This window comes from Prosopis cineraria, unplaced genomic scaffold (assembly GCF_029017545.1).
Source record: "Prosopis cineraria cultivar Desert tree isolate PC_DT_omini unplaced genomic scaffold, ASM2901754v1 PC5, whole genome shotgun sequence".
NCBI lineage: Eukaryota > Viridiplantae > Streptophyta > Magnoliopsida > Fabales > Fabaceae > Prosopis > Prosopis cineraria.
Window position 1 is genome coordinate 28,162,001 of NW_026555336.1, and position 72,089 is coordinate 28,234,089.

General features: G+C 30.3%; 6 protein-coding genes and 2 long non-coding RNA genes across 16 annotated transcripts in view; 4 read left to right on the top strand and 4 right to left on the bottom strand.

The window, feature by feature from the left end:
- Positions 1-4,366: 4,366 nt before the first annotated feature.
- On the top strand, positions 4,367-7,534 carry LOC129310808 (loganic acid O-methyltransferase-like). Its single transcript, XM_054952721.1, has 5 exons — positions 4,367-4,447; positions 4,845-5,504; positions 5,747-6,076; positions 6,236-6,353; positions 7,419-7,534. The coding sequence occupies exons 1-5, from the start codon at positions 4,367-4,369 to the stop codon at positions 7,532-7,534; spliced, it is 1,305 nt and encodes a 434-aa protein (XP_054808696.1).
- Positions 7,535-9,287: 1,753 nt separating this feature from the next.
- On the bottom strand, positions 9,288-12,636 carry LOC129310628 (F-box protein At5g39250-like). Of its 2 annotated transcripts, none has more exons than XM_054952528.1 (3): positions 12,481-12,636; positions 12,036-12,189; positions 9,288-10,535 (listed from the first exon to the last, which is right to left on the bottom strand). In XM_054952528.1, exon 3 carries the CDS (start codon positions 10,523-10,525, stop codon positions 9,770-9,772), a length of 756 nt encoding a protein of 251 aa, XP_054808503.1. In that variant the 5' UTR covers positions 10,526-10,535; positions 12,036-12,189; positions 12,481-12,636; the 3' UTR covers positions 9,288-9,769. The 2 variants fall into 2 exon arrangements, with proteins under 2 accessions (XP_054808503.1, XP_054808502.1); XM_054952527.1 differs by having other exon boundaries at positions 12,356-12,498.
- A 93-nt stretch (positions 12,637-12,729) lies between these two features.
- On the top strand, positions 12,730-16,532 carry LOC129310627 (transcription termination factor MTEF18, mitochondrial). Of its 3 annotated transcripts, none has more exons than XM_054952526.1 (3): positions 12,730-14,680; positions 15,067-15,159; positions 16,510-16,532. In XM_054952526.1, the coding sequence occupies exon 1, from the start codon at positions 12,916-12,918 to the stop codon at positions 14,560-14,562; it is 1,647 nt and encodes a 548-aa protein (XP_054808501.1). In that variant the 5' UTR covers positions 12,730-12,915; the 3' UTR covers positions 14,563-14,680; positions 15,067-15,159; positions 16,510-16,532. The 3 variants fall into 3 exon arrangements, with proteins under 3 accessions (XP_054808501.1, XP_054808499.1, XP_054808498.1); XM_054952524.1 differs by lacking the exon at positions 16,510-16,532 and adding an exon at positions 15,484-15,659; XM_054952523.1 differs by lacking the exon at positions 16,510-16,532 and having other exon boundaries at positions 15,067-15,378.
- Positions 16,533-16,722: 190 nt separating this feature from the next.
- Positions 16,723-20,614, bottom strand: LOC129310626 (ATP synthase subunit beta, mitochondrial-like). Its single transcript, XM_054952522.1, has 9 exons — positions 20,088-20,614; positions 19,229-19,304; positions 19,036-19,124; positions 18,764-18,881; positions 18,582-18,685; positions 18,326-18,484; positions 17,958-18,182; positions 17,559-17,870; positions 16,723-17,072 (listed from the first exon to the last, which is right to left on the bottom strand). The coding sequence occupies exons 1-9, from the start codon at positions 20,571-20,573 to the stop codon at positions 16,959-16,961; spliced, it is 1,683 nt and encodes a 560-aa protein (XP_054808497.1). The 5' UTR covers positions 20,574-20,614; the 3' UTR covers positions 16,723-16,958.
- A 6,318-nt stretch (positions 20,615-26,932) lies between these two features.
- LOC129310809 (sugar transport protein 14-like) lies at positions 26,933-28,790 on the bottom strand. The gene is made up of 4 exons (XM_054952722.1): positions 28,652-28,790; positions 28,236-28,558; positions 27,477-28,106; positions 26,933-27,373 (listed from the first exon to the last, which is right to left on the bottom strand). Exons 1-4 carry the CDS (start codon positions 28,788-28,790, stop codon positions 26,933-26,935), a joined length of 1,533 nt encoding a protein of 510 aa, XP_054808697.1.
- Positions 28,791-38,609: 9,819 nt separating this feature from the next.
- Positions 38,610-40,272, top strand: LOC129310714 (uncharacterized). The gene is made up of 3 exons (XR_008593173.1): positions 38,610-38,746; positions 39,410-39,475; positions 40,024-40,272. It is a non-coding gene; the product is annotated as an uncharacterized LOC129310714 (long non-coding RNA).
- Positions 40,273-49,172: 8,900 nt separating this feature from the next.
- LOC129310324 (uncharacterized) lies at positions 49,173-55,235 on the bottom strand. Of its 4 annotated transcripts, none has more exons than XR_008593090.1 (9): positions 55,161-55,235; positions 55,017-55,053; positions 54,772-54,937; positions 54,157-54,346; positions 53,243-53,310; positions 52,101-52,163; positions 51,023-51,159; positions 50,364-50,452; positions 49,173-49,437 (listed from the first exon to the last, which is right to left on the bottom strand). It is a non-coding gene; the product is annotated as an uncharacterized LOC129310324 (long non-coding RNA). The 4 variants fall into 4 exon arrangements; XR_008593091.1 differs by having other exon boundaries at positions 53,219-53,310; XR_008593088.1 differs by having other exon boundaries at positions 53,243-54,346.
- Positions 55,236-69,518: 14,283 nt separating this feature from the next.
- The window catches only part of LOC129310319 (protein DETOXIFICATION 12-like), a 15,273-nt gene continuing 12,702 nt past the window's right edge, over positions 69,519-72,089 (top strand). For all 3 annotated transcript variants that reach the window (XR_008593086.1, XM_054952140.1, XM_054952141.1), the window contains exon 1: positions 69,519-69,895. Coding sequence is in view for 2 of the 3 variants with exons in the window: in XM_054952140.1 (XP_054808115.1) it covers positions 69,602-69,895 (294 nt within the window). In the remaining variant the exon portion in view is untranslated. The remainder of the gene's footprint in view (positions 69,896-72,089) is intronic.

Here is a 72,089-nt window from a genome sequence, read left to right on the forward strand (position 1 = left end):
AATGCATCATAATATCAAAAAAATCGGAGGAAAGTACATTTCTAGTTGGCATAAAATGATATAACCTTCATTTTTCAATTCATCTAACTTATTAGGGTCAATGATTTTGCTGCAAATAGAATTGAAAAAACTACATAACCTTGTAATTGTATGTCTCACATCATCTTTTAATATGCCTCAAATAGCTATTGGTAATAGTTGTTGCATCAATATATGGTAATCATGAAACTTTAAGCTTATTAACTTCAAATCTTTTATCGACATAAGATTTTTCACAATAGAAGAATATTCTTATGGCACTTTAATACCATGTAAACACTCATAAAAGCTTGCTTTCTCTATTTTTGAAAGTGTGTAAGCCACAGGAGGTAGATAAGTCCTCTTTTCCTCTTCTCGTCTAGAAAATAATCATTCTCTTATTCCCATCTCGGCCAAGTCCAGTCCAGCATTTATCTCATTCTTAGTCTTTCCATTAATATGTAGGAGTGTGCCCACAAGACTATCATAAACATTTTCTCCACTTGCATCACGTTAATGCAATGCCTCACATCAAGACATTGCCAATATACAGATCAAAGAAGATAGACATTTTTTCTATAAGTTCTTCTCACTTGAAATCTTTCGATTCTTATCAAAGATTACATTAATCCTCTCCACCCCTTGATAAACTTGCTTTCCAGTTAATGCTTTTTGAGAAAATCATACTTTTGTGAGCCATCAAAAGCGCTTTTCAATCTGCAATAAGGGTAGTACTGATTAAGAAATCTCGTATGCCTAAAGTAGATTGTCTTCTTTTTGTTTCAAATGTTGAGAGCGTGTTCCTCCTTCACAAATAGGACATGCTTTATGCCCTTGACATTATACCTAGACAAGTTTTCATATATAGGAAAGTCATTTATTGTGCAAAAGATCATGGCACATAGTTTAAAGAATTGTTGCTGGTAAGCATCAAATACATCGACACCCTCCTCCCACATCATCTTCAAATCTTCAATCAAGGGTGTCAAGTAGACATCAATATCATTTCTGGATTGTTTTGGTCCAGATATCATCATGATCAACATAATGTATTTGCATTTCATATATAATCAACTCATATCGATCTATCCACATCTCACTATCAAATTGACTATACACCTATAAAATGTATATACTTTTTACACCCCCGATACAAAAGTTTCTCTACATCATTCTGCAAGCTCTCATATGCATGTACTTGCACAAAGCACTTCATTCCAAACATCCTCATCACTTACTTCTTGCTCTTGGGAAATAGAACTCAATCATTCAGTTTCACATTGCCATATTCATTTCTTATATCTCAAATGCATCCCATTACAAAACAAATGCTCTTTAATTTCATCAATACCCAGTCGACTCCCATTTAAACATTTTACACATGGACAAAAATACAATCCATTTTTACTAGGAGCATTCCTCTTAGCAAATTCAAGAAAATATTTCACCCCATTCTCATATTCTGTACTTGTTCTCCTATAATTCATCCAAATATGATCCATTGTCTAACTATCAAAATATAAATTTTGCAAAAATTAAAAAAAAATTGGTAAAATTTTTCCTTAAAATAAGACCTCCACAAATTTTAATAACAATTAAATTCAAATAATATAATTCTAAACAATTTCAAATCAAACTCCCAAACAATAGCAATTTTAAAAATATAATCCTAAGCATTTTCTAAACATATATATATATAACAATTTAAAAGAAAAAACACAAAAATTCAAAAATTTTGATTATATAAGAGCATATATATTTTATTATTGCAATTTTATTTGTTTATCAAATTATAAAGTTAGAAAAAAAATTGGCAGCATTTCCCATTAAAATATGACATTCTAAAATTTTAATAATCAAAGTTAACTTAAATCAATTCAAATCTCAAGCTATTTTTAAATTCTAATATAGATTCAGCAATATCAAATTTTCAACAGCAAAAAAAAATTATGAATTTCAGCAACAATATCAAATTTGAAATATCAACAATTATAATTATAAATTCATAAAATTTCAATATAATACAAATCTATCCATCTAAGATAAATATTTCAGAAATCAAAGGAAATAATTTGAAAAAAAAAAATGAAACTTACTTGGAATATCTCATGCCCGAAGAAGAAAATGAAATTCAAATCTTCAACAATGAAAAAGGAAGGCTGAAGAAGAAATCTGAAACTTCAAAGCAATAAAGGATCAAAAATTATTTAAATAGATAAGCATTTAACAACAATAAAAGAAGAAGGAAGAGCGAAGTTGGAGAAAAAGAGAGAAATCTCTAACTTGTAAAAATGAAGGAAGAAGAAGGAAGAAGAAAGAGGGAAAAGGGTACAATGGAGGGAAAAGGAAGACCCACATCAGCTGACAGACGGACCCATGTTGGTTGGATTCGGAGGGAAAAAGCATGACCTTTTAGTGCTGGACTGAAACACAAAACTAAAATGCGAAACAGAGAGGTTCTGTTGTGTTCTATGTCAAATATGCAAAACATAGCATTTAAATGCGAGAGAAACCACGTCAGTTTTATGGGAAACCGACATGGTTTATTCATGCTGGTTCTCTATGAAAGTGTGTTTTTTTAATTTTTTTTATTATTAAATTTTTTAACATCAGTCTTCATTAAAAAAACAACGTTAAAAGTCATTGTTTTTTATTTTTTTAATATTATTTAATGTTGGTTATTAGTGTAACAATTTTAAATGTGCTCCCTTTATTTATGAATACACCACCGCCTTTTTTTAACATCAGTTTTTGTAATAATTGATGTTAAAAGGCAACAATAATTACATTTTTTATAGTAGTGACATTAATTAATAGCTATATGCATATAAAAAAAATTGGTAAAAAAAAAGGAGAGATATGCATCTAAAAAGTTATATGGTAAAATGTCAAGTAATTAATAAATTAAAAAGAGAAAATAATATATAATATTTAGATTTGATATCCAAATCAGGATTTGATTGGTTCCATTAATGATGATTCTCTTTCTTTTGTGCATAAAAGGGCTAGAATAGAAATATGGAAGCATAAAGAAAAATTGAGAGGGAAGATTGAGAGAGAGAAGAAAGAAAGGTGAAGCAAGAGAAAAATAGAAACGTAGAAATCACAACATAATTCTATTTTTTCATTCTGTGTCATCATTTAATTTAAAGTCGGTTTTTTCATTTGGGTTGTCTAGTAAGAATGGGTAGTTTACTTCATATATGCACTCTCTGTTTTTCTTTTTATGTTCATAATTTGATGGATCCTTAAAGACAGTGGCGGAGTCAGGACCCTGAGTGAGGGGGTGCGGAGTAATTTAATAAAAAATTAATATTTTTTTAAAATAGTAATAATTATGCTAGTATTAAAATTATAATAATATAAATAAATTTATCATCATTTTTCATTTTAAAAATTATATTGAATTAGTGGATATGGCCTTTTATCATAAATATACTTTTCATATCTTATTTAAATCATTAAAATATTATATATCTAATAAGTTTTTAAACCTAAATATTTTTTATTTAGTTTAAAGGGGGCAAAATATTAAAATAGGAGTGCAAAGTTGTAAATTTTACATGCTACACTTATAATTTTTTTCAAAGTGAGGGGGTGCAAACCCCAAAGATGATTGTTTAATTCATGCCAATGAATATCTCTAACATAAATGGAGCCACATGTTCATTTAAGTATTGAGATATTTTCTTTTCCTTTTAATTTTTGCCCATATTAGTTTATATTCCAAAAGGTAAGCAAAGTGTTCATGGAATACATGCATCCATATTTACATACATACATATCAATTTTCAAATTAATGTTTGGTTTGTCAAGTTTTGATTTTTAATTAGATTATTATAATTGAATGTTTCCAAGTGCTTCTTCCTATTAAGCTGTATGTTTTGTATAATTATTATCTCTTTTGTTTTTAGATTCAGTATTTTTTGACCTGTATTTACTCTTTAGTTTACTTTAATTTGTCTCTTAATTTAACCCAAGTTGGAGTTTCTATCAATTTATAAAAAGACGAATTGAAGTGTTAGATGCTTCAAATGAGTTTTGTTACTAGAGTTAGGATCAATTCACATGATAAGCAGGGAAGTCAAGGGTGATATAGATAAATATTGGTAGTGATATTAGTTGACTATAGTCTAATTTAAATAAAATACGCACGATATATTGATTTCTACCGAAGAAAACAAATATAAAACTTTGACACATCCTTGTAATGAAACGTTAATGTCATACGAGGTGGGAGAAAGAAGAAAAAATAATTACTTCTCAAATGTTAATGTTTTCTATAAATTTCTTGCATAGCTTATTGATTAAATAACCAAATTAGAATGATGCAGATATAAAAAGAAAGATGGAGAATGAATCTTCTGAATCATTTGCAATGAAGGGAGGAGATGGTCCATCCAGTTATGCTCAAAACTCGACTTTTCAGGTTTTTGATCTTAATTAGTTTCATTGTATACATTATTATTCCAAATTATTGACCAACACTAAAAAAATGATTTATTACTTCTTATGTGCCTTTTTATAAGACTTTTTTTTCACAACTTTAAGAAGAATTAGAATATTAATATTTCCAAATATTCCCTTAATATTCATGCATGGATTTTAAACTATGTCTTATACATAATTAGGATTGGAGTGAGTATATTTTTATAAACCAAGTGAAAGTAAATGGTATCTTCACAAAGGATATTGAATTACTCTCATAAGTGTCTTATAAACTTGTATGGATGAAATACTTTTTAAAGTTTTTCTAATCAAATATTTAGAATTTGGTATGATTCTTATATGCTAATACTCACACATGTAACTAACCAATTGTGCAGAGACAGTTAATTGATGAAGGCAAAAGCCTCTTGCATAGTGCAGTAGCGGACAAGTTTGACTCGAAAGGCATTTGTGTTTCATCTGCAAATCCAATTTGCATAGCAGACTTAGGTTGCTCCATTGGGCCTAACACCTTCATTGCAGTACAAAACATTTTAGAAGCAATACAACTCCAGTACCAATCTCAAAATCAAACTACCCCAGAGTTTCTAGTTTTCTTCAATGACCAAGTGTCAAATGATTTCAATACCCTCTTTCAGAAACTTCCTCCCAATAAAAATTACTTTGCAGCTGGAGTTCCTGGCTCTTTCTACGGACGCTTATTTCCAAGGCAGAGCTTACATGTAGTTCATTCATCCTCAGCACTGCCTTGGCTATCTAAGTTGCCTAGAGAGCTTACAGACAAAAACTGTGGTGCTTTCAACAAGGGAAGAATTTACTATACTAATGCTCCAAGTGAAGTTCAAGAAGCTTATAAGAGTCAGTTTATGATGGATTTGGAGATATTTCTGCATGCTAGAGCACAAGAGCTTGTGGGCAATGGATTAATGGCAATTATGACTTATGCTGCTTATGATGTAATTGATTTTAGTACAGATTTGTATGCTGGGAAAAGCATTGAACTCTTGGGAAGCTGTCTACTGGACATGGCCAAATTGGTACATAATGGAATTTGAATTCTTTGATGTTATTAGCATCTAATTTGTTGATAGTGTGAGACTCATTTATTAAGTACTTTCTCCCTTCGTATGCACTTTTCCTGATATGCATTTCCATTTTCAAGGCATAATTATATTTCAAGCATAATATTAGATGATTGTCGTCTGCATTTATTATTATTGATTATTTAAGTCAACTTAAGCACTTAATAAAGTTTTGGTAATGGCTATTGTCATTGCAGGGACTAATAAGTGAAGAAAAAGTGGACACTTTCAATGTGCCCACATATTTCCCACGCTTGGAGGATCTGAAGAAAATACTTGAAAGTAATGAAGATTTCAGCCTCGAGAAAATGGTCACATTGGATCAGACATCCTTTGTTATACCAAATATAGAAGCGTTTGTTTCTACAGGAAGGGCTGTGTGGGAAGTTCTGATTGAGAAGCATTTTGGAGATGGAATTGTTGATGAGCTCTTTGATCGTTATGCAAAAAAAATTATGGAATTCCCAGAAATCATTGATTATCATAGGGTTAAACAACATCAAGTTTTTATTCTTCTTAAGCGAAAGGTGCTTGAATGAAAAGTTCGCAGATTTCAACTTCTATAAGAAAAAACATTGGCACAACTCTTTCTCTCAATGGGAACTGTAAGCCAATAAATTATGAGTCAAGTAGTGATGTTTATAGTATACTAAAGCTTTCCCTTATAAACCAATCTATTCTTTTAGATGGATCGAATTATTGTCTCTGGAAAGCATGCATGGGTTATCAAATTTCCTATTCGTGAAGGTTCTGAGACTGGGGAACTATTGACTGAGGAATTCAAAGCCATACCAATTTGGCCTTGTTTTTGTGTGTGAGATGAACTGTTGCTATTATAACTGCACATTTACTGGTTTGACTGACACGCTTTAGATTGTCTGTAGTTGGGAAAACTGATGGCTTTGGGTCAAAGTACGTGAACTAAACTGAAATGTATCCATCAATGAAGGGACTTTGAAATACTACACAATTTTGAGACTATCTTGCAGTCTCTTTTATTAACAGTTGTTTCAAACTTTCATAGAGTCAAGTTTGATGCCAAAAGTAAAACGATTTTGTGTTGAAAGTATGCTTATGTTTGCTTATTAGAATAAAATGAAATGGAATTAATTAAAAAAATTGAAACAAAAATAAACAAAATCACCCGTTCCCTATATTAAAAATGATAAAATTAATTAATATATATTACAGATGTAAAAATTATTACACCCTCTAAAAATTTTATAAATCATAATTTTTAATTTTATGAATTAAATTACCGTTCTATCTTATGAATGTACTCATTTATTCTTTTTTTATTATCTTATTTTTATTTTTATTTTTTCAATTCATTTATTATATTATATTAGGCAAATGTGACCTTATATTTTTTAGACTAGCAGGATTGTTATTTCAATTAGTTTCTTGCATTTTCCTCTATTATTTTATTTAACATTTTATTTTCTTCTTCATTGGCAAACTCCCATATTAAACCAAAAATTTTTTTACCTGAAAAATGGTAGGTTATTTGGTTACATGGCCCCTGAAACTCAGCAAGAACACTTTCTGTGTAGTTGTTATTTTTAGTTTTTTTTTTATGACTTTTACATGTATATTTCAAAGGATTCAAGTACTCCTCTGTCTTTGATAGTCCTTCTCTGTTGGATTGGGCTAGTGGTGGCGAGGTTCTTGCGTATTTGTCGTCTGACTCTATGTTAAGTGCAAGGCAGAGAGGGGGTGCCACAATCTCTTAAGTAACGCAGTTGAAGTCATTCACATGTGCTTCCCGAGAAAGCCCCTGTTCTTGAGCTCTTATACCAGAGCTCTCTGTTTATAGCCATCAAGTGAAGATTGGAGGAACTTGGGGTGAATAAACAATACAAAGTGAAGATGCTTTGGAAGTGGCATCTATGGAGGTTGGAGGGAATATGCTGGATGCTGTTGATGCTTCATGTGATTTGAAGCAGGATTGGAATGGTAAGGAAGTGGATTGTGATAATGGGTGATTAGGCCTCGTGCAGTTATTCCAAGGTGACTCAAGCCAACCATAGTGATTGGCCTGCAAAAATGGAGTTAATGGAGTTAAGAATGAATGAGGTAAGCACGACGGATTCTATCTATTACATGGAGTTAAAAAATGTATAACGGGTGCGATATATTATTTATAATTTATCTAATTAAAATATTTTAAATAATTTAAATAAAATATTATGCAATATTATTTTAATTAATTTTACTCTTATAACAGAATGTATATTTAATTTTTTACATTTTTTTATTTACTATTATTAACGTTAAAATTAATTTATATTTAATGCTATTTAAATATTATATTTTTATTAAACAAATTATAAATGATATGATATATTAGATGTATTTAACAATTTTTCATTACAAAATATGAATATTGAGGGGGCCTTTGAGGAGGAGGTGGAAGTTGGTAAGTTATTGTGGCCCTCGAGAAAATGTGGATGTTACTCTCAAATAGACAAAAGGCGACTATATTTATAAAAAAGTAAATAAATATGTTAATTTCTTAACCTACAAATTAATATATAATATTTTTAATGTTATGATTTTTGATATTTTTCTAATAGACTGTACAAAACCTCATAATTTTTACATATGACTAGAATATAATCTCTTTGTATGACTTTGCCGTGACTGTGTAATTAAAAAAAAATAGACAAAAGGTTGTAAGGACTACAATTTTTTATTTGGTGAACCTTTTTGCATCAAATCATTTTATTGGATACCTAATAGTTTTCAAAAAATAATTTATGGGGAGATATAACCTTTAACTCAACCTTTTTTTTTTTTTTTGGATAACGGACCTTGTATTCTAATTTTTCCTCAATTGTATTTCATCTTTTTATTAAAAAAGAAACATGAAAACACAAAAAGGTGTACCTTATCCTTCAATTTCTCCAACAAAATATCAACCATCAACATTATCATCACAAACAACCCATTAATGTCCAATTATTGAAAAAACTATTATTTTATAACAATATATGTAAGGGAAAAAAAAACTTTTAATACATACATTTTCTTTTAAATATCAAGTACTGAAACTTTAACTGAATACAACTTACAATTCAATTCTCATAATTAAAAAATTATAGGAAATAGGTATTCATCCACTCTATCATCATCACAAACTTTACATACATAAACAAATAATAAGTCATAACCTAATTATTGACAACACTATTATTTTATAACACTTATTCTTTTAAACTAGTATTTTAAATATGATTGGCATAAACTCCTTGCAAAAAAAGGATCCCATAGATTAGTTGTTACTCTCTCTGTTTCAATTCTTTAGCTGTTTAAAATTTTGCATATACATTATGAAATCATTAATTAATGTAAAATATTACCAGGCATGAACTAAAATATTCTCACAAATCACAATACAAAACTTCAGATAAAAAATGAGACATAATTGTGAGTAATGGAATAAACAAAGCATTGGAACTCAAACAGTAGTAGTTTTACAATAAAACCAAAAACCTAAATTAACAAAAAACTTAGAAGGATGGAGCATATATTTTGTTGGTACATTCTAACTTGGCTGACTTAGTGCATTAAGGTCGGAAAGTTAAAAAAAAAATAAAGAAAAGATTTTATATATTAATGATAGTGAACAAGTAAAAGCACATATTTTGCAAAAAAAAAAAAAGTATTCACACAATGCAATCCTACAAGATACGATATCAATTTATGTAAAACCTTTATGTTGATAGGAACATGAAGTTTCACATAAACATATTACCTTCAATTATTTTAATTTTTCTATCCATCATTGTACATAAAGTATGGGTACTTAAATGAAATAGGAAACCACATCGCAAAGGCTAGTTGTTGAAGTGAGAGAACCAACTCATTTAAATATTCAATTGAGCATCTTGTACCACTCAATGTGAGACTTGCTATCCCATGTAGCCAAGTCTCCATCAATTAGCCCTTATGAAAAGCTGCCATCTAGGTGGATAAATTTCATAACACTTAACTCGACCTCTTGCTAGTTAAAACTCTCCATGAACAACTCTCTCCAGAATTGCCCACAACCAAGCTATGATACCAATTGATGGATATTTGAGTGGGATGGAAAACCTTACCTCAAAAGCTAGCTGTTAAAATAAGAAAACAAACTCACTTAAATACCTCATTGAGCATCATATACTACTCAATGTGGAAATCGATATCCCATACAATATCAAGTCTTCACATACATTTTACTGCCAATCAAGCATGTCTAAGAGCAATAAGACTTCTTCCTTGGTGTTTGCCACATCGCAGAAGTCCATCTGAATTCCAAACACATCCATAGATCCTTCATTTCCATCTTCCATAAATAGAAGAGAGATCCATGCCCGGATGCCAGACAAAAAAGGGTACACAGGAGATATGTCAAGGTAGTCAAATGCCAAGGCCTTGTAAGACGACTGATCGATGTAATCAAACATAGATTTATTAATGATGCGAGCAACCTTATTTGAATCCTTCCGTCCAACCAATACAGAGACACTAACGGTTTCAGTCTGGCCGTAGGATATCGTAAACCTAGGTTCAACAGGCAATGTCATCTTGAATTCAGGGGCCTCCAAGTGATATTTAAGCGTTTCACAGACTCCAGAAGGAGGAACTTTAACTCCGTGCTGCAGCACAGAGCCAGGCACCATTTCTGAGAAAAGTAATCTATTTTCAGCCCAAATGTCAATGAAGAACTCCAAATCATCAAAGGAAATTCTTGGACGGAGAAGAGTTTTTTGACGCCGGCGTTTATAAAAGGATTGGTATAACTTGTAGTAGCTTACAGTTGGAGGATTAGGCCGCTTGCTGATTGAGGGCCATCTCTTGGCACAAAGACATTTCCAAAAGTAATCATCTCGGGCTAAGTCTCTCCACTGTTTACATACTATCATACAAGAAGCAAGATCAATGCCCTCCAGCAAAGGAAAAACAGCTTTCATAACTTCTTCAGAAACCATCTTCAGTTCCCTACAGTTTAGAACATAAGCGTTTCATAACAATACGTTGCATTAAGAATCTGAACATAAAGAGTTCATTGAAAATGTAACAAGTTATCAAAATGAGTGAAGGCATAAACGCTAAATTGATAGAGGTAGCTAACACACACAAACACAAATCATGCTTGATCTCAATATCAGCAGCATAATGTTATTCCATCTTACAATCAAGTTTACAAGATACGCATTTCCCAGCTACCTAAGACTAGTCAAGGTGAGATGGAGTAAGAGTAGAGATTTAGGCTGACACCCCTCTAATATGACCAAAAAAGCATGTATTTTCCACATAGAACTTCAACATCAAAGAAATTGCTTGATTCGGTTAGTTACAAATTTGAAGATGAAATTGAAAAGAAAAAAAAATAATAGAATAATTATGTCTATAAAAACACATACAAAGAAATAAGACCATAAAGCTTTCAAATTCCGTTGAATGTTCATCAGAGAAACCCATCAAGAAAGACCATAAATCAAGTAAAACGAACAATTACTCCCAGTGCATTTCATATCACTAGTTTAAGTTTTAAAATTGCTATCACTCTAATCTAGAAATACGAACAAAATCACAAATATATTCCCATCTGTCCTCTAGACAAGGGTTAGCACAGTTTCTTTCAGAAACTCAAAACAAATAGACAAATCTCACCAACAACAAAGAAATTGAGAACAGAGACACATTTTCCCACCAGTCATAATTCACGGGAATACAAAAAATCATTCCCTTCAGATCTTATGGGACGCCAGTAAGTACTCTGTTTATCACTTAATTACCATAAAATTTAGCAACATAACATCTTTCATTAGTCTACAAATATGTCCAACACATTGTTTCATCAATAGTTGACTAATACAATTTAGCAATAATTCATACAGTGGTTGTTAATTTTCGTTAGAGTCATCACCCACGCATCTAAAGTGTGGTAAAGGAAATCCAGATTTATTCAGTTCCCTTCCACCGTCTGGTATTTAGCTATAGAAACGGAAGTGCTTTGAAGAAGGCAGGTGGAGGCATGAATTGAAATATGACAATGTACTCCATAGTAACCACAGTAAAATGGTAGGCTGAATCTTAGTCCAGTAAAAAGCTATGAACCCAATCCGAACCATCAGAATAGCTTAGGTCATGATTCAAAAACGGGGAAATCTGCTCTATGCTAAGCGCAATATGGTTAATTGAATCTCATTCCTGTTCCTTACAATAATCTGTGAACCGAATTCCAACATTAACAATAGCACTGAGATCAAGCTCCCAAAAAGGAATTGCATGGATTCCATCCAGGTCCAGCAATAACAATAGCTGATGTGTGAACCTTTACAAAGGATTTCATTACTGAAGAACCAGTAAACAACAAAGGTTCAAAACACGAAAATTGATTTCACCCCAAACGGATAGAAGAACAATAATAATGAAGAATAGGAATCAACGAGACCAGAAGGGGGGGATCTAAAAATAGGGAGTGACATCCCTTACCAGCCTCAATCAGAAGAAGGGAAGAGCAGAATCAAAGCGACAAGAGCAGTATTCAAATCAGCGGCGCAGGCGCGGCGATCAGCGGAGCAACCAGAAACGGAATTGTTCACGCGCGTGATGGCATGGAGATCGGAACCCGAGCACAGCAATAAAGCTGAGAAGAAAGGAAGGAACTGATTAAGCAAAGCAACGAGGCAGAGAATACTAAGGAGAAAAAGGAAGTCACAACTCATAACACAATCCTTGATTCAAAACATATCATCCATAGTCGAAGAACATGCCCAATTACACCATTCGATTTTCACATTGGTTTGACAAACCTGAACAATTTCCTTTCTTCTTCCTCCTTTTTTTTTTTTTTTTTGGTTAGTTATACTCTTCTTCAAGAAAAGAATCATCAAACAATCTGAGAAATGGCGAAATTAGAAGACAAAAGGTAACATACTCAAGGCTTTCTCCGGCGTCCGAGGCTTTCTCCGGCACGGACGCAAATGCTGAAATAATGCGGCTTCATAGAATGGACGTCTGAGATTGATCATAATGGACGGCCACGATTTGTTACTGATCTAAATAGACAGCATTGGGGTTCACAGGATTGACGGCCACGATTTCTTGTGAAGGCAATTGGGATTCTTGACGTGGCACAACATTGAATGTAAGATCATGCCAACGGGTGAAATTCACAGCAGCACGTTTTATTCCACTGCAGACAATTCGTTTCCGAGAAACAGGAATGTTATGCGTTTAGAGCTGCAAAGCCATGGATCAGTCGCTTCATCGGAGACGATTTTTGACCGTCTGTGTTCTTCGAAGAGGAGAAAAACCGGATTCTTTTTACAACCATGTAGGAATTTGAGACTCGGAATCCACTTTTGCGATCATGTTCTCAAATTTGTTTTCCGTATTCGTTGTTCGTCATCTATCTACCAGTGCGAAGCTTCCGAACATTCCAAGCTCTAGGTACAAGAACTTGGCTATCCGGGAAGCCCAGAAGGCTCTCACTGAATACCTCCATGGTACAAGCTGCTTGCCTTATACTTATGCTGAGCATATTAGCAAAAGCTCTCCTCTTTCGCTCGCCAGTCTAATAACAAAGGTAGATTTTTCAGCTGTCACTTTCTCTAAAAAATTCAAGAAATTTCTTAGGTACCACCCCATCAACGAGTTTGAATTTTTCTTTGAAAGCATTGGCATAGACTATAATGACGTTTCTGGGTTGTTGCGTTCGAACAAGTTTTTCTTTTCCGAAGATCGGACTCTTCTCGATGCCGCTGGTGCGCTTTCGGAATTTGGGTTTCCGTGGAATGATTTGGGTAAGTTGTATGTGGAGAGTAGTTCCATATTTAGGAGTAATGCGGGAGAGCTCAAGTCTAAGCTATTGGAGTTCAAGAAATATGGTTTTTGTAACGTTCATGTAGTTGGTATATGTCTAGCTTTTCCTTACGTTTTGTGCGGGGAATGTGAAGTAGGTTCTGAAAGTGAAGCATTGTTAAATTTTTTGAAGTCGGTATTTTTGGATTTTGAGCTGGCAACATCTGTTGAGGAAAATGTGAATTCCTGGTACGAGGTATGTAGGAAAATTCGGGTATTTTATGATTTATGTGGTGATAAGAGAAGGCTACCGGAGCTTGTAGAGAGAAATAAAAACATCTTTCTTGAACATGGAGAAGAATTGATTCAAAAGGTTGAGTATTTTTGTAGATTTGGTGTAAACAAGGAAGAAGTAGCTGTGTTACTTCTTCAGGCCCCAGAATTGTTGAGTCTTAATTTACAGAAGCCTGTGATTAACATAACAAAGTTATTGGAATACATTGGCTTGGAGACTGAAAACCTGAAGGATGTCACTCAAAATTTTGATCATGTATTGGGGACCAACAAAATGGCTAATCTGCCTCTGGTAATGAGGGCTTTGGACTTACACCAGTGGTTCATTGATAAAATCAAGGATGGAAATCATCAGTTGCTAGTGAAATATATAGTAAGCTATCCTGATGAAGACCGAGCTGAAGAATACCGAAGTGGCTTGGAAATGATTAACGCTTCAAATACCCCAAATCATACCATGAAGAAACTAAATTTGCTTCATAGCTGGGGCTTCGGGGAAAATGCTTTAATCTTTGATCTCTTAGCACACTTGCATGGCACTAGTATTGAATTACAAGAAAGATTTGATTGCTTTCTGTGTTTAGGGATTGAACACTCCAAGCTTTGTAAGATGGTAAGAATGACCCCTAAGATTCTAAACCAAAATGCTCGATCTATAGAGCAGAAGGTAACTTTCCTCTGTCAAGGAATGGGATACTCTTTAGAGTATCTACATAGATATCCAGGTTATTTGCTTTTTGGTTTGGAGAACCGCATTAAGCCTAGGTACAGATTTCATATGTGGCTTACAGAAAAAGGTTTATGTACCAAAGACTATTCCATTGCAAGCATAGTTGCAACTAGTGAAAAGGCTTTTCTAGCTCGTGTTTACAAAATGCACCCAGCTGCTCCAAAACATTGGTTTGAGCAATTCCGGTTATGAGATCCTTCTGAAAGGCATGGAGCCCCAAAAGTCAAGTCCAAACTTCAATCCTGAAGTTGATTCATTCAGTCCTTTTGCTGATATTTTTCTGCAGCTTCTGTTCTGCTTTTCCACTCTAGTATGTCCATCATCCCTCTTATATTTGATTCTTTATTTGATCTAGAGTCCTTTGTTGATTCCAAATTTAGTATTTTCTTCAGGATGTCATCATTCTTTGTGTTAAGCTTGTTTCATCGCTAGGCCGGACTTTCTAACCTGAAAATCTTTTCATTCTCTGCACATTGAAAATATTTCAAGTAATTTTCAATTAACTCTTCTGTAAGCTTTTATCTTTGTAGTACATTTTCATACGCTGATTTGAAAGTTACATTTATTTATGTCAGTGTGACACTGACAATTTGGTGGGAGCCTGGAGGTTGTGTTCTGATTTCTGAATACTGTTTTTTTATTCTGATTTCTGAAGAAGTTTTTTTGCCTGTGCGTTTTGTTGTTCTCATATTACAGCTTCATACATTTGATCAAGCAGTGATTCCTGCGAAGGTTATGAGGGCTGATTTTGGTAGATTACTGCCATAGGTTCTGCCTCTGGAGCACAAGGTAAGAAGAAGAGGCTAAATTTACACTCCAAAGATGCTCATTTGCATAATAAGTTTAAGAGGGAGTGGTGCGTTGCCGTTGTAGGCATTACATTATTTGTTGTGCTCCAGTGACATTAGTTTGCCATTTAATTAGCGTAGGATAATCAAGTGTAAGGATTTGAGCCATATAAGACTTTCTTGATAATGAAGTTTGAGTATGCACTTGTTTTAGTTTCAATGCTTCGAGCCTGGAGTGTTTTATGTAGTTTCCTGCAGTCAGCTTTTCCTTTTTCTTGGATTTTGTCAGTGTGTAAAAGGTAACACTTTACGTGCTGCCTTTCAGGGTAGAAGTATTTCATGAAGTGGAAATGGAAGATTGAAGAATAGTTTATCTTTACAATTATGGCTCTTTAACATTAAGATTCATCATTGTGTAGTTGGTTTTCTTCCCCAAGAACCTTTCTTATTGATCTCAAAACAGAAACGGCATGAAGTAGTTGGAAATTATTCTCAGCATGATATTGCTTGCATCTCGTTGAACATAGTAGCTTATAATATCTTTATCTTAAGTGCGGTTTTGAAAGATGTGTTGCAATCAGCTCTAAACAAGTGAACTTAACACGTCTGGTGATGGTACTCAGCAAAAGAGGACGCCATAAACATCACCAGCAAACACATCGCTTGGAGCCAAGGCCTTTGTAGATGAAGAGCAGCGATTTTGTTAAGAAAGTTGTTTGGTGAAAACACAAAAGTAGCAAGTAAAAGCAGCAAATAAGAGTTATGTGACGAGACCATTACTCTCTACCCAAAAAACTAGACTATTAGAGTGTGCAACGCATTCATTTTTACAATTAAAATCCTCTTCAAGTTTCTTCAATGTGGGATATAGCCACTCCCTTAAACAATTCATTATGTCCTCTTCGCAAGTGGCCCACTAAAAAAACCTATTGATTAGGTAAATTTAAATTTAGCTCTGATGTCATTGTTATAGAGTTGTTACTGTTTTCCCAAAAAGTTAGCCTACTTGGCACACCTCTCAATATAATCAAGAATCTCTTTGAATCTTTTCAATGTGAGACATAACATGTGACTCCTCCTATCCACCAATATCATTGCCAATTCTACGGTTAGCCACCATCACAGAAGCCCAAGTCACGTACACTTAATACTCACAAGGAATTGGAAATCTTTAAGGATGGTCAATTAAAAATGTGATTGCATTTCATAAATATGACGTTGAAATACCATTTATTTGTTATTCATTTGTCATTCGCATCTTTGTCTGGCAATTGAGGAAGCCTTTTACACGATAATTTCCGCAAATAGATTTGGGTGATCAATAATAGTTCTTCAATATCCTCTCACGCAGGATTTCAGTAGCAAATTGACACAACCAAAAGGCTCAAATATGATTGGAGGCTACAGAAACGCAACAGAGGAGGAGCTCAAGTTCGTTCAAGATTCAGATTATTGTTTTCATATTCGTGCATGGTTAGAGTAATATTTTGAGACTCAAGTTGGAGATCAAGTCAAGCATCGTATTCTTTTTCAATCTCAAGCAGGTCGAGTAGAAAAAATGATATGACAGCTCGAATTTTACCACCACTAGATAACATTGGGGAGAAAAGGACAGAGGCTCCGTTATATTTGCACTCTATGCAATCAATAACGCAACAAGATTCAAAAGGATGGGATGACTCGAGCAAATGACACTCACAAAAAAATTGAGATTCTGACATCTGGTATATCAAGAGTCATTGAATGATTATTAATTTACTCAATTATAGGAAGAATTAAGATAGAAGATGAATTGTGTGACTAAGAGGTCGATTCCTTAGCAATCTTGTCAGCCTTGGCAACGACCTCATCAATACCTCCAACCATATAAAATGATTGTTCTGGAAGGTCATCGTATTTGCCATCCAACACACCCTGTCATTTACAGCGCAAGAAAAGAATTATTACACGACAAATGTCATACTGGTAAGAAAGTAAAGGCCCATGCATACATCCAAAATAACAAGCTTGGTATATATACAAGTGCGATGATCCCAGAAGAAATCCTACTCAAGCCACAACCATAGAGGAAGACATGTCCAGAAGGCTAAAAAAGCATAAGCAGCAGATGATTAATCAGCTTACTATTTTTAACATAAAAATCAAGTCTTTTATTGTTCAATTTGAAAATTCAGTTACCGTAAGCATAATTTGAGTCACAACCCAATTCTTTTGGGCCACAAGCTGAAAGAAAATGCAGATAAATAAGAGGTGCAAAAATATTTTACTGCAATTGCAAGTAGCAAATTTCCATGATATCATCATATAGCAGGTATACAAAATGTGAACAAGTATATCCAGGTAAAGACAGAACAAGATAAAAAATTAACACAATATGGAATAAACTGAGAAATGATGTACCTGGAAGCTGTTAATGCTCTCCTTCAAATCTACATATTTGCCCGGGGCACCAGTGAAGACTTCTGCAACGTGGAAAGGCTGGCTCAAAAACCTTTGAATTTTACGTGCCCGGGCAACAGTCAACTTATCATCTTCACTGAGCTCATCCATTCCCAAAATGGCAATGATATCTTGAAGATTCTTGTAGTTCTGAAGGACCTTTTGTACACCACGAGCAGTGTTATAGTGGTCCTCACCCAAAATAAGTGGGGAAAGCATACGAGATGTAGAATCTAGGGGGTCAACAGCAGGATAGATACCCAGCTCGGAGATCTGTTTGATATCAATGATGACAAGTGACTAGTCAAAAGTTGACCACATATACATCAAAGCAACAACCTCAGTAAAACAAAATTAAACCTGTCGTGACAACACAGTTGTGGCATCCAGGTGAGCAAAGGTGGTGGCAGGAGCTGGATCAGTCAAATCATCAGCAGGAACATATATAGCTTGGACAGAGGTAATTGAACCTTTCTTGGTTGTTGTAATACGTTCCTGAAGACCTCCAAGATCAGTAGCCAATGTTGGTTGGTAACCGACAGCAGATGGAATGCGACCAAGCAAAGCAGACACCTCTGAGTTGGCCTGCACAATGAATTACAATGTAGATTAAAGAATATAATCAGAAACTATGCATTGGATGGAAGAAATGCCAGCTAGATAATTTACATCATTGGATGGAAGAAATGCCAGCTAGATAATTTACTCGAATTCCAAATGAAACATACTTGAGTAAAACGGAAAATGTTGTCGATGAAAAGAAGCACATCTTGCCCTTCAGCATCACGGAAGTGTTCAGCCACTGTAAGCCCAGTAAGACCAACACGGGCACGAGCACCAGGAGGCTCATTCATTTGACCATACACAAGAGCACACTTGCTTTCACTCTGATAACATGAAGCAAGCATAGATGACAATAAGTATAATTGGAAGAATACTGAATATTGCAAATATTTTATTCTTATTTAAGTGCATTATGTACACCTGCTTCTCTCCAAGCTTAATGACACCACTCTCAATCATTTCTCTGTACAAATCATTACCCTCTCGGGTCCTTTCTCCAACACCAGCAAACACAGAGAAACCACCTAATCAAAGGATACAGCAAGAACTCAGTACTATGCAGAAAGGTCAAGAATTATGAATCAAACATCCTACAGATATACCATGAGCCTTTGCAACATTATTAATAAGTTCCATAATAAGGACCGTTTTTCCTACACCAGCACCACCAAACAACCCAATCTTTCCTCCCCTTTGGTAGGGAGCAAGTAGATCCACAACCTGCAAGTCAACCGTAGTAGGCCAATCAATACACAGTCATTATACCACATTAACAAACCACTGCCAATGGCACAAAAAAAATTTTGGTCACACAGAAAAAAAAAATGTGGGGAAAAAGAAAGAGGAAGAACCAAAAAAAAAAAAAAGGGGGTACCTTAATCCCAGTAACAAGAATCTGCTGCTCAGTTGCCTGTTCAACAAAGGCAGGAGCTTCTCGATGGATGGGCAAGTAGTGCTCAGTTTCTATACAATTGACACAAAATACAGTCAGTAAAAGCATCTTTATGAAGTGAAAGAACAACCTCCTACGTACTGATCAGCTATAAAGGGCAAGATTAGTTTCTTACTAAGTTCACCCTTCTCGTCAATAGCCTCCCCAATGACATTAATGATACGGCCAAGGGTTGCTCTACCAACAGGAACCTAAATGGGATGCACACAGCATATCAGAAAATTCAAAACAAGAGCTTTTGATCACCGAAACACGTAGGTGAAAAAATAGTGGACTAAGAACAGAATTGACCACCTGAAGACCTGAACAAACTTACCAGCAAAAAAGTACAAGCCAAAAAGAAGAATAATTAAAATTTGGTACAAAAGCATCATTTTAAATACGTGATTGGGAAAATTTATTATAACTAACACACAATGAAATGAACCATATTCACAAAGGAAAACTAGTTTCGAGGCATAAAAATTATCTCACAAATTAGTAATACATACACAATGCAACAGACCAATATTACTCATTTAACATTTTAGGTGCAGACATGATTAGAAGAGGAACCGTTGTACTTTTAAGCTTAAATAGAAAAAAAATCCTAACATACAAAGTGGTAAACTCGCTTCCGGATCACATTAAAATTTACAAATAACCAAAACAAATTTAAAAGGCATTGGAAATATCTTGAAAAGAGTCATTACACAGATCCGGCTGATGGGTCAAGAACCTACAGCTTTACCAGGCCAATGACTAAAAATCAAACTTTCAATCCACATAGTAACTAAACAAGTTACAATCTTCCAAAGCCGCGACTTCCAAAACCAAATCAAAGAAGAGCACTAGATTTAAATAAGTACGAAATACAATCAAGAAATTGAATGTAATTCAATGTTTCCAAAATAAGGCGGAATCAAACAATAATACTAGATAGAAAGGTAACTCAGAAAAAGCAATTCATAAATGGAATGCGAATCAAGGCTTACGGTGATAGGGGAGCCAGTGTTGAGCACTCGCTGTCCTCTAACAACCCCCTCAGTTCCATCCATAGCAATAGTTCTAACCATGTTCTCACCCAAGTGTTGCGCCACCTCCAGTACCAATCGGATCGAGTGATCCATAACCTCAAGTGCAGTCAAGATCGGTGGCAGACCCTCCTCGAATCTAACATCGACGACGGCACCAATGACCTGGCATACTTGCCCAATTGCACCTTTGCCGGTGAACTCGTCGATGATCTTCCCATCACCGCTACCAACAGCGTCCTTCTTCGCCGGAACCGGTGGCGAAGCAGCTGCCGCAGATGTGGCGTACTCAGCGAAGCGAGTGAATAGGTAGCCATATGGAGAAGGACGACGACCCCCAACGCCTGGGGAAGAAATCCTGGGCCTTGAGCTGGTAATGGATGACTTCAATGGAGATCGATGTAATGAGGATCGAAACAGAGACGATAAGATTCTGCGTGAAGCCATTTTCGCGGGGCTTTAGTCAAGTGACTGACAGAAACAGAATGAGAAAAAGGGCTAGGGTTTATGGAAGTCATTTTAAACATATTTTAAAGTATTTGTTTAAGATTTTAAAAATAATCAAAATAAAAAAATAAAATATGTGATTATTTGGAGAGGCTAATTTGAGGGATCGACTTCTCCCTATTTTTTCTCTACTCCATTTTTTCCCCCACTTTCTATTTTAATCATTGAATTCATTTTTAAATGCTTGAGATTTGATGTTTCATAATAGAAATAAGAAGTGGAGAAGAAATGAAGAGAGGAGGAAATAGAGATCATTTTATTAGAAGTTGATAATGAGAGATCATTTTCGATTCATATAGGTTAGGGGTTCAAACTCGTTGACTCAATTAGTGTCAATGAGAATTGTTTAAATTATGAATATTTGAGATTGTTGGTTGACATTAATTATTCAAGGGGAGTTTGATGATTTGTTGAAAAATGATAGAAGTTAATATACCTAACGGGTGAGTCTAAATGTGAGAAATAAGGAATTTGAGTACTTTAGAAATGAAAAATGAGAATTGAAAGTGTATATTTAACAATGTTAATGAGTTAGACTTGATTAATTATAGATTAATTGTTCAAGCACCATTTTAACTTGGAAAGCAAGCTTGAAAGCATATATTGAGAGGTAAATCTTTAACTTCTTAAAAGTTTGAGGTAATTAGATAACCCTATTCTAGGTAGATGTTGGTTAATTAAATTTAATGTGCAAAAATGTGTTTATTTGCATGTATAATTGAATTTGTAAATGTGGAAGTATGCTATGAACCATATATTAGTTTATTAATCTTGATCTTACATAAATGTGGACTTGAATTTGAAATGAATTTTCAAAATATGAAGGGTTAATAAGCAAATAAAATCTTGAACTCTTGCTTGAAAATTGTTTTGAACTCTTAAAATATGCAAAATAAACTCTAAACTTTTGAATTCATAGTAAAATAAATCTTGACCGCTAACTTTTTTAACACAATTACTGTTCACACGAATACTATAACAATTAGGGTTAAATTCATAAAAACAACCCTTAAGGATGGGTAAAACATGAGTCTTCCAAAAAAGAAAGTTAGTCCTATCCAACTTGACAAAAATATTTTGAGTGAGGATGGGTGACGATGGATTTTTAGTAAGAGAAATAGAGATAAATGAATTGATGGAATGTGGGATTGATGATGATTTGGAGAATTCTTCTGCTATGGCAGCATACCTTTTGCTCTGATACTAAGATGAGATTTACATAAAAATAAAAATTGTAACAGTGGCACACAAAACCTTAGGTATTGTATTCTATTTATAGAAACAATTACATAACCCCGATGGTGCCATGTATATACATACAGATAAAGAATAAATGAATGGTAAAGTAAGAAAGAATTTAGAAAAGTTAAATGGGCTTGTTTTGATTGGGCTTTCTTGTTTTGGGTTCTGATTTTACTTCAACAATTCTTGTAATAATTAGCTTGTTGCAATAGCCAGCAACTCTAAAGAGTGACAAATTTGAATGAGGAAGCAGGATGTTGAATTTAAGACATCTACTCATACAAGTTATGAACCTTTTATAGTCATGCATTTTGAAGTCTTTTTTTTAGTTATTTTCTTATGTCAAAACATGCATTCGGTATACAATAAGGAATATGGAAATTAGTTATGATATTGAGTTGGGATATGCCAAAAGTTTGGTTAATGTGAGTGAAGCACACCTCTTCCTTTGGTAACTACTCTAAGCTTAACTAGTCGATTCTTCTTCTTCCTCTTTATTCCTGAATAAAAAGACAAGCTCATAATTTAATAATTTGTATATATATAAACTTGCTAGGACAGTGTGAGGAAGGAAATGTGTATGTAAATTAATTACTGAATATTGCAGGAAGAGAGATGGTGGGGTATGAGTGCCCAAAGCCAATGATTGGAATCCGCAGATATGTGTTCATATTGTTCAAGCATAAAGGAGAGATGCAGCAGGAGGATCGAGATCAAGTGATCATTTAATAAACTATTTATGCGTGTAATTTGTAATTAAATTTTAGTGTATTATTTATCATTTATAATGTAAGCCGTTTTAACTTAGAATTTTATTCAAATGAAAATTTTAATCTTTAAAGGGTTAACATTGTGCAAACAATTATATAGGTTTTTTTTTTTTAAAAAAATACCCAATTACTGCGACTGTTCTGAGATTGAATTGTCACTGTAATTGTTACATTTTTGTGATAGCTCTGTCACCAACTGTCACGAAAATTCTATAATTATTATACTCATTTCTACTGCACTCTGTTTTATGCCACTAAAATAGTTTTTTAACTATCATGAAAATTGTTTTTTCAGGAAGAGTTTTTCCAAAAACGAAAGGAAACTTACATGCCATTTTATTTATTATTTTACTAGACTTTAACAGAAACTTAATAAATTTATAAGACAATAAATTTTTAATTCTTATAACCTAGCTTTATAGTTTCGAGTGAATTTATCTTTTTATAATATAAAAATGCGGCATTATGATTTTTTAACTCTTATAGCTTAGCACTAAATAATAAAAAAATTAAAGTATAAATATACCCTCGAAGTATCTATGCAATAACACCTCATATCCTTAAGGTTTTTTTGGCATAATGTCATCTTAATATTTTTTAATTTGGTACAATGTCACCCTGCCATTAAGGGTTCACTAGGTTGATAGTTAACTAATTAATAAATTTGACTGTTATCTGCTAGCTGGCTTGCCATGTTGTCGCCCACTAGGAGAATTCGTTTTATCAGTGCCACTTTTGTCTTCTTGTTTCCCTAGCTTCTTCATATCTTAAAAGAATTACAACTCTCATAATTGAAAATCTTTGTGTTAGATAAGGCTGGCGCCCAAGAGGGAAATAAATTAAGTATTCTTAAAATTTTCACAAAATATTTCCCCAACCCAAGATGATGATGAACTTAAAAACAATTAGATGTAGAAAGCTTGAATGAAATAAAGAGTTTAAGAGAAGAGAAAGCTTGGCACGAGAATTTACACTCATCTAGCCTAATCACATGATCTACTTTATAACATCCCAAAATTTAATATGAGGGTTAAATTGATTAGTTGAGAAGTTTAATTAGTCAATTGAGGTAATTAGAAGCTTATTAGGGTACTTGTATGGCTAATAGGTCCATTGGACTTTATATAAAGATTAGAAGGGGACCAAAAGAGTCATTGGGCCACTTTAAGCCCAAATTAATGGGTTTAAGTTAAGGTTTTCATATTGTGCCATGCACCATGGTGGACTTTAAAATCCAGAAGACTCAAATAACAACTAAAACAAAAGGAGAGTTGAGTAGGAAATGGAGAGAGGGAGAAGCATGGAGGTTCTAAATCATTGAATAAGCTTCCTCTTCTTTCTCCTTCCCTTTTATGTGTTTTTCTCTCAGTGTTTGGGCTTGGGGAGTTGTTGTTTTTATTTATGGATAATTTCTACCCATTCTAATAACTCTAATGGAGTCTAAGAGTGTTGTTCTATGCTTCAAGTCATTGGGTTTTGTTAACGGTCGTAGTTAAAGTTGCTAACAATGAGTTTAGAGTTGACCCTAATGCTAATTAATTAAGCTTAAGCTAATGATGTTAGCTAACATTATTTATTAAGCTAAATGAAAGTTAAATAAGTTGATGAAGGTGATTTTTGGAATTTATTTTGCTTAATCATGCTTAATGAAGAGTTTAAGGTCTTAACTATGATTAAGGCTAATTAATGACAATTAGCCATTAATAATATGTGTTAATCTTAATTTGTAGATTAATTGTTTTAGAGCGTATTGGGCTTATTTCCATTAATAATGTTTATGTCATGAGATTAAATATTGGTTATATATTCTTAATTTGATAACATGCGCCTAATTATGAGATAAATTAATCAAATTTATATTTATGACATGTTATTGAATAACTTGAGTATGTTTTATGATTATGGCTGGATGTGAATTCACCCTAATGACTAAGGGTGATATGGAAATTTTATCTGGTGTAACCTCCTAGAATAAGGATGGGTTGATCCACGCATGGGTTCATCCTAGAAAAAGTGTAGATCAAACAATTAAGCATACATGCATTTCAAATGTTTAACAATGATGATTTAAAACTTATGAGCTTAAGATATGATCTAATGAATATATTTTTATCATTCAAATTATGATTTAGCTCTCAATAGTTTTTATAATATATCCTAAGAGAAGAAATCAATAAATAATAGACCTACAAAGTCTAAGTTTTTTATTTTTTATGCTTTTAGAGGTTTTATCATTTAGTTAATATATATCATTAATTAGTACAAATAACAAACCTTTGTATTTTAATTTTGTAATTATTAAAATACACGGTTCAACACTTTGTACTTTGATTTGGACCAAAGAAATCACTTTGAAACTCACCCATAATTGAACCTTAAAATTCCCTTTGAAATTGAATCAGGGCTCTCTCAACATGAATTAGGGAGCAAACTATAGTAAGAGAACAACTCGGTCACAATACGAAATTCTCACAAGAAATTTAAAACTCCAAGCTTGGATACAAAAAAGATCAATAAAAAATTGACACCATTGGAAATCAAGAAGAAGGAGAAGAACAAAAGCATCACACATAGTAACAGACTAATATCAATCTTAAAGACAAATCAAAAAACCATAACCTCATATCTACAATACAATACGAACCATATGTCTCAAACTCAAGCCCTGTGCGAATATTGATTTACAAAACTAATTGACTGTACTAGAGAGGAGAACCTTCAACCCAAATCAATAAACATGAGGGTTCAATGAACCCCTATCTTGTATACTCGATAGAACTAGATCCTGTACACTCGATCGGACCTATCGTGCTCAAGTCAGGGGAGAATCTTCAACCAAGATTGACAAACATGAGGGATTGAGGAGAGAAGAGACACGGTGAATTTCAACCTAGATTTACAAACCTAGATCATGCTTTCCCTTCGCAAGTAGAAGTCAAGGCTTCCAATTCCATTCCCCTCCTGAACTCAAGGCTATGCTCAGGCTCTTCCATCGTGCAAGGATGTCAGCCAACTCAAGAGGTGTGAGATTTGGGTTTTGGTTAAACCCTTTTCTGAGTTTTGTAGAAAAATACTAAAGAAGAACGAGGGAGAGGAAGGAATGAAGAAGACGCACTACCAATGACAACATGAACCACCTCAACATCGGTGGAAGCAAGCTGGGTAGCGAGGAGAAGGGGGAAGGGACGAGGAAGAAGGGGGGGAGAAGATGTGGATCTGATTTTTTTTTTAATTTTAAAATCCTAAAATAAGCTAGGTGATTGCCAACAAAGCAATTAAGAGCCAAACTAATAGTCAATGTGGTCAAATCCTAACAAGAGGGCGACATTTATCAAATTAAAAAACATTGGAAGAAAAAAGTTACAGATATAATGTGTGCCTATATAAAAACTTTGAAGGTAAATTTATACCTTAACCCATCATAAAAATATAAAAAACTCACAATGTCAAATTAAAAATATATAAGAAACCCATGATAAATTGTTTATAATTAGTTAATTGTGTATTTTTTTAATAAATTTTATATTTATATCGAATTTTAAATATTGATATTGGCTAATCTAGTGATATAATTTCATTTTCGATACAGTGAAGTACTAACAGTTTTTTTTTTTTAAATAAAACCAATGATAACTTGATTGATGAGTTGGAAAGTTGTTTGTAGGGCCAAGAAGCTGTGGGCTCACATGTTTTAATGAAGGGAGAACCTTAAAACAGGTTAGCGATTTAAGCTCAGTATTCAAAAATTTAATGGGTCAATTAAAGTTTCTTCCACGATAATTGAATCTTAAAACCTGGCCCCTTTTCATCTGTATATGATCAAAACTTATAATGATAATAAAAAAGAAAGAAAAGAAAAGAAAGAGATGATAAATATAAACATGATATGGGATATCAATTTCATGAATTGCATTTTTTATAATAATAATTTTGAAGAATTCAGTTTGAGTATTTCTCATATGAGCAAAAAATATATATCAATCTCTGACTTATTGCAGCCATTTAAACAGATCCAAATTATGTGATGGTGCATCTAAAATCCACTTGAACGATTTAAGTGTTTTTCGAATTAGAAAGAATCTTGTGTGATTTTCAAGAGAAGTGCTATAACATATAATCCGACATAAGGGAATGAAAAAAACATAAATGTAAATAGACTCCCATTGTCTTTTTTATTTCTGATGGACATAGAAGTACACCTTTGTTACATTGGGCAGGCTGCCACGCATCCAGAATCAGATTACTATGTAGGATCGTATAGGAATTAGCCTTCATTGAAGATCAGCACTAAGCAGTATTATTGAAGGACTGGGATGGATCTTCTAAAGTAAATCTTCTCCAGAACCAGTGGTTTTGAAATAGCAAATAGATCTCCTCAATTGGAACTTTCATTGTTTCTGGCAAAAAGAATAATATGAACATGCTCATGATCACAATGAACCCACCGAACAACAAGAATATTCCATATCTGAGATGGCATAGTGACATCAGGAAGAACTGTGCCACTAGCGCTGTGAAGATCATATTCACACACACCACCACACTCTGTGCGGACGACCTTATCTCTAATGGGAAAAGCTCGCTCGGAACTAGCCAACCTAATGGACCCCACGATCTTCCATATGCCAACACAAACAAGAATATCACTATCACTAGAAATATACTTGTCCCTCTTGACAAGTCTTTCCCTTCACCAAACTCTAATGCCAAAACAACTGCTACTGCCACCTGCATATACACACACATGTTGTCAACTTAATTTATGACCAAACTTATGATAATTTTATCAAAACTAGGGTTATTTAATAGAATGGATGAGTTGTTAGACTACCAAGTAGATTAACATTTCAGCACCGGCTTCCAAGAACAATGCTCTTCTGCCAAACTTGTCGACGACAGCCATTGAGATGAGAGGAGCCATGACAAGGGCAACACTAGTAATAACAGAAGAATATAATGAAGCTCCATTCCCAAAGCCTAAACTCTGAAAGATGACAGGAGCATAGAAGAGGATTGAGTTATTCCCAGTCAGCTGCTGGAAAGCCGGGATAGCTAACCCCCCAATCACAAGCTGAGGTCTGTTCCTTCTGAGCAACAAGTTCTGGAATGGGTTCTTTATGGCCTGAGCTTCTCTGCTTGCCTCAATCATATCTTCGAATTCTGCATCTACGTTAGTGGTTCCTCTGATCTTCTCTAGTATGGTTCTTGCTTCTTCCATCCTGCCTTGTTCCACGAGGCTATTTGGTGTCTCTGGGCACAACATGCCTCCTATGAACATTAATGTTGCAGGAACTGTGGCTAAACCTAGAGATAATCTCCATCCCCATGGGTGTAGTTGCTCCGTGCCATAGTTCACCAAGGTTGCTACCAGAATTCCCAAACAAGTTGTTAACTGAAATAATTGATTCACTGCTCCTCGTACTTTAGCTGGAGACATTTCAGAAAGATACAATGGAACGGCCTGCTTATTTGTTTTTCAACATTCAAATAATTAGCTTTGACAAATATATATGATTAGTAGTCTATTATTGACACACACGTACTTGACATGCACCGCATGGCACAATTATTAGACAATGAATGAACATACTTGGTTGCCAAATCCGATGCCGACACCGAGGAGGATACGGCCAATGAGCAACATGGCGATGTTCATTGCAGCGGCATTGATTACAGCCCCGATGAAGAAGCTTATAGATCCGACGATGATGCTGGCTTTTCTACCTTTGTTCTTTGTCAGACTTGAAGCAAAAAATGTTGAAACCAAGGCCGCAAAGTACAGAGACGAAGTAAACAATGTCAATATCTGATCGTCATATTTACAATAATCTGTCTCACTAAGATGCGCATGCTTGTTTGCATAAACACGTGGGAAGAACTCTTTCAGAAAATCATCCATGGACGTCACGCCACCTTCACAAACATATAAATCATGATGAATTAACCGTATGCGTATCGCAACTGACTATATATATATATATATATATATTATGAGTAGGAACTCACCGGAAACACCAAGATCATAGCCGAAGAGAGAGCCACCCATGGCACCGACAATGCAAGAAAATATGAAAAAGCTAGTAATCTTGTACTCATAAAGATGAGCCCTTTTGCCTCCAGCATTGGTAAATCCTCCACCAGCCATTTTTAATCAATATTCTTTTCGTAATCTAAACGTCTGTGTATCACCCTATGGACGAACTACAATTAAATACTAATGTGTTTCTGATGAGATAGAATTTGAAAACAGAAAATGGTTAAGTGTGAGTCATTACAGTTTGTATAAAACTTTCATAAGCCTTATCTAAGCAAGGGAAATGAAGGGGGATAACAGAAAGGGAGATTTTAATGACTTGGATTTTTAAAAAATGGATAAGTGAGCTTATAAATTTTAATATAAAGAATATGCCATAAGATAATGAAGTAAAAAAAATAATTAGAAATTTTTAAGCTCGCTTCTCTATTTTTTTTTCAAAATCTAATTTACTAAAATTTCTCCTCTCTCCAGCCAAACATATCATAAGATTCAAGCATTATATATAATCTTTGTTATATATAACATTTTATACCTAATTTCTGGTGTAAACCTTTAATTATTTCCATATATAAATTTTATATTTGTTTTGTTTTCATAAAACTATAATTAACAGATAATAAAATATGAATATTAATTAGAATTTGGAATACGGGTCAACCCGAACTATATGGGTTGGCCCATATGAGTTAAGAAAATTATGTCTTGAGTTGGGTTGGGTTCAATCTATTTTTATATGAGTTAAAAAAATCTCAATCAAATTCAATCCTCATGTTGGCCCATATGAGTTGAGAAAATTATGTCTTGGGTTGAGTTGAGTTCAACCTATTTTTATATGATTGATGTGAGGACTTTGTAGGTGGACAATTTGAAAGTATTTTTGCATGCACTTTTTGAGTCTGGAGGCATGCCCTAGTAAGCCATCGAGATTTAACTCACTTAAACTTTCATTTATTAAAAAAATATCACATTAGAAAAAAATGACTTTTGGTGATTATTTTTAACGGCGACAAAAAAAAATATTGCCAAAGGTATACTTGTGGCAACGACAATTAGAAGTTGCTACTAAAAGTCACTACCAAAAGCATATTTGTAGCAGTGACTTTTAATTGTTATTGTTAATGGCTCCCTTTTAGCGGCGACATTAATTGTTGCCATTAAAAATAACTTTTAGGTACAACAAACTGTCACCGCCAAAAGCATTTTCACAAAAAATAATTAAAAAATTTAAAAATATATGTAATTACTTTTAGCGGCAACAAACTGTCACAACCAAAAATATTTTTATAAAAAATAATTTAGAAATTAAAAATAATTTTGTAATTACTTTTTTAGCCACAACTATTTTTATAAAAAATAATTACAAAATTAAAAATAATTTATGTAATTGCTTTTAACGGCGACAAAAATTATTTTGATAAAAAATAATTAAAAATTAAAAATAATTTACATAATTACTTTTTGAGTGGCGATAGATCATTGCCACCAAAAGTATTTTTATTAAAAAGTAATTAAAAAATTAAAAAAAAACATATGTAATTACTTTTAGCAGCAACAAACTGTCGCCGCCAAAAATATTTTCATAAAAAATAATGAAAAATAGAAAATAATTTACAATAAAAGTATTTTCATAAAAAATAATTTATGTAATTACTTTTGATGACTACAATTTATCACTGCTAAAAGTATTTCAAAAAAAATAATTAAAAAATTAAAAATTTTTAAAAATTAATTTACATAATTACTATTAACAGAAAAATTTGTTGTCACTAAATATATTTATATCTATAATGAGAAATAAATAACATTAGAATGTGAAAGTTATATATAAACATTAGAGTGTTAAAGTTGTATATAGATGTTGTAAAATGCAAAGAGCATTGTAGACTATCTACTTGACATATTACGCACTTGATGCTTGATTTGATATACACATGGTGTCTACTTCGTTTGCTAAGCTCTACTTTTCACTATCACAGAATTATTTAAATAAGATGCTCCATATTTGACAATTATTAAAATAAGTAACAAATAAAATAGGTGAAGAATACTTGATGATTTTTTGAATTATAGATGAAATTATGTATAAACTTATTAAAATTTATTTATTTTAAATTATAAAATTATTGAGAAGTATTCCCTATTATCTTTAAATTGACTCTGTTAAAGAGACTTTAGTGGAAGTCTAAATTAATTTAGATCAAGTCAAGGCAAGATTCATTCTATTTTGATTATGAAATATTCACTTAGATTTTTAATTTGGAGTTTTTTTTGTTTAACATCTATTTTTAGTTTGTCACATGTCCACCCATTTCCTATCTTAAAGATAATAAAGAATAATTTTTCAAAATGACTATTAACAAAATTTATATAATTAAAATAAATTTTTTATTAAAATATTTTTTAAGATAATTGAAAAATTTTAGATAAAATTTATTTTTAATAACAGAAAGGGAAGCATTTAACTTGGGAGAAGATAAAATTTTAATAATTTATTAATTAATTTTTGAAAAAAATATGGAAAGAAGTAAAAGATATTTAACATAAACTAATATAATACATACTTATAAATAAATTACATACTGAATTATTTTCATTTAAAAAGTAAAATAAAATTTAAAAATTGGTAAAAAAAATTATAAGAAAATTATTTAATATTTAAAAGTTATTTCATTTGAAGTTCATTTTCCTAACAAAAATAATATTTTATTAAAAAAATATAATATATATATATACACACACTCATAGAAATTATTTTAACATATTAATAAATGAAAATAAAATATAATATATATGTATATATTTTTAATAATATATTATTTGATATATGCATATGTAGTTAAATAATATATATTTAATTTCACATATAATAACTGCAGGCGTATTTTGACTCAATTGGCAAAAAAGGAGAATTTAAGGCTTGGGAGGTGGAGGTAAAGAGCTCAAATCTTAATTGACGACATGGCATGATGTGGCACATGATGTGGCATGAGGTGGTACATACATGATAGGTGATGTGGCATGAGGTGTTAATTGACGTGGCACAAGGAAGCATTGACGTGGCATAGGATGACTTTTTTTAAAAAAAATACTTTTTGCAATGACAAAAAGTCATTATTAAAGGTTTTTAGGGGTGACTTTTCATGCCAAACAGTCGCCACCAAAAGTCTAGTTGTTAATAGTTTTTAACGGTGAATAACTTTAGCGGCGTAAAAGATAGACTTTTATTGGTGAAAAACTTTTGGTGGTAACTATGTTTTTCACCACAAAAAACTATTAGCGACCATACTTTTGATAGCAATCCTTTAATGGTGAAAAGTCACCGCTAAAAACTTTTAGCAGCGACTTTTAAACTTTTGTTGCTGTTAAAAGTTATTTTTTTGTAGTGTCAATAGTAATGAATTATTATTTACTTTGACTTTTAACTTTTATGAAATTTTTAATGCCTATTTTGCACCTATCCTGCAATAAAATATTGCTCTTAAAAATAAATAAAGGATGCTTATTTTAAATCTATACACCCATCGTAATTAAATAAATGGGATTAAATTTTTATCTCATGTACCTCTTGTCTCATTTTGGCACTAGGAAGATACCATGAAATCCCAATAAAAGTAGATAAAATGTGGAAAGGATACTAGAATAACAACATTTTTTTAAATTACACAACATGTTAAGTTCAAAATTAAAACAATACAAATATATAAATATAATCATTGAGTTAAAACAACTATAATTTATAATAAAAGAACACAATTATAACTTAAAGCCAAGTATATAACAACTAGAAATAACCTCTAGGGTACAAAGTACAACAGCAGCAACAAATTATTGAGTTACAAAACTTAGACAAACTAGTTTGATGAAGCTGTTTGATGGAAGTTTGAAAAACATAATTATAGTAATTTTTCCCTTAAATCCACTTACAATTTGCTTAATAATGATCATTATTTTTCTCATCCTCTTTGAAATAAAAATTGAATATTGAATATTCCTTAGAGATGTAAATCTTTCTTTTGGCTAATGCTCCAAAATAAACTTGGGATGAATGAAGCTCGAAAAGGTAGAGGTTTAAGTGTTTCTCCCTCTTGCATATGGTGTAATCATGAAGTTGAAGATTTTCTCCATGTTCTTCAAGAAGCGTGAGGAAATAAAACACTACTAGAAAAATTGAATTTAGCGAGGGACTCTAAATGTCATTTTTTGTAGCTAAATTGTATTTTAGCTACAAATTTTATCCCTTGTTAAATTCATAGCTAAAAAAGGGCTCGCTAACTTTAGCGAAAAATTGTATTTTTCTCGCTAATTAGTGAGGGATTGAATCTCTCGCTAAAATTAGCTAGGGACTGAATCCCTCACTAAATATGTTTATATTTAAAAATAATTATGCCACATTATCCGCCATATGTGATGTCAACTTGTGACATGTTATCAACAACCTCATGCTTTATTAACTACCATGTCACCTACTATCTTGTGCCCTATCACTCACTACATGTGCGACAACTTATGACACATCATTGTCCACCTTGCGCCATGTCACTTACTCCTTACCATATCATATATTCATCATGTTTATGCCAAAGCCAAGGTTTGAACCATTGACCTCATACCTTTCAAGCTTTATGCTCTCCTTCTTTGCCAATTGAATTGAAAGGCACCTTTAAGCATTATATGATAAATTAAATATATATATATATATCTATATATTATTTAACTACATAAATATATCAAATAATATATTATAAAAATACACACATATACATATTAAATTTTATTTTTAATTATTAATATGTTAAAAATATTTATATTTTATTTAAATTATTCTTTATATTATATTTTTAATAAAATATTATTTTATTAATGAAAATCAACTTAAAATAAAGAAAATATTAAATAATTTTATTATAAATATTTTAGTTAATTTTTAAATTTAATTATTATTTTTAAATGAAAATAATTAAATGTATAATTAAAAGTCATTGTCAAAAGGTAATTTTTTTGTAGTAATTAGCTAGGGATAGAATCCTTTGCTAAATTATCTTATTTTAGAGAGGGATTGACAGTCCCTCGCTATTTTCCTCTCTAATTCTCTTATTTTAGAGAGGGATTGACAATCCCTCGCTAATTTTCTCGCTAATTTTAAGTCAAGCTACGAAATCAACATCCCTCGCTAATTTCCTCATTAACTTGGTATTTTAGAGAGGAATAGATGATCTCTCACTAAATTTCCTCGCTAATTTGCATTTTTCTAGTAGTGAAATTCTTATGGAGCTCAATCATCAAATCAAGTATTCTCCCAATTTTTTTCAATGATTGGTGCTACTTGAAGGCTTCTTCAACAATGGGGCAGGTGGATGGAAAATGAAAGGAATTATTTGTAGTTATTTGTTGGCTCCTATGGAAGAGAAGAAACGACAGAATTTTTGAACATATCAATACATGCACCTGCCAAATATTTTCTAGGGCCAAGGCTATTATTTATGGTTATAATGAGGCATGACTGAGTCTGATGCATCACATGAAGATTAAGAGTGTCATGAAGGATGTGGGAACTCCTTATTGCTAGAAGGTTGGGTGAGTGTTCATGTTGATGGTGCTTTTTCACATCTCAGTAATGATACGAGCTATTGGGGTATCATTAAGAACAATCATCAATCTCCCCAATAAGCTTTTATGCTTAAAATTCTTGAAGAAGATCCTCTTGAAGTTGAACTTTGGGTTTGCCTTTTTGGTCTACGAAGAGCTTAGGATGGTAGACATAAGAAGGTGAGTTTAAGGAGTGATTCACAAGATGCCTTGAATCTGATTAAGGATGGTAACAGTGACATTCATGCAAACTAGGATTTGATCGAAGAGGATTAGAATCTTCTTCATCGCGATTAGATTGTTGACCTAAACCACATAATGAAAATGTTGAAGCTGATTATCCTGCGAAACATGCTCTTGCAATGCCTTTGGATCTTCATTTTCTACCTTTGGAGGAATCATGTTATTTTTCTTTTTGTAACGTAGGTTAGTTGTTTTGTCACTTTCTTCTTTTATCCAAAAAAAAAGGCAAAATATAAAATTAAATCATTGATTCTTCTTCTTCAATTGAGATATTTGAAACTATTATATATTGATAAAAATAGGGTTAAATGAAAAAAATATTTCAAAATATTTTTACAAAAAGGCGCCTAATATCCTAAACTTTTTCTAAAAGCAATGTCATTCTAAACTTTTAGAAAGGTGCAGTGTTTTCTCACCATCAACTTAAACTATTATTAAATCTTTACTTTGACTAGAAAACTTTACATATGCCCTTCTCTCCCTCTTTTTGCACAATATATTCTTCCTATTCAACAATCATGGATTTACTCATTGTTGAGGGAGTGCAAATGCACCCTCTGACTTTAGAAAAATTATAAGTCGTGTATGTAAATTTTACAACTTTATATACTTACTTTTGAAATTTTACACTCTTTAAATTAAATAAAAAATATTTGATATCAAAAGCTTATTAAATATATAATATTTTAAGATATATATATATATATATATAAAAGATATGAAGAATATATTTTACATAAAAGATCATATCAACATGTTCAATGTAATTTTAAAAAATGATGATTAATATACTTATGTTATTAAAATTTTATTCCTAGTGTAATTGTATTATTTTAAAATAATTATTAATTTTTAAATTAAATTATATTGCACCCTTTGACTTTGGGTTCTACCTGTCATTGCTCTTCGATATTGAACTATGGTTAAATGCTAATGTAATTATAGAATTTGAAAATAGGAAAGGGTTAACTGTGAATCGTTACAAATTGTATGGAGCTTTCATAATCCTTATTTAAGACTCAGCGTTGTATAAAATTTTACACGCCTCTTTTTCTTCGGTTTTGTTTTTTTCCCTTACCAACAAGAAAATTGAAAGATGGGAATTTCATTAACCAGAGAAAGAAAAAAAAAAGTTCACAAAACATGAAACAAAAACAAAGTCATAAGCCTTGAGGCAGAGACCTTAAACAGAAAACAAGATTCCAAGAATCAAAGAAAATATTAGCATATTCCTTCTCTGTCCCTGAAACGAAAACAAAGTCATAAGCCCTGAGGCAGAGACCGAGATTAGCATCTTTGGAGCTTATAACGGAAAAAAGCTCCTTATTGTCCATTTCAATAACCAAGCCTCATGATCAAAGTCTTTTGCAATGAATATGGCCTTCCTTCCTACAAGCTAACGATTTTGCCAAGAAACTTGAGTCCACAGCGACTTGCTCTTTCCAACCTTTCAGATAATTGCATGCCTTCATGATCTCGACAAACAATTCCAATGCCTGCACGATTAGAAGTTGATATGAATGCTCTATCACATTTTATTTTAACAGCATTCCTTTCAGGTGGCTTCTAGTTAAGCTTATCATTAAATGTAAGTCACAACTCAACTTGATGCTTCCAATTTAGAACATGTTTGGTTTCTGTTTTCAATTTTTTTTTGTTTTTTTTAATTTAAAACATGTTTTGAGTATTTTGAATTTAATTATTTTTAAAACTATTCTCATTTTTTATTTTTAAATTAATAAATAAAAACATTTTAAAACTGTTTTTCATTTTATTTTTTTTATTTTTAAAATACACTACATTTGATTATTAAAAACTATAGCCACCATAACCAATTACTATTATAAACTACTGTCATTAACCATCAATGACCATCATTGTCAGCTAATTTTTAATTCTAAAACTATTTTTGAATTAACGCAATCAAATAGATTTTCTTTGTATTTTGTTTTGAAGAATAGTTTTAAAAACTATGCTATGCAAAACAATTTTAAAAAGAAAAAAAAAATAGGCCCTTAATTTCCATAACTCAATGGTTGCTGCATCAGTACAACAAATAACAGTGGTAGGATTAAGTTCAGTAGTTGAGATGATTGATGTATATCTAGTCTTTCAAATATATCAACATAGGCATGCTACAAAAGACAACCAAAATCATCTAATCAAAGGACTAGTTTGACCAAGAAATTGAAAACACCAACTATCAAGGGTGTGTTTTGATTTAAAAAATAATAATTCAAAACTGATGTTACAATTAATTGAGGTTTACAAACTATAGTTAAAATAAAAGTACGTGACGTTAACATAATTTTTATATAGATACCTTTTATTTAAAAGTGAGTTGGCAAACTGAAATTTATTTAGATAATCTAATTCAAAAGTTAATTTAAATGTATAATGACTAAAAAGAACATATATTTTATGATCTATGTCGTAACTAATTTGTTTTTAGAAAAAATATTAAACTTTAAATTATAATTTTTTAAAAAGGGTATGATTAAAAATTTTAAAATAAACTGATAAATTAATTAAATGAAAGAAGGAAAAAATAATATTGATCAACACATCAAGCATGTTAACTAGGAGTGGAGACAAGGGGAACTGATAGGGGCTATGGCCATCTAAATTTTTAATTTTTTTCTTAATAAAATATAAGAGTTATATATTTTTGACCCTTCAAGTTGACACATTATGTAAGCCTTAAGACACTAGATAGAAATCTTATTTCAATTTTATATGTAATCTTTTACATATATATTATGTATAGTTCAATTGTTTCAGTAGTTTGAAGATATAAGTATCATAAGATTTACTTTTTTTTCAATGTAATTGCTCTTAAAGTATTGATGCTGTTTGATTTTTCTTTTATTTTATATTCGATGAGAAAAATTATGAGAATCATTACCAACAAACATTGTCAAGCATTGTAACAAAAATTCTAAGACATATTGAATGCTATGTACTTGATATTTTTTATAAAATCACTTATCCAAAAGTTAAGAAATTATGGTTAAGATACATTCTTCGAGAAAAAAATTAATTTTTTTTCTAGTGACCGAGCTATTAAAATTTATTATATAAATGGTTTTAACCACGATATAATTAGATTTCATCGATATAAAAAATTTCTAACAATTAAATATTATTAATATGTTGATATATTTATTCACTACATTTATTAATTAAAAAATTAAATAATAAATTCAGTAAGCAAATAATAGAACTTCTTAAGTTGCATAAAATTTTAGATCTCAAGGATGCATTTAAATTATTCAATACTCATAGAGAAGATAAAATGTTTACCAATTTAATGATAGTTTATATTGAAAAGGAAATTGTTGAAAGTTTATTATAGACATGATAATTAATTATTCTTATATCATGAAAAATCAATGAGCAAGAAAAGTATATATTTACTTTTGTTATACATTTGTAAAATTGAATATAAATATATATGTTAAAATATTTATGTTGTATTAGTAATATATATAAATTTAACTTTTTTTTATTGTTATATATATATATATATATATTTTATCATCTTGTCTCCCCTAATAAAATTTTTTGATTTTGCCCATGATCTTTACCATGCCCATTGACCACTTAGCTATACACATGTTATAATAAAAATAGGGAAAATGACAATAAAAATTTTTTAAATTATATAAATGACAATTAGGTCTCTTAAAATATGTAACATCCTGATTTTTATATAATAAAGAAATTGTAAAATTTAGGTTTTGAGGAAAAAAATGATAATAATAGGAATTTATATTATTTGAGATTATTTAGAAATAATATTATGATTAGGTATTTAATTATGAATTTAAAAATTTAAATTTAAAACCACATAAGCAATATTTAGTTAAGATATAATACATAAATCATTTTTTTATGTGTGTGTTAAAAAAAAGAGAGAGAAGGTAGAAAGAACAAAAAAGGGGGGTGGAAGGTTGTTGTTTCTAAGTCCCACATTGGTTAGATGAGGGAAGAGAAGAAGTGCCTTCATGTATAAAAAGGAGGGGGTGTGTGCATTAGGAAGCATGAGAGGCTAAGATGCAATTTAGAGAAAATTGCAACTTATGGCCCAAAGGTTTGAATAATTAAATTCAGACCTATAGTTTTTTTTAATATAATTTTGGGATTCACAATCCCATTTTTATATGATTTTTCTCTCTTCCTCTCACGTTGCTCGGCGTTTTCTCGTAAGGGGGGATTATTTTCTTTTTCTTCAGGTATGTTCTAACTTTCCTGTTTAGATTAGCATTTAAAAATTTATTTAATTACAAAATTAATTTTATAGTTATTTTTTAAATAATATTAGCTTTCTAGTGATATGATTATTTTGTAGGATAGAGTAAATATTTTGATTAGAATTTTTCTATAGGATAGTTAATCTGATGATATGATGGATTAAAAATATAGATTAAAACTCTTAGGGATATAATAAATATTATAGAATATTTTCTTGAGGTTGAAACTCATGTTCAAGAATTTTTGAGTTAAAATCTAGATCTATATGGTTGAATTTATGTGCAATCTGAGATGTAGGGATAAACTTATGATTATTAAATATTTATTTAAGTATGAATAGGTATTTTTGAGGTTATAGAAAGGTGATTTGAGGCTTCAGGATAATTTTAAAATTTTTAATTTATTTTTGGACGAATTTTTAGAATATAGAAGGATGAAATTGTGATACTAGAAGTGATTTGAGGATAAAAAAATAGTTTATTAGGGTATGGGAATTTTAGAAAAGAATTTGGGAAGTTAAATGAGGCATAAATCTTAAATTAGTGTTAATATGGATTATAGATCTAAGACTTTCTAACTATTTAAATTAGAATTATTTATTTTAATATAAAATTAATATATAGTATTGTGAAATAATTATGTAGATTATATTGACAAAGATAGTGGTGAAAAAGGAGTTGTGAAGGGGAACTTGATATTCAAGACACAAGGTAACCATTATTAATGTGTTATGATGGGTGTGTTTGTGAATGGTTATGTGTTGTTTTGTTGTTTGAAAAAATTATGAATTATTGAAAATAAATACTGTATATACTTGTTTGAAATTATTGCCAAGTGGGTTAAAAATTTACTTTTGTTTATCATGATGAGATATTATTGTTCGGATATATTCCTGTTTGGATATTTGAATGATACATGACTTGTCAGGGTATTTAATGTATGGTGTTAATGGGAATTTCTGTTCGGTTAATTATTACCACGTGGTAAGCCCTCATTGGACCCAATGAGTGGCGTGTCGCTTGGTCCAACTCACCTTTGGCCGGGTGATTTGGCGTTCGAGCATGGCGAAAGGAGGATATAAGGTGCAGTCATGCAAATTAAATACTTGTTCGATTTGTTTGAAAATATTGTTCGGTTAAATGTTTTGTGTGCCCACTTAGCAATCGCATGATTAGTTACATCCGCATGCATCATTACATATTAATTTTTGGTTACTGGGACTTTTAAGTCTCATTCCTCGTGGTTAATATTTTTACAGGAGCGAGTCCGGCCAAGAAAGCACCAGAGGTGTAATTATGGTGCATGAAACACCATCTTTTACGTTGCCTCTTATTTTGGATTATACAATGTGTCTTGTGCCAACTTAGGACATATCTTCTTTGTGGAGCATGTAAACTCTAATCCTTTTTATTAAATGCATTTATATGTCCAAGAGGATTATGTCTGTCCCTTTTGATTTATGACCTGATTTGAATAACATGCTATGAGGATCATGTCTGTCCCTCATGGTTCTAATTGCTTTTTGAGATATTTTAAGACCTGTGGTATATTGTCTTGGATGTATCATGGTAGAAATTTTTCTACCATGATAATGATTTTAATAATTTATGAAAAATTGGTTTGTAAATTTGAGGGTGTTACAAAATATTATAATTCCATTGAAATTCCTAAGGATCTTTGTGTCAATAAATTTTAATTTAAAAAGATCTTTTTACCCTTATTAACAAGTTATAATTTCTTATTTAATTATTGTAATTTTTGAATAAAATTTATTATTTCATAAATAAAAGTTGTGAATAGAGCTTGCTATTTTAAAAATTTATTTTTAATAATTAAAATTACACTTGCAAGTTATGATTTTTTGTTTAACTTTTAAGATTTACAAAATAAAAGCTGTTATTCCTTAAATAAAAGTTGTGATTAGAGCTTGTTTTTCAATAAAAAAAATTACACTTGATAAGTTATAATTTTTTATTTAATTTTTGCAATTCATGAAGCAAAAATTGCTACTCCTTAAATAAAAATTATGATTGAGCTTTTTTTTTAATAAGGATAAAATAATATTTTTACTTTAAAATTTATTCACACATAAGTTTTTAGAGATTTCATTTAAATTATAATATTTTAAAGGATCAAATTATTATTTATAAAATTTAAAATAATTTTATTATTATTTTTTTATAAAAATATCTCTATTTGTGATCTTGATAAAGATTTCTATTTTTTTCTGTTTCTCATTCACTTTCCATTATTTCCCTTGAGCTTCCTGGGCTTGTGATGGGGTGAAGTTGGTGAATTGGATCTGATAAGGAGAGAGAATCTGACAAGCATTAATGCTCCGAGCTCTGAACTAAAATAGAGCATGTTTGCTAGCTTATTCTAAAAATAATTTTTTATTTTTTAAAATAAAAAAATAAAAAAATTTATTCGATAATATTTTTTTAAAAAAATAAAATATTATTTTAAAGAATAGAAAAATAAAAACAACTTTCAGATATTCTGAAATTATTATTCTGGATAATAAAAAATAAAAAATATTTATTTTTATTATTTTTTTATTTTCATAATATATTTTACAAAATATTAATTTTTATAATAATAAAATAAAAACAGTTTTAAATAGCTCAATAAACCCCTTTTAAATGGCTTCAACGACAATCCATGTTTCGGCCCAAAGCTTGTTTGATATATTTTTTTTCCACCCAAACAAAACATCAGATCTTGTAATAAGCTTTTTATTCTCAACTGAAGTTTCTGACCGTCAATTGGGAGAGTAAACCAAACATGCCTTAAATAACTGACATGTGAAAATTTTTCTGTCACTGTGAGTGAGCAACCAAACCAGATCCTTTTAGTCCAATCTCGTAAAAAGTAAATGCTCAATAGATTCAAGTTGATGTGTTGATCCAACATAGTGGGTTAAATATAGCATCCCAATTTTTATTGAACAAATTTAAGTTATACTAGAACATGATTTACTAAATAAATTGAGATTTAGAGTAACCAGGATATCGAGTCATATAGAATAGCGATTATAAAATAAAATATAAATTTAAGAAAAACTCAATCATGATAAATTGATTATAATCATATTCCTAAAGTTTCAAATTATTATTTCATAAAGAAGCACAAAATTAAATACAATAAATATTTATTAGCCTTGATTTTGTATTTCACGGTTAATGGAATTTATTATGTAATTATTTGAGTAAAAAGAATTGTACTCGAGGAGGGTTATATATGTTTTAGTAGGGATTAAATAAAAATATATAAATTATTTTCCTTTTAAAAGCTCTAATCAGGTAAATATAAAAGAAATTGTGTTGGAATATAATATACTAATAGAGTTTAACTTTAAAGATATAAAGAGAATTTTAGAAAATGGGATAATATATATGTATGTCAGTATGTATATATAATATATGTATCTAAAAATAAATTTTTAAAGATTGTTGGTTAAAAAAAAAAAGAAGATAAAACATTGATAGATTTTTTTAAAAAGGGGGGTGGATATTAGGCAAATGGGCCTTTGGCCCATTAACTAATTAAAGTATACACTCTTCTCCTTCTATTCCTCCCAAAACAGAACCCTTCACTGTTATTTTTCCTCTGAGCGCGCAACGCACAGTGGCAGTGCGGGAGGGAGAGACTTGATGGAGAGGGAGAGATTTCTAGAAGGAGGCTTTATAAATAGGATATTCTAAAAGTAATGTTAAGCATTCTGAGATACTAAGTATCCTAAAATTTTTTTAATTATTTTCTTCTATTTGTTTTCTAAATTTTTGACAGAAAAAAATTATAGTGTGATAGATTTCAAATTTTGGGATGTTTTTAGTAAATATTTAGTTCCTAATTGAGCTAATGATTTTGGAATAGGAATTTGTATGGTGTAGATTTTGCCCAATTAGTTGATTTGGTGGATTAAAGTTAAGTTTTTCATTAGAAATTTGTGATTTATAATTTTGGATAGTGATATATTTCGTATTTATATGGAGTAAATATTGTTGTTAATGTTGTTGGAAGTATAATAAATATTTTAGATTATTATTTTGTTGATGGTATTCATATTTGAGACTTATGGATTATACCCAAGGTTGATATGGTTAAGTTGTTGCTAAATTTGAAAGTGTAAGAGAATTTTGTGATGTTTAGATGTTTATTTGGGATTAAAAACATGTCATAAGGCTTGAGAATGAAGTTACTAGGCTTGAGACTAAATTTGTGATTTTTGGATAATTATGGTGTGAATTTATGGAATAGAGAAGAGGAAAATTATGGTGTTAGAAATGGTTTTGGATGATTAATTATGGCTTGTTAAGGTGTGATTATGATAGTAGGGGAGTTAGAACTTTGGTTAGTTATACTAACCTTAGATTAGTATAAATAATGAAATTCAAAAATGCAAGTTATATTCTCAAAGTCTATGGTTAGAGTTGTTTATTGACTTTAAAGCTTGAAACTGATAATATGTAGTATGAAAAATTATTGTAGATTGTGTTGATGAAGATTGTGGAAGAAGAAAAATTTTAAAGGGTAAATTATTGATAAAACCATGAGCTAACCATATTTTAATTTGTGATTAATATCATCTACTGTTATTCATGTGATTATTTGAAAAACATGTTGAGATGTTTGTTGAGAAATTATGTGGATATGTTTACTATGAAATTGTAGAATTGTAATTATGCAATTTGAAATGTACTTGCCAAGTAGGGTGCTATCTTGTAATGCTGTTGGAAATGAAAAAATTGTGGAGGCTGTGATTTTGTACATTTGTACATTGTTGATATTTAATTGCTTGACTTTGTTAGAGGCATTAGGAGATTTGTCATTGTTGTTGTATTGTATGCCACTTGTACGCCCTTATTAAAGGCCTAATATATTGTTTATAAGGCCTTGGGCTAGTCTACCTTTGGTTAGCATCGGGTGAAAGCTATGGCTCGAAGATAATGAAGAAAGATAAGGGTGGTTATTTGTCATGCAATATAATATCTCTTGTATATTTTTGAAATGTACTATTATTATTTGTTTTCTTCACTTAACAAGCTCACATATAGCTATATGTATATATTATCATGCATTAACATTGGTTATTGAAACTTTTTAGTCTCATCCCCCATAATTAACATTTTCAAGAGAAGGGATGAATGAGGCATGTGGAGAAGTCCTAAGACTCAATGGTGTGGAACCACTTCCTTTCTTTGAGTTTGGATTTATAATTTTTACTTATGCTTTGTTGTCAATGTTTAGGGCTTTTATTATTTACTGAACATAAGGACTCACGCTTGTGATCATGTTTCTACATGTTATATGTTTTAGGATGACTATAAACCTTGAATTATTGAGATATATTTTTGTACGCGTGGATGCATTGATAATATTTGATAGTATTGGATAGATTGAAATAGCATGATGGCTCGGTCATGTGTTTTGGCTTGTTTCGAATTGATCATTTGATTTATTTGTGAATTTTTTGCTTTGCTTTGCATTTGCAGAGATTATAAGGGTGAAAAAAAAATGATATTTTAGCCTAAGTGGCACATATGATGATAATTTTATTAAGATATTGTATTGTATAGACTAAAACCAAATGTTAGATGATATTGTATTAAGTTTCCTTCATATAAATTATATTGAATGGTTGTAATTCAATTATAGTTTATTTTGTATTTAAATAGCAGAAAAAATGGTTATATGTTATTTGGAATGTTTTTGAAATTGGTCAAAATTTTTTGAAATACATAACGGCTTTTAAATTCTTATTTTTTTTCTTTGTTATGGTTTTAACTTATGTGAGATTGTATAAGCCTTTCACACTTTTTTTTGTTTATAAATGTTTGGGATCTCATATTTTTGAAAATGATTGTTTAATAAGCTAGAACCCTTTCATCATGGTAGTTTTTTAAATAAAATAAATGAAAAAAATGGTTTCATTTTTTTCATTTATTTTACTATGGTAGTTATTTTTTAAAAAGGTAAATTATCTCTGTAAAATTATGTTTTACACTTTTCTACCATGATAGTACTTTCAAATTAAAGAATTGTTTTTAAAGAAAAAATTGGTTGACTTCTGTTTACCATGATAGACTCATATTTGCCATGGTTAAGCTAATTAATTAGGAAGAATTTTGGTGTTACATTAAGTGAACATTTTCTATTGTAAGAATTTTGATGGTGTAACATTAAGTGAGCATTTTCTATTGTAATAATTTTGATGGTGTAACATTAAGTGAGCATTTTCTATTGTAATAATTTTGATGGTGTAACATTAAGTGAGCATTTTCTATTGAAACGAGCATCCTTAGTTGCTATGGATCTATTTAAAGCCCTCCAATATGTTCAGCTTCCAAATTTCTTTCCAAAAGAAATAGGCAGAATTAGTAAAGAACTTGGACCATTTGTATCAAGGGCGGATTCTAGAATAATTCAATCGACAACCAATCTTAGAAGGAAATGTATGTACCATTCTTAGCACCAAACCATGCAATGGAGTTAGAGATATGATTAATAGGAATATGAATTTTTTCAATATTAGCAATAGACTCATTAGTACATAGCAGATTTAATAGTACACAAATCCCATTCCCCATCATTGATTAAATTAGCAATTAAAAGATCATTATTGGTAGTAGCATCACTAAGTTTATCGGCCATAAATTTGGGCATACCTAGAACCGAAGGACCCCTCCACATTTTAATGCTTGATCTATCACCAACTTTCCAACATGAGTCTTTCAAAAGAAAGTCATGATCCAATAAGATACTGCTCTAAGCCCAAGAAGCTTTAGAATCTTTATAGTGCGTTTGGGAGTTTAAGATTGAATGAAAAAAAAATGATCATTAATAGAATGGAACAGAATGGAGAAAAGCAAGGCGATATAAAACAAAATTTTTCATTGTTTGAAAGTTTTATGTTGGGAATGAAAGGTTTTACATGATCATTATTTGAGAGTTATCATAAAATGGACGGAACAGAATGGATTAAAACTTTTTCTTCCAATATTACCCATATGACTAAATTTAAAGAAAATAATAATGCCTATTAAATAATTATAATATTTTTTTTCTAACAAATAACAACAATAACAACAATAACAATTAACGATCAAACAATATACCTAAGAATTAAGAATAAAAATAAAAAGCAAGTAATAGAGCTATTCAAGTAAACATACTTGTTGTACAAGGAGGAGGGTCTCCCCCTTTCTCTTCTCTTCTTTTTTCTCCTTTTATCAATTCCCACCATTAATTTTATTTTATTAAATGAATTTATTTTAATTACAAATTTGATGAAGGGGGAGGATTGAGAAAAGGAGAGAAAAAAAAAGGAGAGGCCCTTGTCCTTGTTGCACAAGATGAAATCATAGTAGAGTTATAGTTTTGAAAAATGAGAGAGAGAGAGAGAGAAAGAGAGAGATGGTAGGAGCGAGGGAGATATGACAGGAGGTAAGATTGTGTACTGTGCTCGAAAGCCCATCAGCCAACTCTACCTAAAGCATTCTAGCACATTGGGCCAGGCATCAATATTAAAATGGAATTACATTTGACATTTGACACATTTAATAATCCAACTAATCTATAAATTACAAAAACCCATTTTCTTCAAAACTTCTTCAATCAAATTCCATTCAAGCCTATCAAAAGCTTTATTCATGTCTATTATAAAAGCAAACTCATACCTATTACCAAATTTTTCAATTTCAAGTAATGAAAGATTTCACGCACCAAAATAATGTTGTCATGGATACGGCATCTTGAGACAAAAACTCTCTAAAAAAGAGAAATACAATTATCAAGGACATTTTTGAATCTGCTATCAAGTATTTTAGATATAACTTTCAAGCAGTTACACATACATTACTCCTTCTTTAGCTATTTGTATAGTTCACTCAATTTATTGTCACATATGCAATCCTTACACTCCTCAACATTGTGTCCACCAGATACATGTGCTTTCTCTCTATTGCTTATTGTCTTGGCATCTAGACTGTGAGTGGTTGCATATATATACCTTTTTGAAACTAGAATTGCATCCTTGTGCATTAGCTTCTTGAGGCTTCCAATCATCATTAGTGGAAAAATAGCTATCTAAACCCTACTTTCTAAACCTATTCAAGTGCAGATGGTTTAGAAAGTAGAGGCAGTGGCATTTTCATAATAAACTAGCTTGTCTTTAGCACTTTCTAGACTAGTCACTATAGGAATCAATCTTAAAAATATTTACTAAACTGGTTATAATCACAACCAATTTAAGAGGTATGTTTTCTTTTTGTCAAACAACTAATTTTTTGCACTTTCTAAACGTGTTGATGTCAACCCAGTTTGGAAATATTATATTTATTTTATTTAAAATAATTTGTAATTACTTTCTCGATCAGTTACTTTACATAACATATAAGAAAGCCTTATGAGTTTTTCAAAAACACTTGTAGAATGTGCCTATTCATTGATGAAAGTTCTAACACATAAGAACAGATTTTATTTTCCAACTGCCTTATATGCTCCAATTTTTTACAAGCATCCCTTAGCCATAAACTTCTCAATGATTTTGTTCTTATGATTCTTTGCAAAATTGCACGCAAACTTGTTAGCAAAGCTATATTTGTGTAATGCTTATCTGAAAGCCACAGTGTGAGGAAATGTCTGTCTTATACCACACAAAAAATCCCTCTACTTTGTTGCATTCATCTCAAGGTTGGAATACTTTTTATAGCTAAACTTGATTCAACATAGGGTGTTGCTGCAGTTTGAAAAGGAGATAATGAGCTTAAATAATCCATATCAAATTCCCATTTAGTTTCACAAGTAGAGGATGCTTCATAAATTCTTTAGACATAACCTATGACGCATTCAAACAATTAAGGCATAATATTAAATGTGAAGAGGCTTAATCAAAGAAATTGATTTTCAAACTGAATTTTATTACTAACTCTTGAAGATTGTCAAGTAAGGATGACTGTCTAATGTCATTTCCCCTTACACTGACATAAACATGATCATTGTTTCCATTGAACTCAATAAGTTGTGCCACTCTAGCATCATCTACAAGGTATATCATTGTAGTTGTGGATGAACTATATACTTGAGGTCCATTTCCTTAATTCTAGGCCACATTTATGCTGATACCAATGTTCTAAGTTCATCTTATGTCATACTGTAACACTTGCCCCGAGTGTTATCCAAAAATCACACAATTCAAATAAGTTAAGTGTGGTTAAGGAATTAATCCTAAAACTAACTTAGGAAACAAACCATTTAAATCATTAAACAAATACACAATTGCAAAGTAAACATTTAAAGCCTTTTAAAAAAATTTATAGGTTCTACCTATAACGCACAGAAGCAAGTTAGGCGAAAGAAGGGTAAAAATATGTTGTCATGACAGCATTAAATTACTGTCATGACAGCCCTCCCGAGTCAACTTCAGAGAAGCACCGTTCTGTCTTCCTATCTCCGATTGAAGAAATTTTAAAGCTTACGTGTCACATTCAAAGGGTACTATAAGTGTATCAAATTTCAAAAAGATCTAACAGTCAGATTAAAAATTTGACATGTTACAAATTTGGTCACTTTTGCTGTCAAAAGCTGTCATGATAGCACTTCCGGACCAACTTCCGGAGTGCACCATTTCATCATCTGACCTCTGATTGGAGTGATTCTAAAGCCCACATGTCACTTTTAAAGAATACTATTAGCATACCAAATTTTTAAAAGATCCAATGAATGGATTGAATTTTGTGTAGGTTGCAATATCACTACTGTAGCTGTCATGACAGCAATGAAATGTTGTCGTGATAGCACCTCCAAACCAAATTCTAGAGTGCGTCGTTTCTCCATCCGATATCTGATCGACATGATTTCAAATCCCACATGAAGCTTATAAAAGGTTTTACTTGTGACCTAAATTTTAGAGAAATCTAGCGGTCGGATTAAGATTTGGACACCCCGGATGCAAAAGTGCAGCTTTTTGGTAAAAACCATTTTCAAAATTGTCCAAATCTCATCCTAATGGTCACAAACCTGTGGGAACACTTTGGACACGTCAAATAAGACTAAAAACACCTAATAGAACATTCAAATGATGGAAAACCCCCATACATTAAAATTTAACCACTTGGGTGCCATTTCTCAAAATGGACCTTAAACCCCCAAAATGCACAAATAATACAAGAGTGGTCACAAATCAATCCAAATACCATGTATTTATATAAATACATATGCTAAACATTTTTATTTGACTCAGAGCTCCTTGTGGGGCCCACGCACCCACTCTCTCTATCCAAGGTGTATGCTTGCCCATAGTACACCATTTGCAATGCAACCACTTTGCATTTACTTATAGAATCACACACACACACACACACACACACATATATATCAAAATAAATATCTGCTTGTAATAGAAACTTGGCCTACTAAGTAAATCCATCAAAACCACACATCATAACCAAGTTTCCTAGCCACAAGTCTACAAACAAACAAAAATTCATACACAAGCACACAATCCACACATATTCACACACACATATATAATCATATCATACTGGCACCCTAATCCTAAATACATTACAATATATTTGATCAAAAGAAAGGGGTTGCAGTTCTTTATAAATCACAAGCAAACCCCTAGCTTTGCTCCTTTCCCGTCCACCACTGGATCCTTCGCCTGGACCTAGAATATTGAAAAGAAAGAGGTGAGACAACCACAGTCTCAATAACAGAGAAATCTACATTGATTATTACAAAGCAAGCCATAATCAAATAAGCGAATAATAAATTCAACATAGTATATAATTTAGCCATTTAAAATGCATGAATGCATGACCTAGGCCGGTATGGCCTCTCATGACCAACAGAATGCCCCCTGACACTCTTTAACTCGCAGGTAAATCTTATATCTACTTGTACCTCCACATGCACAAAACATAATCTAAGGCATGATCTAATCCACCGAACTGCCTATGACCCTTCGACGTGAATCCTGAGCAGTCAAAGCTAACTCCCTCCCAGAGCTAGCTCAACTTACTCTCCATGTGAGGGCTACCTTGGCCTAGGCACTCAACCTCACACTTCATATGTCAGATTCCCTCCCCCACTGAGAGGTGTCGAACACTCAATACACTAACCACTTTAGTACACTGAGCCCATAATACGTAAGGCAATACTGAGTACTGGCAGTGTGCCATAGAATATCAAAAGTACACACCTTCTCATTGGTGAACTCCCACCGAGATCATGCCTTTTATTCGTGTCTACCTTTCCCGAGTATTGACCATTTCAACACTCTAAGGTAGTATAACATTTATAAATCTCCCTTAAACGGTTCCTTAGCCTATTTAAGATATCTTACTTAGTTACACTTCCTTAAGTACAACTTCTATTCCTTATGATTAAAATACATGTAAACAAATCTTGTTTCCATAAAAACATTGTTGTTAAACAATTAGAAAACATATTTGTACTATAATTAAATTAGTACCCTATAACCCCTTATAAAGCACATTTAATCTTTTAAAATATGTAATGCATGATAGCTAGTAATATTTATTCAAAAATAGCTAAAATAGAGTAATAAGAAATATAAATTTTCCCTGTTACCTCAACCCTTTGGTACCAAAAGGGTTCCCCTTGTACAAAATAGGGCTCCGCTTGTTCCTTAACTTCTGAACAAATTCCACCAACAATTCCTACAACATAGAAGTGATCCACATCACTTATTATGTCAAATAACATTAATGAAGACTTTAATTCATACCACATAACTTGGGTCTATGAGCCATAGTCCATCCCAATGGTCCATATATTAAACCAACCATTCACATAGTATTGCTTAACCACCAAAACCATTTATTAGCCATCACTAGGCTAATTTCCAATTTATATAATTTTTAATTAATTAAAAACCTTCACTTAGTGTCAACAACTTTCACCATTAGCCCTTATAATGAAAACCAAACCTTAATTTAAATCTTATTGGGCTCAAATAGCAAAATTATAACTAAATCAATAGGCTTAAACCATTGAAGAGCAAAACCCAATTTCTCAGGGTTTAATTTGTGCCCAAAACACCTTTTTTCATCCAATTATCCACTCAAAATATTAAATCACTATATAGAAATTCAAAATATCCTCCCTAGGATCTAAAGAAACAAAAGCTTACAAGAATAAAGCCTTTGGGATCAAAATTCAAAAATTTTCTCTTCCATAAATTGAAGAAAATCAAGAGAAAGAGAAGAGGATTGAAGTAGAGAGTTTACCTATCGTGTAACTGAACTTGCAACGATCGCAAAGACTCTTGGATCCAAGTCTAACTCCCTCTCTTTCTCTTCTCTTCTTCCTCTCTCCCTCTCTTGCGTTTTCTTTCTTTTCCTTTCCAATTCAGTTTCTGCGTTTTCTGTGTCAATTTTGGTCTTTAAATTGCTGATCTAAAAGTTTTGGGAAAAATTACAAGAAATGGCCCAACATTTTTTTTATTATTACACAAAAGCCCGGGTCAACTTTGGTAATTTTTTCCATAGTTAAAAATCAAATAAAATCAAACTTTTGCTTAGTAAAATTCAAACTCTGGACCTCTATCAAATTATTCTAAATTTTAATTTAATTATAGATATTTTATTTTATTTTATTTTTTTTAAAATAAATTCGATTCTTAAAATTTTTTGAGATGTTACACATACTCTCTGTTAATACTTTAGTAATTGCATTCTCTCAATCATATTTGACATTACCTTCATTTGTCCTCCTATAAATTCTCCCATAATGAAAGAAACAAAATAATTTATTTCTATTATTTCTTGCCATCTATCATGTCACCCTGTAACCATTTCAAATAAATTTTACTCTATTTTTGAGTTCACAATTGTAATTGCAATATCAATAATATATCATTACTATTTTAACAACACAAAGTTCAATAGTTCCATATTTCAACTAAATTATACTCTATTTTTGAATTTGCAACTAGAATTATAATGTCAATAATATATCATTACTATTTTACCAACAAATAATTCAATAATTCTAGATTTTCCTTCCCCAGCTATTATAACATATTGCATAGAAAAATTTAAGCAAATAAACAAAAATAACAACTACACTTCCCATTTTAACAACAATACATTACTATATTTATAACATAACATTTCACATTACACATTAAATGAGACTCATCAATTGTTACTGAATGCCATTAATATGCACATACTACTTTGAGTATATATGCTAAACCCCTAACTACTTTGTTCGGACATTAATAGCATTTCTTTAGGTGCAAAAAATTACATATTGGCAATCAAGAATTTAAGAGCTAATATCGCTTAGAACTAGATCATTTACCTCAATGACACCACAGATTTTGGATTCAAACACCTATCTCTCGAAGTATCCTTGATGACAAACCTATGATAGCCACATCACAGAATCAAAACCAACTTAGATGAAAGAAACAATGTTAAACTAGTTCACTTAGGACAATAAAGATGAAGGAAGGATGTTGGATAAAGCTAGTGTAACATCCACCTTGACATTACCAAACACAGAACAACATTATGATAATCGAGATTTCATTAATCCCATAATTAGTTATCATAACTTAAGGGTTAAAAACATTTAAGCAAAATATGATCCTAAAAAAACCCTTTTTAAAAGATCATTTGAGCTCAAACTATAGTTTAAAACCAATTAAATAAGCCAACGGAAGCAACAAAATACTTAGCCATATAGGCACAACACACCACAGTGCAATGCATCATCCATTATAGTGGATTTCATAGAGGGAAACCCCCCTCTCTATGCCTCATGCTGCAACGCAATAAACAGTGCACTATGGCGCCCAACCACTATCATGACAACAAATTACTATCATGATAGTTTTTCAGACCAAATTCTAGAGTGTGCCATTTTGTCGTCCAACATCTAATTCGAGCGATTTAAGTATTCACACGTAGCTCTTAGAGCTACCTAGCTATTAGCATTGGTCCTATATCCAAACACTAAGTCAAATGAGATTTGGAAACCTGAACCCAAAATGGCTCATTTTCTTTCAAAATCACTACCAAGGTGCCCAAACCCCCAAACCAAATGTCAATAACCACAGAACCACTCGAACCAACTCAAATAGACCACAAACAACCTGTTCAAACATTCAAATCACAACCACAACAATCCAAACAAGATTTAGCCACCAAAACCCCATTTTCAACATACTAGGAATAACAATATCTCATAAACAATCCACTGGCCAATCTAACATATAAATTAATATAAAACTAATACTTGCACTAGTATCTCAACCTCTCACAACCATTACAATATAGATATAACAAATCTAGATCGAGATACCCACTGTTCACAACAGAATTCATGCAAGTACGTCACAAAATTATATATATATATATATATATATGTGTGTGTGTGTCATGAGTTGGCATGTGCATTCAATATTCGTTACACACCAAAAATAAATGAAAGGACTATACAACTGAGAGCTAGTCTCCTCAATGCTTGGTTGCACCTTTCTTTTCCTTACTCCTATCAGAGCTTTCATCTATAAAATGTAACCACAGGGTGAGTCAATAACTCAATAACCAAATAGTCTAATTAACTACTTGTGTGTGAGAACAATTTGTGTGTATATGAAGTGGCATGGTAAATTATATAACATGTCTCATAAATCTACACATATGGTTATAGAATGATATGCATAATCAACATACCATCATATACCCTCTTTATGTCTTCTGACTAAATCTGTGGGCTGACAATTCGATAGGACCAAGTCTATACGACTGGATTAGTCCAAGCTCACCATTAGTAGGAGGCAGCTCGACAAAGAGCACCTTCACCTATTATGTACCACACATGTTCCTCTTGTCTATAATTACTACTGGTGTCGATGCCTAAGCTACTACTTGTAGTACTAAAACTTCTAAACAATATAATATTAAGTACCGGGCCTCCACGATGCCAGTGTATCATATGAATTTCCAAACAATGTCTTAATAACACGCTAAGGTGAACTCCTACCCTTTCACAATGATTATGCCAAACATGCTTAATACATCCAACACACATTCATAACATATCATTTATCAAAATTTCTCATTTCTACTTAAACCATAGAATTTGACAAGTAATCATACATAAAATAGCATTTAGCTTTCCAAATATTAAAACTTTAAAACAACTTTTTAAACCAAATTATGCTTGCAGATGTAACTTCTTGTGCTTCCATTGTCATTGACCAAAAGAAGTTGAAGTATCTAAAAAAACAAGTTAAGCAGCAGCAGTATGAATACTCAAAATCAGATATAAAATTCTAACTCAAACAACTTGTTATAAGATAGCATATATATGTGATGTTTTCACTGCACATATATGTACCACACTTAACCTGCACAGCATGTCTGTGAAGTTGTATGCTGTGCAATGGAATAAATCCTTCCTTGTTTCAAGAGAAAGCCATCAAAGATCCCTTTGAACCATTCCAAGGAGCAATTGAAGTGATTTATCCTCCATCGAAACTCTGTTGCTGATGGATGGCTTGCAAGTGCTTTCTTGATATGCATAATATTTCCTTCTACCTACATACAAATAATTTGACTGCAAATAAACAAAGTGTACAAATAGGGTCTTATAAAGGAAAGCGTGAATCTCAAGGTTGAAAGCTTTATGGAAGAGTTTTCATTACGGCTGTATAAAGAATATAAGGTGATAACAATCTCAAAATAAAGATTGCTCTTCAATCCTTGACCGAGCAACTCTTTGTAAAGTAATCCAAACAGAAAATTTATCATGAAATTGTAGAACTTCCTTGTCAAGCTCGTTCAAGAACTCAAAATTGTAGGTTTTGTATTGAAAAATTCCCTTGTGCGTTGTCAAAATTTTTTGGTTATTCATGTTGTAGATATGCCTACAATACTAATGAACATGGTTGCAATTTTTAGTCTATTCTTTTCTATTTGGTTAAGTCCCCCATAATTACTCTCATACACATGACTACACCGACCTTTCAACAAATCACAAGTCCAGCTGAACTCATTTCGAGCTAAGATTGGAATACAAATTGGATCGCCTCTTAAAGGGAACCTCTGCTCTGATGATGCCAGGAGGGGTGAACTGCGAGCCCCACCATGAACAGGGCAAACACGACCTCCATTCACGCCTGCAACAAACTAAGCAGTCGAAAGAGGAAAAAACATGACCAAACAATGTAATAGCGACAAATGTAAATGAAAGACAATGAAACAATACCTTCTCGTGAAGTCGGGAGATGCCTCGTGAAGAAGAGCTGTAGGAAGAGAAGAAACGAAAAAGGAGGTCTAGTAAGCATAATCAACACACTAATCACAAGACAAAAGAAAGAGTCGAAGGCAATAAGGGGAAGTAGAAGCTCACCCCAGGGGAGAACAACCATATAGCTTGAGTTGCAGAGCGACGACTGTTGAGGCTTCGCCTTTTAGTTTCTTAGAGAATTCATTGAAATATGCAAAGAAACAGAATAGCTTCAATTACATCATGCATATTCATAATTTAAATAATGCCAATGATTATGTTGATTTTAATTTTGATTATTTAAATTTGTTGATTGTAAATGTCAAATTTTTCATAAAAAATGATTTGATACATAATTTGATTTGCTAGAGTTAATCCCTATTCGTTGCACGGACGAGAAGTTTGTCAATTGAAATCAACCAACATGAATATTTCAATTCTACAAGACAGGGAGAACAACATGAAATATATAGTAAATTGTACAAACAGGATTGAGAACATATACAGAACTATTTTGAGACAGGACGGATCTCGAAGCTAATGGATGGAAGGGACAAAATGAAAATAAAACATTAAGTGGTGGGGCCAAAATCTACTTTAAAATTTTTTACAACCAATACTTATAAATTTTACTAAAGGAGAGTATAATTGTGGGGGAAAAGCACCCCACCCCTCCTACTCACCGAATTTGATTTGGGTGCTCATTAAAGGGATTAGCATCACGATGATTTAGATTTAATCCATTAATATATATTATATTTTTTAAATAAAAAATTATAAAATAATTTTAATAAATTTTTAATTTTTAATATGATTTAGATTTAATTTAGAGGATCCAATTTAATATTAAAATTTATATAATTATTATATATCGACTATTTAGATGTACTCTGCACAATCAATATATGATAATTATACAAATTTTAATATTAAATTGGATCTTTCAAATTAAATCTAAATCATATTAAAAATTAAAAATTTATTAAAATTATTTTATAATTTTTATTTTAAAAAATATGATATAGAATAATGGGTTAAATCTAAATTATTCAAATTAAAATTTAGATGATTCGAATCTCATCATAATAATAAGTACCCAAACATGGTCCCTCCTCAGTCCCTTGAATCCATCTCTGTTTAGAGAACAATCTTCTGCGTTCAAGTCCTGTAGAGAGAGAAATGAAGTTAATCATATAGTATCATTTTACCATTCTCAAAATTTGGGCCCTAAAAAGCAAAAACAACAATAATAATGTCAATGAGATTCAAAACAAAAAAGAAAGATAGTCAGGGATTTGAATTCATTATGATAAAAGCGATGGGAGTAAGTTTCTTGAGAGAGAAAATTACCTAGTGCTCACAATTAATGACCCAGAAGCTCAATCATAAAATTGAACTTATAAAATTTCTCTGGTCTTTTAAAAAATATTTCAATTTGCTTTCTTTATTTGTTTCCTCATAAAATTTCCTTCTTAATTTGGAACCTCAGAAATGGGTAGTTTTTCTATTTAATTCTCATCCATAATCCCCCCCCCAAATATATATAATCTCACAAATAAATTATTATTAATGATGTCCTTTTCAACAGTATTATGTGGGATGAAATGCCCATATGCAATGATGAGTAACAATTACTTAGTCACCAAATATATAGATTATTAGATGACAGAAGATTGAGAATTAATTTCATTATTGATAATTATTTAAAAGAGGTAAAATTAAAAATTGGAGAATACCTATATTTGAGAAATCAGATTGAAAAAGGAATTACAAGGAAAATGGGGTTTAAAAAAATAGAACTCATCGATCACCCAATCTGTCTTTATTTAACATAAAGGCAAGACTTATGAGTCATTCGTGAGATAAAATCTTTTGAAATACGGGACGATGCATTTCAATAAGGTACAAAAGACAAAATGAGAGTTAAAATAAGTTTGTTTGTTTTTTTTTTTTTTGGCCTTCCTCAAAAACATTTACGTGAAAGATTGAACAAAATTTATACATATTAGGTACGATCTGTCTTTGTAATGGCAGATTTCATAAGGACCTAGGATTTCTTGCTTGGATTAGCTAGTAACATGAAAGAAACCTCATACCAACATTCATTGAGCTCTTTGCAAAACGACTTACCGAATTGAGTTCAAAGAGGCAATCAATAATATACAACACCTTAGTGCCTATTGGACTAAGATTCTAATCTCTTGTAATTTTCAAAAGTTCATATCAAGTTAATTACTAAGATTCTTTTGGTTTTTTTATTTAGATTCATTGGACTAAGAGTCATCGCCTTTGATGAGAGGTGTTAAAATCATTAGAAGGCCTTTCTTATGTCACATGAAAATAATATTCTCTGCTATAGATAACTCAACCTTCTCACATTATGAAGAGAAGAAACTTGTGGCAAGGAATAAAATCTTCGAAATTGGGAGTCAGTTAAAATAAGAACTTCATTTTCTTTCAACACAAATTACTATAATTATATGATTACATAATACATTTTATTTGGGGGCTTGGTCAATAGTCATCACTTTGCTCTTTCAAACACGAAAAAATCAATATAATTTACAACAATTTTTATTACCTATATGATATAAAATAGATTATATCAATAGTGACATGTAATCTGACAAAATATTAATCCATTTGTCAATGACATATGTTTGGATGTCAGGGATTCTAGTGTTGGTCCTTAATTATGAATAAGTTTCTCAAGGAGTCTTTAGTTGTGCTTTTCCCTATAATATAAGAAAAAATTTGTCATTTAATCCAATTCTTTTTTTTTTTTAACTTGAGCCAATTCAAATTCAAACATATTTCTACCATTCCTATATATAAGATATTTTTTAAGAGTAATGTCATAACACTTTTGAATAATTGAACAATTTTGCCCTTACCTTGGAAAGGGAAAGAGATATTAAATGATACTTTACCCACCATAATAATATTAATTTAGACATTTATTAGGGGTAAAATTGAAAAAAATATTATAATTTTATAAGTTTTCAACTAAATAATAAACTTTTATTGATATGTGTAATATAGTTAAAAACACCTTACATGTAGAGATAGAAGAAGTAATAGTTTATTAAAAAAAAAATCAAACAGAACATAAAAGTAACTAGACAATTTTCTATGTATTACATAGGTTAGATTTAAAAAATTTGAAACAAATATCATTGATTATATTGATATCGATACATCTGAGATGGTTAAATTTTTAGGATTTGTACACATTTTGTCTTTATTTCTTGAGTTTGTAGTGAACAACTTGTCTAAAAAATACCTATTCTTAGAGTGTTTAGAAAATATTGACAAAAAAAAACTTCTTTAAAATTCTCAGTAACCCATTGTTTTCAATTAGATAAAAAAAATTAAATAATAGTTTATGCATTATGACATAAATTTTATTTCCATAAATATGAACATAAGAAAGAATCCAAAAGGATCCCTCTTTTTCTTAATTGTATTTTATTCTTTTATATTTTTTTGGTTCCTATTTTTCTTTTTTTTTTATATGCAAAACAAAAGGGCTATCAAAAAGATGTCTCTATCACTCAAGTTTTACCTGTTTAGAGTACTTAAATAGTCGTCATGTTATCTGGTCAACGTATAATGTATGGTAAAATATTCATAGTTTGAAGAGTCAAGATCTCGAGATAAGGTTTGATTATCCAAATCAAACTTAAACTTCTTCTTATTTCCTTTTTTTTCTTTTTATAAATAATATTTATGGATGATAGTTAATTGATATTGAGTACAATGAATCAGGAAAATATATGAAAAATAAGAAAATAAATTAAATTTCATTTGATTAAAAAAATAAAAAAGGCATGGGAAAGTATATCGAATGTAGAAGGATAATCAAATGGGTTAATGCTAATGATCAGGAAAATTTAAAAATGAGTCTGCTCTTAAATTAATGCTCCCATAAAAGCAGACTAAAAAATATATGAAAAAAATAAATTAAATTTTATTGATCAGGAAAATTAAAAAGGCATGAAAAAGTATATCAAATGCAGAAGGACAATCAGATGAAGTTAATGCTAACGATCAAAAAAATTTAAAAATGAGACTACTTTTGAATCAATTCTCCTGTGAAAGTAGATTGAAAATTCATGAAAAATAGAAAAATAAATTAAATCTCATTAATGAATCAAGAGAACTTTTTATATCAGCATTAACCTAAAATCTATTAATCAATGAGAGTCAATTTTTTTTTTAAAAATGAGATTGATCTTGAATCAATGCTCCAATGAAAATAAACTAAAAATACATAAAAATAAGAAAATAAATTTAATTTTATTAAATGTTCACATAAAAGTAGACTAAAAATATAAAAAATAAAAAATAAATTAAGTTTAATTACTAAATTAAAAAAAATTTATATTAATATTAGTCTAAAATTTATCAACAAATGAGAGCCAACATTTTTTTTTGATCAATCAATTGAAGTTACAATATTTGTGTGTGTGCATATATATATATATATATATATATATTGGTATTGGTTGATATTGATGACACCGATTTCTGCTCCCGGGCGTGGTTTAAAAAAAAAAAAAAGGCAAAAACACTATTCTCTAGTTGTTCCTCAATTATGAGGGGGAGTGATTACAATTTTCAATATTAATTTGCGCTTGTTTGAGCCGCCGCATCGCTTTCAATGCACATGGTTTCTTTAAATTCAAAGCTATTAATTAATCTCTTCGTTGCTTAACTCAAACAAATTAATTAATCTTTTAATTAAATTTAACATGTTTAATTTTCCCCAACCACCAGGCATATGAACTAGAATCTACATTCATGCAATGAACAGGGTATTATCGTTACAAGAAAAAAATATATTTTAATTTTTCTATTGTTGATACGTTAATCTAATTATGCAGTAATCTTGAAGTATATTGTGATTAGGAAGAAAGAAAGCAGAGTAGGAAGGCTGGTGCAGAAAATACAAAAAAGAAAAAAAAAAACTTATATGAAGTCCCTAATTAAGAGGAGCGGAACCAGAGTTCAGACAATGGGGGCCAAATTTATTTTATATATATATATATATATATATACACATATATATATGTAGTTTTTATATACATATTTAAAATAAGTGATTTTTTAAGATATAGAATAATACTTATAATTCTATAATGTTTTTAAATAATAAAAAATAATTAAGGTGAAATAATTTGTTTAACATATTACTTTAAAAATAGATATGAAGAATAAATAAAAAATTATATTTTTAACATATTTTTTGTACATTTATTTGTAATATATACATATAACATATAAATTTTAAAAATAATAATTACTCCCTCAATTTAAAAATATAAAGTATTTTTTAAAGAGTTGAATGTTAAAAAATATAAAGCATTTTTAGTCTTTTAAGGTGTAATTATTTTTTTAAAAAAAGTACCCTTATTGATAAATGATTTTATATTTATTGTAATGTATTTCATAGGAGTAAATATGAAAAGATAATATTAGTTAAAAAATAAGTAACTACTTTATTGGGAGGTGAGATTTAATTAAAAATATCTTATATTTTTAAACAAAGAGGGTATGTGTGATTTTTTTGGTCAAAGATTTATGTGTGATTTTCCAATCCATAGAGTTTACTTAAAATATTATTTATACAATTTTTCCTATTTTTTAAAAAAAATCGTATAATTATGTTTCTCATGTACCACTACCACCCAAGTCACATATGGTATTCTTTCTGTAAACTCTCTCTCTCTCTCATTCTATTTATAGTATAATTTTAATTAAATTAAGTATATTAAGAAATGTGATTAAAATTAATTAAGAGTCTCGATTTTTTTCCAAAAGTTTTTTTAAAATCCCAAATTACCTTTAATTAAAGTTATTAACTTTATGTATTAAAAAATTATTAACTTTATCATTAAATCTTAAAATCAAACATACCACCCAAATAAATCAATTGGGAATGTGGGTGTTTTTGGAAATAATTCATTAATGCTTTTTTAAGTTTTATTAGATAATCAAGTAAATTTTTTAAAAGATTCCTTAATTAAAGGCCTGAGGGATTAGTTATTTTTTGATTTGGATCTTGTGAGGAGTATAAATTTTACTCACTCAATGAATTTTTTATATAACATGATAACAAATGTTTGATTTAATCAAATGGCTATTAAATATTTTAAATTATAATACTAAAAAAATTAAATTTTAAATTTTTGAAAGGGTTTTACATGCTTGAAGATGATTGCATTGAGGGTTGTTTTGAATTTTTTTAAAAAAATGTAATTTAATATATTGTTAATAATGATGAAATTTAATGATTATAATTAAGATATAACTAAGTGAATTTAGCAATCTAAATCGGTTATTTTTGAACATTATGTTATTATCGAGTAGAAACTACACGACTTGAGTTGTTGTCATTTTGTGAGTTACAACGCCAGCCGGGCAAAGAGAGAGAAACAAAAGTAGAATCACTCTTTCCCTCTCTCCCCTCCTCTTTCTTTCTGACGCCATTAAAATACTCTGAAGGAGGATTGAGACAGAGACAGACCACATGATGGAAGAGAGGCTGTTAAGATCGAACCAGAGACTGCAAAAAACAAAAAGGAATGATGAGACTGATGAAAACCATAATAATACTAATTATGAAAAAAAACGTATTCCTCCATTAAAAAATATAAAAATTTTTAATTAAATTTTACTTTTCAATAAAGTAATTATTTACTTTCAAACTAATTTTATTTTTTTATATTTATTTTTATTAAACACCTCACAATAAATATAAAATCATTTATTAATAAGGACACTTTTGAAAAAAACATAATAATTACACCTCAAAAGACTAAAAATACTTTACATTTTTTAACATCCAACTCTTCAAAAAACGCTTTACATTTTTAAATCAAAGCAGTATTAGGTATTCACAAATGCATCAGCTACTATTTTATTCCAATCAAGATTGTCAAAATGATAAGCTAGAGAGATGCGTTAATAAAAATTTAGTAGCGAATAAATAAATATATTATAAATGTTGTTACACTTGAAAATGCGATATGGATAGCGCACGAGAGTGGAGGTTCAACCTTTGAAAAGAAGACTGAAAAAATGAGAGTCGTCATCAAAATTTTGTGAGAAATCTTAATGAATCATTTAAAAGAGAATAAGAATGGTCTGCAAAATCAGAAAATAAGTTCGAGAGTTAATTGAGTATGGAGAAGGTGTTAAGCACCTCACAACACCCATTCGTGAGAACGGTTACCTAAAGTTCGTTATGCTAAATTAATATGACTTTAAAATTCTTTTAATTATCCCTTTCTCATTCACATGTTTTAAAAAAATGATAATAATTAAGTAAAAAATATTTATTTATTTACAAAGGAGGACTTGATTCAAAATCAAACTTTGAGGCTTATATACCCTGCAATAGGGATTAAAGTCCATGTAGTTCGGGATAAAGATTAGTATCAATGGTTTTCTTTATTTATAATTTTCATAAAAAGAGAAAGTTAAATGAAAATAACTTACCAATTGCAAATAAAATAATTTTCTAAGATGTGGGTTGCTACGTTTTAATTTGCAAAAATAATTTAGTTTCACTTTCTTACTCTCATTTTATATTTTAAAAATATTTTTATTGTTATATTTTCTCTTATTTTGAAGATTCACTTTGTCGATATAGAAAAGTAATTTAAAAGAGAAAGTTTCTAATATACCTATGGAGACTTATTGTCACTCGTGAACATTCAAATAACATTAATACATTTTAAAATTATATATTTTCCTTGCAATATGAAATCTTAGATTATTTACATAATATTTTATTTTAATATTTTTTATATATTGAAAATTTATTCAATGTGCTAACAAGGACTTTTATCACTCATGAAAAAAAGTATGATAAAAATTATAATCGTTATACCAATAGAGTCTTATTAACTCACATGATAAAATGATTATCCTAAATGTTTGCGGAGTTTTTCTTTAATCTCATGTGATAAGAGGATTTAACCATCTAAGTATGATTATAATTTAAATACCTTAATTTAATTAATTAATAATTAAAGAAAACAAGCAATTATTATACTATTATTTACAATATCCATTTATTTACTTATTATATAAATTAATAACCATGACATTTACGAGGACTTATTATCCTTTACGATGAGGTGATGAAACTGAATATCTACATAGATTCTTTAAATCTCTCATAATACCATTCAAATATTTTAATTAATTATATTTGGGAAATATTAAGAACAAAATTATTCATTTAACCACACATTTAAAATCTCCATATGAAAATGATGTCATTTAAAATCAAAATTATCTTCAACAATTACTCAATTAATCTCAAATGGAAATTAAATGCAAAATAGTGTATGACTTTAAAAAAACAAAGAAACATAAATCAAATTTAGGTTGATTAATACTCCTTCATGCTAAAAGACAAATTTGAATCTAACTTATCAGTTAGCTCAACAATAATTTTTCAAATGTTAGAATCGAAAACATCATGGGAAAGTATTATAACTAAATCAACCTCACTTATGAAAGCAAATAAACACATGTTAGAAAATATTTAAGATGTGCAACATAACTTAGAGGAAGAAAATACAATGATACAAAGCTACTTCCTCTTTAAATATCTTCCTAAATATTCCTTATCCATACTTAAACTTTCAAAACTTTTAAATTTCCTTATTTCAAATACAAGGAATTACCATCAAGGATCAGTTCTATAACAAAAACTTACACACATATCTATTGCAAGAATTAGAATAGGGACGAGACAAAACAAAGATGAGTACAGCGTACCAATAGCAGAGTACAGGAGGAAGAAAGAACCAACAAATCAAACCTCTTGCAGTGATGGAAACAACTCTAGCGTACCCAAAGAAGACGTGTAGAGGGAATGAAGGAGAAGGGAGAGCCAATAACGGAAAGCAGAGTTTGAATGTTCAGCTGTCACAGTTGGCGCCCAAGTCCTGCTTTTGAACTAAAGTGCGGATCTTTATACTACATGCAAGACGTAGCCTCTGTTCTTCATTTTTGCGCAGAGAAACTTCTACAGCCCCCCTCTTTTCTCTCTCATTGTCTTTCTCTTTCTCTTCGCATGAGTGCTCTGTTTTATCATTGAAACTCCCTCTTCCTCTTACCATGCAAACCTCCTTTTTCTTTTCTCTAAGTTTTCATCTGCATGTGTGTATGTGAGTCTGTTCTCTTTGTCTTTCCCTGCGTTTTTGTGTGGCTGACTCTTTTATGTATGCACCTGCTCTCTCTCTTTTTCTTCTGTGTTTTCGTGTGTGTCTTTGCTCTCTGTGTTTCTCTTCTGCTTGTGTGTCTCTGCCATAGCTCGAAAGGCTTGCTCTCTGCGTTTGCATGTGCTCTGCTCTCTATGTTTCTCTTCTTTTCTGCCTTCCTCATTTTTGGCTGAAAAGTGTGGTGCTCTTTCTCTGCATTTGTGTGAGCTCTCTCCCTCTTCTTCTTCTTGTTTTTTTTTTGCGTTTTTGATTGCTCTTTGGTCAAAAGTGTGCTGCGTCTCTATTCTGTCTCTTCTTCTCCTTTTTTTATTCGTGCGTTTGGCCGAAAGGTATGGTGCTCTATGTCTTCATCTGTTTTGTGTGTGCCTCTGCTTGCTTGCTTCATTTGACTTTTCATCCTTGGTTTCTCCTTCTACTCTTCACCCGTGGCTTGATCTACGTGATTGGCATTTTTTTCTCTGCTTTGCTACTATGTGTCTTCTAGGTTTCGTCTGCTCTCCCTCTCATATGCTCTCTTTCTATCTGTGTGTGTACTCGTACGAGGAAAAGAGACTAGGGCTGGGTAAAACGCTGTAGAGATTGATGTTTCACTCACCCTATGTATTTTATTATTAATTTTTTATCTAAAGATTTTTTTAAAAGTTAATTTTTAGAAATTAGTTAGGAAGAAAAATTTGATTTTGAATGCACTAAGAATATCCTCTCTCTCTATTTTTTTTTTAACCCTTACTAATTTGATTGCTATTTTCTCTAAATTGTTGAGATAATGAGAGAGATTTTTCAAAATTTAAGCAAGATATATTTTTTTATTTTAAAAATTGATTCAAAAGATCAATTAAATTTATTTATCTTACTTATTTATTTATTATTATTATTTTAAAATATAATCCTAAAAAGGATTAAATTTCATTTTTTTTGTATTTTTATATTTTTTTAGTTATTTTAATAAACTAAAAGAAATAAAATCTTAATCAATCAAAGATTATTTAGGTTAAAATAAAATTAAGCTCTATTAATTAAAAAATTTTTTATTTTAAAAATATAATCTTAAAAAGGATTAAATTTTATTTTTATATTTTTATATTTTTTAGTTAAATTTATTATTATTTTTATTAAATTAAAAAATACTCAGACAAAATACAGTATTCACAAATATATTATCCTAAACAAAATAGTCAATAAAAATAGTAAAATAAAGAACATAATTATAAATAAAATGTTTAAAATTAAATATCCTTAATTTAGTAAATCCAATTTCATGAGTTCCATTTTCAAAATTAAAACTAATTACACAAATTTATATTAAAATTAATAATTAAAGTATTTTTTAATAATTTTTTAATTACATACTTATATGTGTATGTAAAAGAAAATGATTTGTGACAATTTAAAGTATAAAAAGTCAAAACAAGGCCCATATGTTTAAAATTAAAAAATAAGTGATTTATAAATTAGATATTTAGAAATTTTATAAAAAGATATTTATTTTGTAGAGATTTTACAAAAAACAAACAAATATTTGGTTACAATAATAAAAAAGCTATCACTAATTAGTTATTTTTAAATTTTACGATATCTTTCTTGATTTTTATTTTATAAAAATAATTTATTATTATATTATTTTTAAATTTTATGATAAAACACACTCTTTCATCTACAGCCTTAATTTAATTTGACAAACTACTCAAAATAACTTCTAAAAATAATTAGAAATCTATATTTTTTGGATTCTGATTATTTTTAAAAATTTAAATAAACATCATACAAACTCACAAAGTAACTTTTTAAAAAATAAGTATTTTTTTATAAAATAAGCTATAACTAAATGGCAAAGCTAATTTTGGGGGTACAGTGGTTATTTTTATTATTTTTTTCATGGATGGATAATTAAGAGCCTAAAATAAAACCCATTTAGAAATTTTGATAGTGAAGGCTGAATAAGATATTATATTAAGTAGTGGCAAGAGAAGGATGGAAGAAAAAATAGGTGAAATTCACCCATCATCCTACAATAGCTAGACTACTCATGATAATACATCGAGTTTGAGATTCTACTTATACTTGTTACATTTTTTTTTATTATTTCTTAGAGTTTGTCATCAAATCAATATGGAAAGAGGAGGAGCAAGTATAATCATAAATACATATCCCCTTCATTCAAAAATATAAGACATTTTTGATAAGTTAGATGTTACAAAATGTAAAGTATTTTCAATTTTTCGAGATGTAATTATTACCTTTTTTTTTCAAAAGTGCTTATATTGATGAATGACTTTATATTTATTATAGGGTATTTAAGGGGGGTAAATATGAAAAGATAAAATTAGTTTAAAAGTAAATAACTACTTTATTAGGGTAAGATTCAATTAAAAATGCCTTACATTTTTTAACAGAGTGAGTACATTTTTATTAATCAAAACATGATTTTGACAATTATTCCAACCATATATACTATATGAATTAAATAATATTATTTACATTATATGTTTAAATAATGTTCTTTATATTAGCTAATAAGACAATATATTAATTTAGTGATATTTTTTGTTAGTTGATAATTTAATTTAATTAATAAATATTGGAATTTGAAATTCAAATGTTGAAATGAGATAAGTCATGTGTGCAGGAAAAAAAAAAGTGGTTAACGATGCAAAAAATTCTCAAAGACATGCAATCTTTGAAAAAATGATTTTTCAGAATTAATCCTACCTTTTGAAAGCGTTTGAAATTTTTAAAATACTAAAACTTCAACAGAATAAGTTAATAATATTGATCAATATATTTAGCCAATGCAAAATGTCAAAATAAGGTAATTAATAATAAAAAAGATTTAGGTTTAAATTTTGGGTTTTAAGCTTGATCAGTTAAAGTTCGAATGTAATGAGATTCATAGTATTAATTCAAATTTTCCTCATACATCGATATTATACCGATTATAAATAAATGATATTGATTACTATTTCATTCAACACTTTTAACTTTGGTTAATTCCCATAATATCCATGAGTCTATTTTATTTTGTGCTCCTTGATTAGTTCCTATACTCTTTTACTTTCATTCATCTTTCTTTTAATAAAACTTTGATTATATCAGGAATGTGATGCTTCACATGTATTGTCTGAGGTTAGCAGTACAGGTGGTGACATTCTTTTAGAGTTTAATAGCTCAAAAACATGATCAAGGCTAATGGTGAAGATGCTGATGGTAGTGATTTTTCCACAAATGAAAAAAATGCGTGTGATCTCACACAATTGACAACTAAATTGAGATGAAGAATTTGGTTGGATGGTAGTGATGATAAGCTTATATTGAACATAGTGAAATGTGATAAGACAAAGAATTGAACAAGCATGATGTGAGGTTTTGTTTATGTTGGGTTTCAATAAATTGTCTTCTTAAATTAATTTGAGATCAATGTATTTTATTGACTAATTTTGTTTTTGTTTTTAGTTATGATCATAGTTGATTTATTTGTAGTTCAATTTTGTTGGTAACTTGCATTACTATAATGCTAGTTATTTTGTATTATGTAAATATAGTCGGTCTTCTTTGTAAATCCTATTTATTTTGCATCCTTTTTATGATACTAAATTTATGTAATGAGATTCAGAGCGTTTTCCCACAATGTCTAGTTCAAATGGAAGAATACATACAACATATTAAAACTTATATTTGGACGCCTTTTATGTGAATTTTTCCTTTAAAAAAGTAGTCAAGGCAATTTACAATGGTCTTTCATTTTGTGTTGTTGTAGGTTCCAAATAGGGTCAATTAGTGGTTATGCCTACATTATTCATTTTTTGGTTTGATTAGATCAAAAGGATCAAAATTGTATTGGTAACTTGTGATGACAATTTTGTAAGTGTTAATGCTATGCCTAAAATAATGGAGGATGAAAGTATATTAAGAATATGTGTTGTTGTACTAATCAAAATGCACGGGCTAAAAATAAATCAGATAATCAAGATCACATATTGATCTATTATAATGAATAGCAAATGAGGAATTAGCTGATGTGATTATGTTGGTTGATTAGATTATTATACATTTATATGGTAAGGGTGTCCTTGGGAAAAATAAGAACCAATAATTGTATTTATCTAGCATTTTGACTTAAAGAAATTAAAAGTACAATATCATACATTTTTTGCATATTCTCTTCCTTGGGTAGACAAACATGTTCTCATTACACTCCATGCATGGTTATGAAGGAGTTACTTTAGCTCCTCTCTAATGTTCTCAAAGCTTTCTTTAGTTAAAATCTATGTTAGTATTTGCCTAGCTTCTTCCATCTTGCCTATATCTAAAACACACTCTCTATTTGTCAAGATCATCATAAAGTAAGTTTATTTTGCACATTCATTTTCTTTCTTTTCTGCAAGGTTAAGAGGTATAGACCAAATAAAGATAAGTCTCACCCTTTTACTTAAACTATAATTCCCTCTCTAAATAAGCTCCCAAGATTCTCCTCGAGATAGCATCTATGTAGAAATGATGTTTCAAACTAAAGGAGTAAGTTTAACCTTTTTCAGTGGTGCATTGTGGAAAAAGGTTGCCAACTCCCCTAATCATAGCTCTCTTTAGTTATTCTTGAAGAATGATGATGTGCATAGGAAAAGAAATATTACTAGATACCATGATATATAGTATTGTTATGTCATTTGATTCATCATAAGTTATGTGTCCATATGATTCCAATTACTGTGAGAAGGAGGCAATTTCCCATATTAACTTTTATAATGACTATTAATAAGAGCAAAGGTTAGAATCTATCATGCTGGTTTGATTTACATCTACGTTATCCTATTTTTATTTATGGCCAATAATATGTTGTTGTTTCTTGTGTTGAAGTAGGGAGGGTTTAAAAATATTAATTCTTAATTAATATGGTCAATCCATATATATAACTTCTAATATGTCATTTATAAGGAGATCTTTATAACTTGATCTAAAAAATTATGACTTTTTTAATCAGTTTTCTATTATATCCATTTACATAATATATTTTTATTTTTTATCATTTACCTTTTTTTAATATACATATTTACTATTAATGATGATAATCATATAGCCTTACTACATATAGAATAATATGGAGAAGGTATCTTCCATAAGTTGTTATTTTAGAAAAGATTTTTTATGGCATTGAGACTTATTTAAAATTATTATTATTATTATAGAAACCCGTGCATCGCACGGATATTTGACTATTTCTATCAGTTGAAAAACTAAAGTTGAATCACTCTCTCCCTCTCTCCCCTTCTCTTTCTTTCTCACGCCATTAAAATCTCTGAGGGAAGATCTGAGACAGAGACAAACCACATGATGGAAGAGAGGCTGTTAAGACCGAACCAGAGAGTGCAGAAAACAGAAAGAAACGACGAGACTGATGAAGATCTTAATAATACTAAAACGACGAGCCTCATCACATGGAGAGCTTTCAAGCAAGAAGTGAAGATCATCGGTTATATCGCCGGACCTATGATTCCTGTTGTTTCTTCTCAATTTATTTTGCAGGTAGTTTCGATCATGATGGTTGGTCACTTGGGTGAGCTTTCTCTCTCTAGCTCAACCTTGGGTCTCTCTCTCTCCAGCGTCACTGGTTTCAGCTTTCTTGTAAGCTTCTCATTAACCTCTTCTCTTCTCTTTTTAGTGTGTTAAATTTCAAGCTATTTAATTACTATTACTAATTAGTAATTCTTGTCAAATTATATCTGATATCAAATATTGTGGAGTAATTCTGAATTGAATCCAGTTGACAGCATGATTGGGAGGAAGTTTTACCTTTTTGTTTAATTAAGGACTGTTGAGTTTCATACCAGTTAACCTAACCATGGTTGGCTAAGATTTATTTTATTGCTTGATTTGTTTTGATTTCTCTTCATTTACTTAATCCTCCATTGCACATTAATTTTAATCATCATTAGATTAAATATATATATATATATATATTATTAATATTATTATTTTAATTTTTTAACTTTACACAAGATTTTATTTTAATATTTTAATTTTTTAAAATGTATTTTAACTCTAAAACCTTTAGTTTCATTACAAACATTTTTACAATAAACTTTTAAGTATTTACAATACATTCTCAAATATGATCTCATTAAGTTTAATTTTTTTACTGATTGATACAAAAAATAATTATTTGAAACTAATGGTGTTAAAGTTAAATAACTAAAAATAAACTTTATAAAATTAATGGATCAAATTTAAAACTTATATAAAGTTGGAAGATTAAAAATACACTTTAGTCTATATTTTTTTTAATACTTTGCAGTAAAATTTTAAACAATCTATTTAGATCAAGTTTTACTGTTTGAGTAGTTTAAATTTATTTATTTTTTATAATTTTATATTTTAATAATAAATTTTGAATGGTAAAAGATTTAACTCCACATATGTATAGATGTTTTCCATTGGTTTGTTTTGCTCCTTGAGTGGTTTGGGAATGTGGCCCATGACTATTAAACTTTTATCTCATCATTTTCATCACACTCTTATAAAAACTTATTGTTCAAATTTCTCATGAAAAAGGATATATATGGCTTCATGTGAGTCAAGAATAATTAATTTAATCTCTATAAAATTAGTTATAAATTTTGAAAGTTAACTAGAATTTAAGGCAAGAACTGAAAATTCTGGCCTAAAAAGGCCGAGAACTGAAGAGACCAAATTAATAATGAAACTTAAAAAACCTAAGAATGTAATAAAAAATTCAGAATTTTATACTTTTTATGACCGTAGCTACTCCACCTCAGAATGATATGTATAGGAATGCACTAAGAAAATAAGTTATGATATTTTTGGAGCACACTTAATTTTTAATTACATGTATCATTTGGGATTATTTGTATTGCCCATTGTTTTCAACGCAAACAATTTGATAATATAATTAGATTAGAAAAAGAAAAGAAAAAGTAAAAGTAGAGAGCTACGTTAAAAGCAAGCAAGTTGCATTTTAAGTTAACTTTTATAAATGAGGAGCTTGTTCAATTGTTGTGTTTGTTATATCAGAAAAGTTGTTGCGCTTGTTAATTAATTAATGGGATATAGAGTGCTAATAATTAACATATAACTTCACCAACTTTAGATAGATGCTTTGACTTCTTATTATTTAAATTTTTCATTCATAGATGAGACTTTTTAATCAAAAGCAGTTTTTGAGCTCGTAATTGATTGATAAATATGTTAAATTCTTTATATTAAGTATTTTTGAAAATAATATTCTTTATCAAGATAATTAAATCAAACACATTTTAAATTTTATATATTTCTAATATATTTTTGAAGTATTAGATATGAGATTCCTTATATATATTTATATATATTGAATCTATTTTCTTTTTTATTAGATATAATTTTTTATTTTTAATATTTCCTCCAGTATTTTTTCTTTTCTTGTCTAGACTTATACTTTTATTTATTCTTTAAGACTTCAAATCTTGATATCCATAATTTTTTTCTCTTACTAATTATTTTAAATCTCTTTCTTTAACGTTCTTTTGCTGTTTTTTTTAATATTTAGTCATTTAACTTTACATAATATTTTATTTTAATCCTTTAACTTTTTAAAGTCTCTTTTTTTTCCTTTAACCCTAACATTGTTAGTTGTATCCTAACAAATTTTTATATTAAAATTTCAAAAAATTATTAAATATTAACATATTAAGTTTAATTTTTTCAAAATAACAATGATTGATATTAGTAAAAAAAAATAATTGATACAAAAAATAATTATTTGAAAGTAATAGTCTTAGGGTTAAATGATTAAAAAGATACTTTATAAAATTAAAAGATTAAA

What these genes read in the sequence shown, in the direction of transcription:
- LOC129310809 (XM_054952722.1), bottom strand. Translation starts at nt 28,790, where the DNA reads ATGGCTGGTGGAGGATTTACCAATGCTGGAGGCAAAAGGGCTCATCTT. An exon ending in GCATCGGATTTGGCAACCAA is followed by an intron (nt 28,107 to 28,235) that starts GTATGTTCATTC and finishes ACAAATAAGCAG; the next exon opens with GCCGTTCCATTGTATCTTTC. An exon ending in CTGAAATGTTAATCTACTTG is followed by an intron (nt 27,374 to 27,476) that starts GTAGTCTAACAA and finishes GTGTATATGCAG; the next exon opens with GTGGCAGTAGCAGTTGTTTT.
- LOC129310628 (XM_054952528.1), bottom strand. Translation starts at nt 10,525, where the DNA reads ATGGTTTCTGAAGAAGTTATGAAAGCTGTTTTTCCTTTGCTGGAGGGC.
- LOC129310627 (XM_054952526.1), top strand. Translation starts at nt 12,916, where the DNA reads ATGTTCTCAAATTTGTTTTCCGTATTCGTTGTTCGTCATCTATCTACC.
- LOC129310808 (XM_054952721.1), top strand. Translation starts at nt 4,367, where the DNA reads ATGGAGAATGAATCTTCTGAATCATTTGCAATGAAGGGAGGAGATGGT. An exon ending in CTCAAAACTCGACTTTTCAG is followed by an intron (nt 4,448 to 4,844) that starts GTTTTTGATCTT and finishes CCAATTGTGCAG; the next exon opens with AGACAGTTAATTGATGAAGG. An exon ending in TTATTCTTCTTAAGCGAAAG is followed by an intron (nt 6,077 to 6,235) that starts GTGCTTGAATGA and finishes CTATTCTTTTAG; the next exon opens with ATGGATCGAATTATTGTCTC.
- LOC129310626 (XM_054952522.1), bottom strand. Translation starts at nt 20,573, where the DNA reads ATGGCTTCACGCAGAATCTTATCGTCTCTGTTTCGATCCTCATTACAT. An exon ending in CAACTGTGTTGTCACGACAG is followed by an intron (nt 17,871 to 17,957) that starts GTTTAATTTTGT and finishes GATATCAAACAG; the next exon opens with ATCTCCGAGCTGGGTATCTA. An exon ending in AGAGCATTAACAGCTTCCAG is followed by an intron (nt 17,073 to 17,558) that starts GTACATCATTTC and finishes TGTAAATGACAG; the next exon opens with GGTGTGTTGGATGGCAAATA.